General features: G+C 41.8%; 4 protein-coding genes across 4 annotated transcripts; all 4 read right to left on the bottom strand.

Annotated features, from left to right (window-relative positions):
- Positions 1-9,080: 9,080 nt before the first annotated feature.
- LOC102967819 (olfactory receptor 4D9-like) lies at positions 9,081-10,016 on the bottom strand. The gene has a single exon (XM_007092041.2). It carries the CDS (start codon positions 10,014-10,016, stop codon positions 9,081-9,083), a length of 936 nt encoding a protein of 311 aa, XP_007092103.1.
- An 11,050-nt stretch (positions 10,017-21,066) lies between these two features.
- On the bottom strand, positions 21,067-22,002 carry LOC102968117 (olfactory receptor 4D9). The gene has a single exon (XM_007092042.2). It carries the CDS (start codon positions 22,000-22,002, stop codon positions 21,067-21,069), a length of 936 nt encoding a protein of 311 aa, XP_007092104.1.
- A 6,442-nt stretch (positions 22,003-28,444) lies between these two features.
- Positions 28,445-32,236, bottom strand: LOC102951020 (olfactory receptor 4D11). Its single transcript, XM_007092138.2, has 2 exons — positions 31,337-32,236; positions 28,445-28,462 (listed from the first exon to the last, which is right to left on the bottom strand). The coding sequence occupies exons 1-2, from the start codon at positions 32,234-32,236 to the stop codon at positions 28,445-28,447; spliced, it is 918 nt and encodes a 305-aa protein (XP_007092200.2).
- An 8,090-nt stretch (positions 32,237-40,326) lies between these two features.
- Positions 40,327-41,262, bottom strand: LOC102968412 (olfactory receptor 4D10). The gene has a single exon (XM_007092043.2). The coding sequence runs from the start codon at positions 41,260-41,262 to the stop codon at positions 40,327-40,329; it is 936 nt and encodes a 311-aa protein (XP_007092105.1).
- Positions 41,263-52,368: the final 11,106 nt, after the last annotated feature.

Raw genomic sequence — 52,368 nt, 5'->3', positions numbered from 1 at the left:
CTAAGGTGACCCTAGGTCCACTTACAGTGCTGAGAAGACTGGCCAAACAATTTACTGTTGGTTCCAGCCAATGCCTGACACAGGGCCCCTGTGTTTCAGCCTCTGTGGGAAGGTAGGAGCCTGACTTCCTTAGAGTTAAGAACCAGTTAGCAAACCCACATGAGGTTTTCAGGGACCAACTCCACCTGCTTCCAGATTTTTGTAATTTTCGCTCCCCTGGGTCTACTGAGCTGCCATCACTCGCCTCCCTGTCCCCTCATGTACAAATCGAAGGTGAGTGCAGTTGACGCTGGACACTTTTCCCTCTTGCCATAGTATATTACTGATTAGAATCTGTGCTGTTCCCTTTAACTCGTGTCCAGCTTTCTCTTGGATACCTCCTGCCTTTCAACTGCTGGGAGTTTCTTTTGTGACCCTTCCGAGCTATTCTTTGCTCTCTCCAGTGTAGACGTGCATTTCCTTTATTAGCCACTTCGGATTTTTGTCCAAAAGATAGCATACGATTGGTACTGCTCCCCTCAACCCAACACTATTCTGGAAATCTTACTATGTCGTTCTTAAGTCTGCTCGATCTTTGACTTCCAGCGTTTGGATGTACCATAATTGTTTAGTCTGTGGTATTTGATGAACAATTAACCTGTGGTCCATCTTACGATGCTGTGGTGGATTTCCTTGTTGATTGGTTTTGGGGTAGATCAACATAAAGAGTAATAATAGCAAAATCTTGACTAGGCGTTTCCTACGTGGTTAGGCAGGAGACTCAGTTGACTCAGGGGATACTCAGGATGATTGTGTTATGATCTAACCCATTTGGGAGACGAAGAAGAAGCATAGAGAGGGTGATTGCCCAGGGTCACACTGGCCAGGGACAGAACAGTGTACCAACCGAGGCAGGCAGAGTAGTGCCTTTTTGTTTTAGAAAAGGAATTGCCAGGCATATGTATGTTATATTTCTATGAATGCTTTCACCTCCAAAGAGCTTGGACAATATTATATTCCCACCAACGTGAGCGTGCTTTGCTTCATCTCAGTCTCTCTTAAATAAAAAGTATTAACGGGCTTTTGGGTCTCTCTGCCTTTTGAAAGGGGAAAATGTCTCAATTTACATGTCTTTTATCAGAGTAAGGTTGAATATTTTTTCATATGCTTAAAAACCCATTCTCTTTCCTCCCTATCTTCCTTTTTCCCTTCCTCCCTTCCTTCCATCCTGCAATCTGTTCAATCCTTTTGTACAGTTTTCTATTGTATTGTTAAGGTTTTCTTATTGATCTTTTGGTGCTTTTTATAACTATAGATTTAGATATGTTTTGCAAATGTATTACCCAGACTTGCTGTTTGCCTCTTAATTTTATTTTTGCTATTTTGTGCTATGTAGCCATTTAAAACGGCTAATGTAGTCAAATTCATTATCCTCTTTTTTATTTATTTTGGGGGGGGGCTTTAAAATTTCTTGCCTGGAAAGTGCTTCCCCATTCTGAGAGTATATTCCAAAAGTGATGCTATATTTTCTCCAGATTATTATTTCCTTAAAATTTATCTGTTACATTGTTGGTCCTTTTGAAATCTCTATAACTAGTGCTGTGGTCTGAATGTTTGTGACGCCCCAAAGCTCATATGTTGAAAGCTAATCCTCAGGGTGAAGACTCGGGGGGGGGGGGCTTTGGAAGGTCCTGAGTATAAAACCTTATGTGGGATTAGTGCCCTTTTAAGAGAGATGCCAGAAAGTTCCCTCACCCCCTCTGCCACGTAGGATGGCAAGAAGGCAGTGATCTATGAACGAGGGTGTGGCATTCTCACCAGACACCAAATCTGCTAGTTCTTTGACCTTGGTCTTCCCAGCCTCCAGAACTGTGAGATGGGTTTCTGCTGCTTCTAAGCCACCCAGTCTGTGATATATTTGTTACAGTAGCCTGAACAGACTAAGACACTGGATAAACCATGAGACAGGGACATTAGACCCCTATAGAGGGATTTTATAAATCACTCTGGAGGATTGGGGTGTGTAAATCAGTCAACTTGGTCAAAATCACATAGTTTTCAAAAATCAGACTGGTTCTGCCTGTCTCTAGCTTCAAGTTCCTTAACATCCTGTCCTTAGAACTTTCCAGGAGTTCTGCTGATGTCGGCTTCCCTTCTGGTACTCATTGGGCTCATCAAGCCACCTTCCTTCCTCTTTTCTGTGTTGCATCGGCTGGGCTCCTTCCCTTCTCACAAAGGGCATAGCTTTGGGTGGTGTAGCGCAGACTGTAGAAGCTCAACCTGTAGACTCCAGAGCCAAACTGTGGCTTCAGTTCCTGGTTCTGTCGCTCCTGGTTGTGTGACCGTGGCACAGTACATAACCTGTCTGTGCTGTGTGACACTGGCTTAGTTGCTTAACTGCTCTGTCATAGTTTCCTCCTCTGTAAAATGCAGATAAAGCTCAGGTGAGATTCTCAAGAAGATTGAGTAAATTACTGTATGTGAAACATTTTATTTATTTATTTATTTATTTATTTATTATTTTTAGAGACAGAGAGAGAGGCAAAGGGAGACAGAGAGAGAGAGCGAGAGAGAGAGAGAGAATCCCAAGCAGGCTCCACACTCAGTGCAGAGCCCAGCTCAGGGTTAGTGGGATCATGACCTGAGCTGAAATCAAGAGTCAGTGGCTCAACCGACTGAGCCCCCCAGATGCCCCTGTACATAAGTATTTCAAATGAAATGCATGGGGTAAACACTTAGCAAATGTCATCTACCATCATCATCATCATCATCATTATGATTTGGCAGATAAGTCTGGTAAGTTTAGGTAGAACAGTATGGTTTTCCCATAGGGACATTTTAATTTTTTAATTTTTTTTAAATGTTTATTTATTTTTGAGAGAGACAGAGAGCAAGCAGGGAAGGGGCAGAGAGAGGGGGAGACAGAATCTGAAGCAGGCTCCAGGCTTTGAGCTGACAGTAGAGAGCCCGATGTGGGGCTCAAACTCACGAACTGAGAGATCCTGTCCTGAGCTGAAGTCCCATGCTGAAGTCCCCAACTGGGCCACCCAGGTGCCCCCCCCCCAGCCCCCCACCAGGGTATTTTCAGAAAATGCTAAGTGCTCAGAGCGTGAGCTCTGCATTTACTGACCTCTCTTCTTGCCTTGTAGGGGCTCAGTCTTCTTCCTTTGTTTTTTCATATGGTCTGTCCTCTGTCTGCTTCCCCTTTTCATAAGAGCATCAGTAATAGGGGACTAGGGCCCATCCTAATGGCCTCGCTGTAGTGCAATTACCTCTATAAAACTCCTGTCTCCAAATAAGGTCACGTTCTAACTTTCAGTGCCATGAGATTGTTCAGCAGGTGGTGCTGAAGACGAGAAGGCCCTCCCCTACCGAGCCCCCCAGCGCCCCCACACTTACCATTTTACCAGCAATCTTACTCGTAGGTATTTACCCAAGGGCCATGAAAGCACCCATTTATACAAAGTTGGATGTGTAAATGTTCATAGCAGCTTTAGTCATAATCCCCACACTGGAACCAAACCGAATAGACTTGACCGGCGAATAGGTAAGCAAATGGTGGCACAGCCATGCCACTGAAAAGCCCTTAGCGAGAAAATGGAATGAACTTCCGATGTACGCAACAACGTGGATACATTTCAAAAGCGTTTTGCTAAGTGAAAGAAGCCACATGGGAGGGGCGCCTGTGGGGGGTTCAGTCCTTTAAGCGTCCGACTCTCGATTTCGGCTCAGGTCATGGTCTCATGGTTCGTGAGACAGAGCCCCGAGGTGGGTTCTGTGCTGATAGCGTGGAACCTGCTCGAGATTCTCTGTCTCCTTCTCTCTCTGCCCCTCTCTTTCTTAAAATAAATAAATAAATAAATAAAATGGTTTGGTGCAAATGTTCATGTCTTTAGCAAAGGTGCACGTTGCCTTTGGCCTCAGTTCTTTCTCAAAGGCACGTGGTTTTATGATGTGATTTTTCAGTGCCATGACGTTGTGCAAGACGTAAATGCTAGATGAAAACTTGAAGGCCCTCAGTCCTTTGGGAGCCCCACTGTCCCCTATTTTCTTGGACTTTCAGCCTGCTGGCGTCTCCCGGGTTATTCAGACAGTCCCACTGACCTTCAGGATTTAGAACGTGGCTCCTTTTAGTGGCTGTCACCCGTCCCCTGCGTGCTGACACTGGACCGGGGTAGTGAAGGGAGCAGAGCGGAGCACAGGCACGCTGTTCCATATTAATGGGTCTGAGGGTTTGGTAACTGGACCTGATGGTCTGGGGGGCTTCATATGTACCCAGTGGTTTTCAAGCTCTTTTCACTGGAGCTCGTGCTAAGAAATACGTTTTATTTACATCAAGGCCACTATACTCAAGTAGAGTGAAATAAGGTTTCAGGAATGAAATAGCCTGAAATAAAGGTTTCAGGAAATGATGCTTTATTATTATTATTATTTGAAGAATTCTGTGCCTTTTATTCTACCCTAAACTATTCAATTTAATTAAAAAAAAAAAAAGTGCACACGCAGACCTATTAACGACTCACACCCCTTAGAGTTTCTGCAGTTTGAAAAACACTGACCTGGGGGGGCACCTGGGGGGCTCAGTCGGTTAAGCATTTGCCTCTTGGTTTCGGCTCAGGTCATGATCTCACGGTTCCTGGGATCAAGCCCCGCATCGGGCGCCGCACTGACAGTAGGGAGTCTGCTTGGAATTCTCTCTCTCCTTCTCTCTCTGCCCTTATCCTGCTCACACAGTGTCTCTCTTAAAAATAAATACATAAACTTAAAAAAAAATAAAGAAGACAATTAAAAAAAGAAAAGACAAGAAAAACACTGACCTGGAGCAGTGCCGTCAAAGTGTGGTGAAACACAGGCTCCTCACACCAGGGCCACCGGAAAAAGGATGTGGATTCCTGGTATCCAGGAAGACTATTGATCTCTTCACTGGTGCCTGGGACTTTACATTTTAAGTAAATGGCTAGATGATTCTGTGCCCGCTGAGGTTTGGGAACCACTGGCCCAGGAGCACATTGGCTGCCCTCGCAGAGGCTTCCAACTGTGATCTGTGGATCCCTGAGGACTACAGTGGATGTACCTCAGGGAAACACCTACAGAGTGGCTTCTCCTGATCTGTGTGTGAGTTCATGTGCAAAGTCGTTTGTCTCAAAGAAAGATCTGAAGTTTGGGGGAAAGAAATGCATGTGATAAGGGTTCTGAGGCTTCATCTCTGGAAGTAAAAAATTTCAGTTAAGTTCTGTCTGCCAAAGGCAGAATCATGGAAGGGGAATGGCTCCCTTTAGAGGTAAGGAAATTACAAAACATTTTGCTTCGAAGACCCTAGTCCTGATTGAAGAGGAGCTTTCTCAGAAATACAGCTTCCTAATGTGGGAGATATTGAACAATTTAGCAAAAACTTAAATATCTTGTATTAGAGGGGTGCCTGGTGGCTCAGTTGGTTGAGCACCCGACTTGAATTCAGCTCAAGTCATGATCCCAAAGTCAAGGGATTGAGCCCCACGTCCGGCTCCACGCTGAGTGTGGATGGAGCCTGCTTAAGATTTCCTGTCTCCGTCTCTCCCTCTCCCTCTCTCTCTACCTCCCTGCCCCTCTCCCCCGTTTGCACATGCTCTCTCTCTGTAAAAAAAAATATATATCTTGTATTAGAATCCATATGTTAAAAGATTGTTGTCCAACAAGACATTCTCATCACCTTAAAGGAGAAGAAACATATTTGCTTGAGAAATGGATTTTAATCGATACTACTTGTCTGTAAAGTACCATAGTCTTTTTGTAAAAAAAATTTTAAATGTTTATTTAGTTTAGAGAGAGAGAGAGAGAGAGAGAGACAGAGCATGAGCAGGGGAGGGACAGAAAAGGAGGTAGACACAAGCTCCAGGCTCTGAGCTCTCAACACAAAGCCCAACACAGGGCTCAAACCCATGAACTGTGAGATCATGACCTGAGCTGAATTCAGATACTTAACCAATTGAGCCACCCAGGCACTTCTAAAGTACCATAGTCTTTTGGGACTGCCATAATCAATTAATTTTCTCTTAAAAGTAAGTGTGTGTGTGTGTGTTTTAAAATTGACATGCTATATATATATATATATATATATATATATATATATATTTTCCTGTACTAAGCAGTCTATATGTAAGCATACATGTGTATATACAGGACACACACACATATTTTTTTTTGTCTCGTGAATCCTCAATTCATTATTTACCTCTTAAAGATGAAATGCTAAAAGAGTGTATAAAGAAAGGAAGTTTAAGTTTTAAGAAAAGCATGATTTTTTTGTAAACAAAGTGATTTATAAGGGGGGGGTAGGAGGATGAACAAAGTAGGTGAAGGGGATTAAGGGGTACAAACTTCCAGTTATAGAATAAGTAAGTCACGGAGATGAAAAGTACAGCATTGGGAATATAGTCAGTAATATTGTGATAACTTTGTATGGTGACAGGTGGTGACTACACTTACTGTGTTGAGCACTGCTGGTTAATGTACAGAGTTGTTGAATCACTACGTGTGCACCTGAAACTAATAGAACGTATGTCAACCATACTTGAATAATAAAACTTTCTATTTTATTATTATTTTTTAACGTTTATTTATTTATTTTGAGAGAGAAAGAGAGAGAGAGAGAGAGAAAACGGGGGAGGGGCAGAGAGAGAGAATCCCCAGCAGCTTTCGCACTGTCAGCGTGGAACCCGATGCTTGAACTCATGAACCGCAAAATCATGACTTGAAGTGAAATCAAGGGTCCGACGCTTAACCGCCTGAGCCACCTAGGTGCCCCAAGTAATACTAATGAAAAAAAAATTTAAAGTAATTTACAAGGAAGAAAATATCTGCTACTGTTGATAAAAGAACACACTGGTTAGGGCAGAATGTGATTCTGTATTCTGGTTCAAAAGGAAGTTTGAATTGTTCTTGCTGTTTTTGTAACATGGGTAATTTGATACAAAAGTCAAGGCTGAGGTCAAAAGTGAGGTGAATGGTTTTAATTCTAGGCAGGAAGTAACAACTACCCCAAAGAAGCAAATGTAGATCTTTTAAAAAAGATCTTCCAGCTTTGGTGAAACAGCCATGAGTCCAGGATCTGGCATAAGCACGTGTGAATTTTGTTACTAGTGTTTGCCTTGCTTTGCTGTGCTGAAGGGTTCCACCCTTCTGCACCTGGGTCTCTTGGGCTACCTTTGGACTTGGAGTCACCCCCTCACATCCACCCACTGCAGCTTTCCAGTTCTACATCTCCTCTACCCTCGGAGGACACCTGGTGCCTTTGACTAATCCAACAAACCATCTGAAATGAATCCCCAGAGGCATACCCCTGAAAATAGACTCAGAGATGCCCCCTTCCCACCGTCAAGACCAGCAGATTGCTATGGCCATCCGGAGACGTATCTAACTCCGGAAGTGGTGGCATTCTATCTAGCTTGTCCCCCATGAACTGTGTCTATCTTATGAAATATTCTAAGAGCAGGGATTTCAAGCCAGCACCAAGGGAGGAATACTAGGCAGTGTTAGAGATGTTTGGGATGGGCTATATTTTGGCAGGCTTCCCTTACTTGTGTTTTTCTTGGAATCGGGCAGCGCAAATGGCTCTTTACTTCTTTTACTTCATGCATCCATCAGAGATTGCATGGGAGATAAGCCTGGGATCCAAATGCAACCCAAATTCTAGTTGACCACCAACTTCATCTCTACTTGACAAACTTAATAGGTTTCCAGGAGACCAACTCAAACAAAATATTGTTTTCTATTCTCTTACAAAGGAGGTCTGGATAATGAAAAATGAGTTACTTCTTCTTCTTTTTTTAATGTTTATTTATTTTTGGGAAAGACAGAGAGAGAGAGAGGGAGAGAGAGAGCAGGGGAGGGGCAGAGAGAGGGAGAAATCAACTGAAACAGGCTCCAGGCTCTGTTAGTACAGAGCCTGACACAGGGCTTGAACCCACAAACCATGAGATAATGACCTCAGCCGAAATTGGGACACTTAACCGACCGAGCCATGCAAGTACCCCAAATTGAGTTTATTGTTTAAAAAAATTTTTTTAATGTTTATTTATTTTCTGAGAGACAGAGCACTAGCAGGGGAGGGGCAGAGAGAGAGGGAAACACAGAATTCAAAGCAGGTTCCCGGCTCCACGCTGTCAGCACAGAGCCTGACACGGGGCTCGAACTCACTCGAACCATGAGATCATGACCTGAGCTGAAGTCGGCTGCTTAACTGACTGAATTGTCCAGGTGCCCCTGAGTTTATTCTTAAGCCGTTGTTTCTTGTGGACTTGAGTCAGGCACATTCTAGCAATGCACACAGGATAGGATTCCTTTCTCTGGAGGGTTGGTTGGGAATGAATGGCTGGAAATGATGTTGAAATTCTTAAAGGGGCCCGAAGCCCTCAGGTATTTACTCCTTGGTCAGGTGAAGACAAGCAAACACCTTTCATAATACTAAGCTAGAGGAGAGATGTTTGTGGATGGGCTTGTTTCAGACCCTATCAAATCCCGTATGAGGAGGCAGGAGTAGGGAACCATGCACTTAGCTGAGGGTCAGATAACTCAGATCCAGCCTTGCCTCCACCATTAGTTAGCTAGGAAACCTTTGGCGACACACAAAACTTACCTCAGCTTCTGCAAGGGAAACCCAGAGGCTTCCATAGAAAGATGTACCCTGGGTCCTCCAAGGTTGGCAATGGAAGATGATTTCCACAAAGGGAGGGATGGCTGGGCTTTCTGGCCTTGACTCCTGGTCGCTGGAGATCATTTTGCTAATTACTGGTTGGGCAACAACAGCCAGAGCTCCACAACTGAGAAGTCACTCTCTTTCAGACCTCATTTCCTCACCTGTAAAATGAGGTGTTTGGGTGATGCAAGCTTTGGAGTTTCTTGAAGAGAGGCCAATTTGTGGATTGAAGACTCTAAGTCGTTGACAATTTCACCAAGAAAAAACGTTTCAGAGAAGGCCATTTCAGGACACCCTTATTAGAGGATGCTGTTATAAGACACAGGGGAAACTTTGGCCTCAAGATGGTCTTATTGATTGGGGTCTGCTACTGTGTTGTGAGAGAATACTTTTCAGTTCTGACTTTCAATCTGGACTTCGTAGCCATCTATTCTTTTTCTGAAGGTCTAAGTCTTTTCCTCAGTCTCTTCATGGCTGACTTCATCTCCTGGTTCCTGAGGGTGTAGATCATGGGGTTCAGGACCGGGATGATGACCGTGAAGGTGATGGAGACAGCTCTGTCCATGGGAAGGGCGGTGAAGGGCCGGGCGTAGACGTAGATGCAGGGCACAAAGTGCAGGGTCACCACAGTGATGTGGGCAGTGCAGGTGGAGATGGCTTTCTTTCTTCCCTCCCCGGCGTGAGACCTCAGCATTGTCAAGATGACTGTGTAGGACACAAGGAGGAAGACAAACCATAGTGTAGAGATTAAGCCATTGTTGGAAATCATTAAGACCTCAAGAGCAAAGGTGCTGGTGCAGGCGAGTTTGAGGACCTGGGGGACGTCACAGTAGAAGCCGTCAACAACACTGGGTCCACAGAAGGGGAGGGGCAGCAACAGGGAAATCTGCACGATGGAGTGGACAAAGCCCCCCACCCAGGAGGCCACGATGAGGGCAGTGCATCGCCCCCTGCTCATGATGGTCACATAGTGCAGGGGCTTGGAGATGGCCATGTAGCGATCGAAGGCCATGACAGAGAGAGAAAAAATGTCTGCCCCCCCGAGGAGGTGGAAGAAGAAGATCTGAGTGATGCAACCATTGAAGGAGATGGTCTTCGTCCTTGACAGGAGGTCTACGAGGACCTTGGGAGCGGTGATGGAGGAGAAGCAGATGTCCAAGACGGAGAGATTGCGGAGCAGGAAGTACATGGGCGTGTGAAGGCGGGACTCGCAGGTCACAGTGACCATGATGAGGAGGTTTCCCAGAAGAGTTGATGTGTACACCAGAAATAACATAAGAAATAAGGCCAAGCTTAACTCTCGGGACTGGGTCAGTCCTTGAAAAATAAATTCTTTCACCCTGGTGTAATTTCCCTGCTCCATTGTGTTATGTTTCTTCGTCTTCAACTACCTAGGGAGAAAATGGAAAATACGAGGTGTATCGTTAAAAACAAAAGGAATGTGAGTTGTAGGACTGGAGTGTCTCAAGGGTTATTTTTGCAGTTATTTTCCTTGTGGGCAGGGATGCCTACAATTCAGGAAGATATCCCCAGTAGATGGTGTGTTTAGAGTTCCTTCAGAGTAAATGAAAAAGTGAGTTTCCAATGGATGTGATTAATCAAAATACCAAAATCAGCATGCTATTAAATTCTTTTGACCTTTTTTTATGGTTGCATAATTTTACATAGCCTGTACCCCTCTTGAAAAGTCCCTAGATGGCCTGAGAAGCAAAGAGGACTCATTTTGTTTTTCAGTGAGAACTCATGTATCTCATTGTTAGGACGTGGGAAACATGCCGGGGAAAAGTATAAAACAGGGCCTGAGACGGTACTGGAAGCTTAGAGCGTCTTGTCTCACCATCTTCCACAGTAGATGATCTGCTTGGCATAGTCTGTGCAAATTGTCACGATGCTTGATGATCAGCACTAAGGCAAGAAAAACCATTTCCAGTTTGCCTTCTCCCCTGAGGATAAAGAGGTTTGCAGCAGCTCATGCAATCTGAGCACAAGCTGCTTTTGTTTTCAGTTTTTCTTCCTTTTGGTGGCTTGTTCTCTTTGGTCCACATGGGACTTGGCAAGTGCTAGCCACAGCCCCTGCTCCTTATAACGCTCTTGGCAAAGGCTTTCTCACCGAGGCCACTGCACAAATGGCTGTCTTTTCTCGGGCTCCCTCCCTTCTTAACACCTACATTTGGATGGCACTTCGTCTCACCTCACTATTTGTAGAGGCTTCGGTTTTGTGCAAAAAAGCACGGATTTTAGAACCAGTAGACCTGGATTTGAATACAGACTCTGTCTTAACTGAGTAGGTGGCTCAATTAGTAGGTGACTCTGAGCTTCTGTGTATCATCAGTACAAGTGGGCAGAATCACGCTTGTGTCATAGGGTCGTGAAGTTCAAATGGACTTGTTTAATTCTTTAACCTGAGTTCCCACAGACCACATGTCCCCTCATGCTGCACCAGTTAACATTTTATTGGGCCAGTCTTCTCGCAACATTATTTGGGAGATGCTGGTACACTTCTCCTATAAAAGATGGTGTTTTGAAATAATTGCAATGAAGATCAACTATAGTATTTTTATTAAATGTTATTTATTTATTTATTTATTTATTTTTTAATTTTTTTTTTTTTTTGAGAGAAAGAGAGAGAGTGAGCAGGAGAGGGGCAGAGAATGGGGGGACAGAGGATCCAAAGTGGGCTCTGTGCTGACAGCAGCAAGCCTGATGCAGGGTTCGAACTCATGAATCAGGAGATCATGACCTGAGCTGAAGTCAGATATTCAACCAACGGAGCCACCTGGGTGCCCCTCAAATATAGCATTTAAAAAGCAGACACATTCCACACAATGGAATATTATTTAGTTATAAAAAGAAATGAGCTACTGAGGCACGAGAAAACAAGGAGGAAGCTTAAATGCACAATTCCTAAGCAAAGGAAGATAATCTGAAAATATATATACTGTATGATTCCAACTATATGACATTCTGGAAAAGGCAAAACTGTAGTAGAAAAGTTAACGGTTGCCAAGGGCTGGGGTGTGCAGGTGGGGAGGGATGAATAGGTGAGGCACAGGGGACTTTTAGGGAGTTTTATTTTTAATCATGGATACATTGTTTTGCCCAGAATTTGTGATCCCCAAAGACCACCAGGGAGCCGAGTCCAATGCAAAAGCAAAGAGCCTTTATTCGAGCTAGCTCGAGCTCAATCCCCTACCTGCACCGTCGCAGCGGTGAGATACCGGAGAGAGAGGGAGTTTCAAAAGCACAAAGGTTTTATAGGGATCGCGGCCTTAGCCGATTGGCTGGGGAAGGGTCGTGGCCTCAGCCGATTGGCTGCCAAAGTGTGGTCCCAGATCAGCAATTATCAGCGTGACCTGGAACTTGTTAAAAATGCAAATGTTGGGCCTGGTGGTCACAGACCCACTGAATCAGAAACTCTGGGGGTGGGGCTCAGCAATCTGTGTTTGAACAAGTCTTCCAGGAGATTCTGATGCACCTGAAGTTTAAGAACCACTGTGTCTGAGGTTGTTTAACATGTTTGGCCTCAGTGTATACAGAACGTTTCTCACTGGTCACCTATTAACCATTGGCTGTCAGCCTTGCTGTGCTAGATAAATACCTACCACCAAACACCATCCCCAGAGACTAATTGGTTTGGGGAGGGGTCAGTTATTAAAATGCTCCCAGGTCATTCTAAGCCTGGACAGGGTTGAGGGCTCCTGCCTCTGGCCCCTACCTGAGAGAAGCCCTCCCTCTTCTACTCACACTTTCCACGCCTCTCACACTCCCCTTCCTCCCACCTCAGACTTCGGAAGAATGCATCAATCAGTAGCCTGCTTTCTTAGAAAACATAAGTTACTCAAGGGGGGGGATGCGTGGTCTGAGGTTTGGGCCGGAACTTCTTTCTGCGGCCATGTCGGGGACATAGTCACTAGTCGGCCAGCCTAGGTCTGCTCTTTCAACACGGCATCACACATTTGTCAGATCCAGAGAATGTACAACACTAAGAATGAGCCCTAACGCAAACTAAGGACTTTAGTTAATAAATGTATCAATCCTGGTTCCTCCCTTGTTAACGAACACAGCGCACACCCATGCAAGATATTGATAGTGGGGAAGCTGGGGCGGGGCAGGGGAGGAGAAGGAGTGTGGGGCTCTCTGTACCTTCTGTTTAATTTTCCTGTAAACCTAAGCTACTCTAAGAACTAAAATCCATTAATTTTTTTTTAAGAGCAGATATACCAAAGGATAAAACGATTTAGAACATTTACATTTGGTAAAGAAACACATTAAAAAAAAAACTTTTAAGGGTGCCCGGGTTGCTCAGTCGGTTAAGCGTCTGACTTCGGCTCAGATCGTGATCTCATGGGTCATGAGTTCAAGCCCCGCGTGGGGTGCTGTGCTGATGGCACGGAACCTTCTTGGGATTCTCTCCCTCTGCCCTTCCCCTGCTCTCACACACTCTTGCTCTCTCTTTCAAAATAAGTGAATAAACTTTAGTAAATAAATAAATAAAAACTTTTATTACCAAGCATCACTTTTTTTTTAACGTTTATTTCTTCTTGAGGGAGAGACAGAGTGTGAGTGGGAGAGAGGCAGAGAGAGAGAGAGAGAGAGAGAGGGGAGACACAGAATCAGAAGCAGGCTCCAGGCTCTGAGCTGTGAGCATAGAGTCCGATGCGGGGCTCAAACCCACGAGCTGTGAGATCATGACCTGAGCTGAAGTCTGATGCTTAACCGAAGCCTGACGCTTAACTGACTGAGCCACCCAGGCACCCCACCAAGTGTCACTTTCTATAAATCCTAATTCAGTGCTTTCCCCCTGCTCCCCATCCTGTTACAAAGAGAAGAATATTTGTAATAAGTCCTGCTTTGGGTGTCGACAGGCATCCGGCTTTGTGGTTTTGTCACCTGCTTACAATAAAATCTCCCTTTTCAGATCTCTCTTAAAAAAGCTCCATCCACCCCCAAAAGTTTCCCTGTGCTCCGGAGAACTGCCGAGTTCTTGACCCAAATGATTCTGTCCAAACCTCTGCACCCAGACAGGCCCCAAGTTTATCAGGGCCTCAGGCAGCAGAAGTCTGTGTCCTTAGGATGCCACCAGCTCCCCCCCCCCCACCGCCCCCCATTCCCCCATTCAAACGCCTTCCCGAAAAAGCTCATCAGTGCCAGGAAAATTTTCTGTGTGAGAGAGACCCCTGACCTCCCTTTCTCAGAGCATTTAGTAAAAAGGGCTTGCAATGGTGAACATGTATTTCTTGCAACGCAGTTTTTCTACAAGGACCAGAGAGCTGTTCCTTTGGTTGTAATCATCAGGAAGGATGGGCCTCTGTCTCCCTGTCTCTGTGCGAGGTCAGAATGCTGACTTCCATAACTGCCCGCCGGCAGACAGAGCAGAGGCCTAGTCTCAGGGACATGGACCCGCTTCTTGCCATCTGTCCCTTCTCTGACGCTTGCTTCTCCCTCATTCACCGTCCAGAATGCCCGCCCAGTCACCTCTGTGCAGCTCAGGATGGGACTCACTTCCCCCACGGCCAATACTTAATATGGTCCTTACCACTACTCTAATGTCTGGCAGGGCTCGGCTCTGATGCTGCTTTGTATTCCTTCCTTCCATATTCTGTCCACACCGAAGCCAGCAGGGGCCTGTCGTGAACTACAGGGTCCTCTGATCTCACCGAACTGTCTCTTGCAATTTCTCATCAGAACAGAACTTCTCCTTCGCTCACTTTCCTCCCGTTCTCTTTCCCTTGGAGCCCAAGCCACACACAGCTAACTTTCTAGGCTTTCTGCCAATGATCTACTGACCCATCAATAATTCTCAGGGAATGTCACTGTCTTCAAACATTTTTAGTTTTTAAAAGGGCCAGACATTTTCTCATTAAAAAAAATTTTTTTTAATGTTTATTTATTTTTGAGAGAGAGAGACAGAGCACGAGCAGAGGAGGGGCAGAGAAAGGAAGACACAGATTCTGAAACAGGCTCCAGGCTCCAGGCTCCCAGCTGTCAGCACAGAGCCTGACGTGGGGCTCCTACCGAGGATCATGACCTGAGCCGAAGTCTGGCATTTAACAGACCGAGCCACCCAGGCGCCCCCAGAGTAATATTTAAAAAAAATTTTTTTTAAATGTTTTTATTTATTTTTGAGACAGAGAGAGACAGAGCATGAGCAGGGGAGTGACAGAGAGAGGGAGACCCAGAATCCAAAGCAGGCTGCAGGCTCTAAGCGGTCAGCACAGAGCCTGACGCGGGGCTCAAACTCACGGACCCAGAGATCATGACCTGAGCTGAAGTTGGACGCTTAACTGACTGAGCCACCCAGGCACCCCCAGAGTAATAGTTTTTTTAAAAAAGATTAAAAAAAAAATAAACTCAGAACACACGTAGTGTTTTAGGGAACACACAGAGGATTTTGCTTTGTTTTTATTTTGATCTGTGGCGGAAGTAATATGGCACGGAGGGAAGACACCAGCGATGGGGGAATCTCTAAAGGCAGCGAACTCCGGGAGGGTCAGTCTTTTCATCAGTGAAAGGGGAACACTTGCTGCCGTCAGTCCTTCTGAAAGTAGGCCAGGGATGCCTGGCGGGGTGGGGGTGGGGGGCTCAGTCAGTAAAACACGAGACTCTTGATTCGGCTCAGGTCACCATCTCACGGTTTGTGAGTTTGAGTCCCACATCGGGCTCTGTGCTGACAGTGCCGAGCCTGCTTGGGATTCTTTCCCTCTTTCCCTCCCTCTCTGCCGTTCCCCTGCTTGTTCTCTCTCTCTCCCTCTCTCAAAATAAATGAATAAACTTAAAAAAAAAAAAGAAAGTAGGCGACATCTGCACAGCACAGTACAATATTAAATGGACCCATTGATTTCTAGGCCTTTGGAGCTTTAATGATGAATTGTTTTATTTATTTATATTTATTTATTAAAAATTTTTAAAAAATGTGTATTTATTTTTGAAGGAGAGGGAAACAGGGTGTGAACAGGAGAGGGCCAGAGAGAAAGGGAGACACAAAATCTGAAGCAGGCCCCAGTCTCCGAGCTGTCAGCACAGAGCCCAACGCCAGGCTCAAACTCACAAGCTGTGAGATCATGACCTGAGTCAAAGTCGGATGCTTAACTGACTGAGCCACCCAGGTGCCCCTGAATTGTTTTAAATCCTATTGCCTCAACTACCTCATGACTAGTCAAGGGCCGTTCTGCCCACTGCCTACGAATGGTTAAATCTCCATTAACCACAAACTTCAGTTATTTCTTGATATTTAACTGTAAGCCGACTGGTGACGTCAAGTCAAACTGTTGACATCAAGGATTTCTGGGGGCGGCTTATCGTAGTGGTTGAGAGAATGGGCTTTGAAACCCAGATGTGTGAGGTTCTGTGCAGAAATTAGTCCTGGATGTGACCAAGTGACCAAAATCACCAAGAAATGCCAAAAATGGTGCTCTGCTGTGCACAAAATGTATGTGCAACTAGGAAACGAAAAGGTGGAGAATGTATGGGTCTGTTTGGAACAAAAAAAGAGGAAAGAAAACAGACAAGCTTCGTTTATAAATTTGCTTTTGTTTTTGTTTTTGGCAAGAACAAACTCAAGATCCCAAGTGCTTCTTCAGAAGCATGTCCAGGTCGACCCGTCTTCATAAAACAGGTTTATTGGGGTACCTGGGTGACTCATTGAGTTGAGCGTCTGACTTCAGCTCAGGTCATGGTCTCACAGTTTGTGAGTTCAAGCCCCACATCCAGTTCACTGTTGTCAGAGCAGAGACTGCTTGAGATCCTCTGTTCCCCACCCCCCTGCCCCTTCTTTGCTCATGCTTTCTCTCAAAAATAAATAAACATAAAAAGAAATAAACTGGGCTTATTGATTTTCACAGAATCCCCCGCCTGAGAGAGGCCACTCATCCCTTTACCAGCTGATATCCTTGTAGGCTATTCAAGCCACCTTCCTCATCTTGAAGGACGAATTCCTCTTCTTGGCTTCACTACAGTTTCTAGCTTTAATCTACATAATATAACGTACAGGAGCATCGTTAATGTTCAAACCCCTTTTGTGATTCACCATAACATTTCAAAATTGGCTGTGGGCACACACACACAGACACACAGTCGGACGTGTGAGCACCCACTAAAGTGCCCTCATAACAAAGTGACCTCATTAAAGGTCCCAAACTTGAATCCCTTACCTGAGAAGCAGAGCCGGCTGTTCGGTTGCACGTACTGACCTTAGGAGACGCTAACCGTCAAGGAATATTCTCCCATAGGGCAGACGTGCATCTGAGTGTTGGTTGGGTCAACGTCTTCTTACCTACTGTCAGAGGCAGACGACAGCTCCAGGAATCACCTCTGCACGGTCCTCCCACAGTCCCACCACACTGCTCTGTGGTGCCTCTGACATGAGCACCAGTCTCCCAGGCCCGGACCCGATATTTCACCGCAGGGAATAGTTTTGGATGTGACTGCTAACTCGAACAGCTAGACTTTCCTTTTGGGATGAAGCTCCCTTGAGCGTTATTAAGAAGTCATGTACTGGAAGATGTGTGTAGATGCCTTGCTTTCAACCCAGTGAGACCTTTGTCAAACTTCTAACCTACAGAACTGTGAGATAATTAATGTATGTGGTTCGAAGCCATGTAGTTTGTGGCAATTAGTTTACAGTAGTGATAGTAAACTAATACACTCAGATTCCTCAGATCAATTTAGTGATTTGCTAAATTTAGTGATTTGCTTCTGGTGAACAGAGGTACAGCCAAAGTGATAGGATGTCACTTGTAAGATTAAGCTATAAAAGGCCAACTTCTATCTTGCTGCACACTCTTTTGCCTTGATTGTTCAGTCTGATGAAGTAAGCTGCCATGTTGGAGAGAGGCTGGAAGATCGTCTCCAGCCAACATTCAATAAAGAACTGAAGCCCTTAGTCCTGTAGCTCACTGTTCGGGCCAACAATCATGTCAGTGAGCTTGGAAGCAGATTTTTCCCCAGTCGAACCTTGAGATGAGACAACTCCCAGCTGACATTTGACTGTTGCTTTGTGAGAGATCCGGAAGCAGATTTAGCTAAACCATGCCTGGTTCCCAACACACATAAACTGTGCTTTTTGAGTTTTTAAAAATCTGCTTCCTTTAAAAAAATGTTTTTATTTATTTATTTTAAGAAAGAGAGAGAGAGAGAGAAAGAAAGAGAGAATCCCAAGCAGACTCCATGCTGCCAGTGCAGAACCCAACACAGGACTCAAACCCACAAATTGCAAGATCATGACCTGAGCCGAAACCAAGAGGCAGACACTTAACTGACTGAGCCACACAGGCACCCCAAAAACTGTGTTGTTTTAAGCCACTAAGTTTTGGGGTAATACAATGTAATAGTAATAGATTACTAACACAGCACTGAACTAACAGTCTTCTTTATTGAGTAAGAGCTATATTGACAACATTCTCTTTCAGACTTGAAAGAGTTTGAATTTCTCAAAGAAGTCCAGAATGGCAGGATCACTCTTAAACCAGCCGATTTGTGCATATAGATATGTTGATTTGCTTATGAAAAATACAGTGTAAATGTAAAATCAAGCTTCTTTATATAGAAAAAAAATCATAGGTGATAGGACCAAGCATATGTAACCTGTGTAAGATAAGCTAGAGTCAGTTTATATGTAATAGTTAACTAAGGAAATGTCTCTACCTGGAGAAAAATATAAATACAAATAATTATTTGGTGTCATGTTGAAAGAGAAGTAAATTTATAAATTTTTAATGTTTATTTTTTGAGACGGAGAGAGAGAGAGAGAGAGACAGAGCTTGAACAGGGAAGTGGCAGAGAGAGAGGGAGACACAGAATCTGAAGCAGGTTCCAGGCTCCAAGCCATCAGCACAGAGCCCAATGTGGGGATAGAACCCACAAACCACGAGATCATGACCCAAGACGAAGTTGGACATTCAACTGACTGAGCCAGCCAGGGACTCCAAAAGAGAAGTAAATTTAATGTTTTCATGAATTCAATTGCTATCCCTCACTGCGTTTGATCAGGTTATTTTGCATGTGTAAACAATCTAAGACAGCTTCCTGGGTGACTTTTGCTGGATTCCTGTCATTTGGAGGGTCCTACACTTGGGAACATAAACTCTGATTGTTCACATCTTTGGTTAGTTAAAATTCCACCCAGTCACAAAGGTTTTGTTCAAGGTAAAGTCAGCAGAGGGACAGAAAAGAAAAAGGCATCGTTGTGAAAAGTACATAGGATCTGGAGAACAATGATACCAGAGCAAAGATGGAGCCAGGTGGTAAATGATCATTTGTTCGGCAGATAAATCTAACTGAAGACAAAACTTTGTCTTTATTGGAATGTTAATGCTTGGGGAAGTACGTCTGATATTGGAAAATAATTCAGAACATTTTTGAGTGTTGGGAGTGGAATAGAACACAGGAAAGGACAATCAACAAACAGAAAGACACTCATCTCTGTAGAAGCTTCTGCATTAATAAATGTTTGTTTACAATTAGCCTATGGCAACTATGGGGAGAAATGAGGTTTGTCTTCTATAAGGGTGTCTTCCAGACCTATCTTCTTTGGGCACTTTACTCCAGTGTTTTTTCTTTGCGGACCCGGTCTTCCAGTTTGTTGTCATTCTAATTCCCAGGATTACCTTGATCCCCCTCCCCTTCTTTTAAATTAAATTTTCTTTCCCCCGATTTCCTTCATCTCAGTTTAGTTCTTTGTGCATTCCAAGGGTCTAGCAGTATTTCCAGCATATCTATATATTAAGAGAATCCTTTTAGAGACAAAGTCTTAGTCTCTGTAATCTTATCCAATTGTGATTTCTTAGCAATGAATCATAAATGTGGAAGAGATCATTAGAGTTCACCATTTTTCACGTTCTCCTTTTCTTTCTGGGAATAGGGCTAGATTACATTCTCCAGATTCCTTTGCAGGGACCTGGGACCATATGATCAAGGGCTGGCTGATGGAATGTGATCAGAAGTGGTACATACCACTCTCAGGACTGGCCAATAATGATCCCTCCCCTCTCCCCATAATTCTTAATCCTCTCTCCCTTTCTCCATTTGTTAGATGAATGGAGAGATTCTAAGGACGTAGAGAGAGGTAGAGCCCAAAGTGGAAGAAGCCTATCTTTGTAAATGACTGCATGGAACAGCTCTTTCTAAAGACCAACATTGGTTTGTGCCATGAGCAGGAAATAAATATCTACTCACTGCAAAACATCTTTTGAAGCTCTCAGGTAAAGTGCCCACAACATTTCTTTTAAGCTCTCTGGTTATTAAGTACTTTGATTTTGTCATAGCATTTGATCTACTCTGATTGACACATGAATGCCAGCTTCTGTGGCTTGAGCATAATCATGAAGAGAGACATTGTCTAGCAAAGTCAATAGGTCCCAGCAAAATATCAGCTGGACTGTTAGGTAAAACTTTTGCTAGTACTATCCTCATTCCTCTCATTACAGACACTAGAAAATTCCCAGATTCAACAATTAAACATTCATGCTTTTCATGACCCTTTCTTTACCTTCTAATGGATTGAGTGGAAAATGTTAAGGAGTTTTGGGGTCCCTATGTGCAGAAACAGTGAGGAATTTGGGCCTGGCTCACCTGTGATTGGGATAATCTTGCTATACAGTGAGGAGACAGTTTTTCTCCAGGGGGAGTGCTTAGCATCTCTATTTGCTTAAGCCTTGCACAAATCCAGGTGAGTTGTCCATAGCCTTTACCCATCATTGTTATTTCTTGATGAATACTCCCGCTCACAGTATTATCTTTTGTCTAGGAGGAAACCATAGCTTTGGAGTGATTTGAGGATCCTCTCTCCCAATAGAAATCACAGATTTACATTGCTTGAGGGACAAAAAATGGAGTTCTCTCCTAACTTTCCTTGTAAATGTCAACTAGTGGTACTCACTCCATGAGTGTACTACTTCATGGCTACGTTGAGCTCACTGTTGCACAAATGTGGCATACTCTTACACCGTTCTTTCCATCTGTAATACTGATTTCTTTTCTTGTTGTTTTTCTCTGTCTGTTCCCCTTGACAAGGTCTACTCACTGTAAAACATCTTTTGAAGCTCTCAGGTAAAGTGACTACAACATTTCTTCATTAGAGCATCTTGGGGTATGGCTCTCGGAAAGTGACTATATTTAATCTTTCTGCAGCAATCTGAATCCTAGTACTGTCAGGCACACGGTGCATGTTCTGTGAGATATTTGCAGAATGAATAATTGAAAGTGAGCAATGGAAGTCATGAGTGAGCCTCAGCTTAAAGCAGTGTCACCTATAAGTCCTCAGCACACACTATACTATAGGACCAACCTCTTTGAGGACTCCATGATATCCATAGATGCCCTTTTGTTTTTGGCATTAAAGTGATCTCTTCCCATTTTGAGAAGGTGAAATTTAATGTCTACCTTTACATTTCGGTGCTATCTCATTCTCATAGAATTTAAATCCTTTCTGAATGCCCTAGTCGTTTTTTTAGTCTCCCCATGGCTGACTTCATTTCCTGATTCCTCAGTGTGTAGATCATAGGATTGAGCAAAGGGGAGATGACGGTGAAGGTGACAGAAATGGCAGTATCTGTGGGGAGGGCAGTGAAGGGCCGGGCGTAGACATAGATGCAGGGCACAAAGTGCAGGGTTACCACGGTGATGTGGGAGGTGCAGGTGGAGATGGCTTTCCTCCTTCCCTCCCCTGCGTGAGACCTCAGCATCATCAGGATGACTGTGTAAGATATGAGGAGAAAGAAGAAAATCAACCAACTGACCAGTCCGTTATTGGAAATCATCAGGAGCTCCAGAGTGAAGGTGTCGGTGCAGGCGAGTTTGAGGACCTGGGGAACATCGCAGTAGAACGTGTCAAGAACATTGGGTCCACAGAAGGGGAGGGGTAGCAACAGAGAAATCTGCACGATGGAGTGGACAAAGCCCCCCACCCAGGAGGCCAGCACCAGGCTAGTACATCGTCCCTTACTCATGATAGTCATATAGTGTAGGGGTCTTGAGATGGCTACATAGCGATCAAAGGCCATCACAGAGAGAGAAAAAACATCTGCTCCTCCAAGAAGATGGAAGAAGAACATTTGGGTGACACAGCCACTGAAGGAAATGGTTTTTCTCTCTGACAGAAGATCAACTAGGACCTTGGGAGCAGTGATGGAGGAGAAGCAGATGTCAAGCACAGAGAGGTTGCGGAGCAGGAAGTACATGGGGGTGTGAAGGTGAGACTCACAGGTCACAGTGACCATGATGAGGAGGTTTCCCAGCAGAGTTGTCATGTACACCAAAAACAAGAAGCCAAACAAGACCCAGCTCAGCTCTTGAGACTGAGTAATTCCCAGGAAAATAAATTCTTTCACTCTGGTGTAGTTTCCCTGATCCATTGGGTCACAGATCCTTTTTTCAAGTATATCTTTGGAAGAAATAACAGAGCAGTTAAAGAGTGTGTTATATAATCTCCTGTTTTCTTTTCTGGCACTTGAGTTTTGGTGTTTGCCTTAGGAGGAAGCTCTTGCAATGCATGAGCTGTGCCTGCAATTCAGCATGCCACCAGTAGGTGGAGGATTACCTGTGTTTTTGACTCCATCATCCAAGCAGATAGGTTTTATCACTGTGGTCACTGAAATACAGGTGACAGGTCTGTGAACTTATTCAATTGTACTTTTACCATATAATCTGAAACTGAAAATAATAATAAGCGTAAATTCGACTGTGAAGAATTTTGCTCACAAAAGATATTACAAGAATTAAAAGATAACCCACAAATGGGACCAGATGTTTACAATATATATATCTGAAAAAATATTCATGTGCAGAATATATTAAAAAACTTCTACAAATCAGTCAAAGAAAAAGATGATGACTGAATCAGAAAATGGCAAAAGACACCAACCAAAACTGTACAAAATAGAACATCCAAATGCCAGTTCAATGTCATTAGTTATCAGGGAAATGTAAATTAAAATTACAGGAAGAAACTACTGCATACACACAAACATGGCTAAATTGAAGACAATGAGAAATACCACATGATGGTGAAGATGTATATCAACTGGAATGTACATACATACACTGCTGGAGGGTGTATGAAACTTGTGCAGTCAAATTGCTGTTGGGCTATAGTGGCTAATGCTGTGCATGTATCAGTTAGGATGGAAATATATACATAAGAACATCTATTCCACTCCTAGGAAATAGAACATATGTTCATAGCGCTGTGTGTAATTGCTTCAAACTGGAGAATGACAAAAAATACCCATCGCCAGTAGAAAAGATACACTGGGTCAAATCCACACAGTATTGTTCATCAGTGGGGATGAGCTACACTATGTGTAATGGTATAAATGAACCTCATTATGTTTATAACGTTGAGCCAAATAACCCAGGCACAAAGGAACGTACACTCTCTTAGTTCGTCCATATAAAGGACAAAAATATACAAAGTTAAAGGAAACATGAGGGAGATTTCCGAGGTGCTGAAGATCTGTTTCTCGATCAGGGTGTTATAAAGGCGTTTTCAGCACGTGTGAAAATTCATTGAGCCGTGCATTCACGGACATTTTTCTGTATGTATGTACGTTATACTTCCGTAAAATGTAAAAAAAATAATAAGCATATAGCGATTGTAACATTTTAATCTCATGTCTAAAGAATGAATTTCATTTCAAGTGAGAGTTGATGGATTACTCACTTTCATAATGTCTACTTTTATAGTTAAAAGGCAACCTGAGAGTTGCCTTCTTAATTTCCTCTCACTTAGGGACTTATTTTATTTTTGGTAGAGAGAGCACATGAGCATGGGAGGGGGCAGAGAAAGAAGGAGACAGGAGCTGTCAGCACAGAGCCTGATGCGGGGCTTGAACTCACAAACCATGAGATCATGACTTGGGTTGAAGTTGGATGCTTAACTGACTGAACCACCCAGGTACCCATCACTCAGGGATTTCAGATCATCCCAAATCCTTGTGTTATGCAGGATGCCCTCTTGTTCTTTCTCTGACTCTGGTTTTTAATTTTTGGATTTCTTTTTTTGTTTTGCTCTTCTAATCGTAGGAAAAAAAAATCCTTAAGTGACCACTGCTCCTCATGGTAATATACTTTTTGCTCACACACAAAAAATAAGATAAAGAGCTCCCTCCTCATTCCAATATCATTTGTTCAGATTCATCTCAGTCTCCCTGTGTTGGAGGTTTATGTAATGACATGGAGTGACAAGAATAGATGTTTAGAATAATGATTGTGGTAGATTTCAGGACTCCAGGATCCCAGAATTAAGAATCCCCTGCACTATTACGTACCATGGCTAGAAGGTGGAGAAATCATTCCAAAAGGAGTCTGATCAACCTGGAATATAGAAAGGATGACAGCCACCCACTCCAGAATCTTGCTTTTGAATCCTCGAATAGGTTAACAGGTTGCAGATCTTCTGCTCAGGAAACCACTATGACAATGTATGTATGATGCACATGTATGTGCTTACATATATTTATGTAAAAGGGGAATTATTATGAAAAATTGGCTTGCACTATTATGGAGGCTGAGAAGTCCCACAATCTGTTGTCTGTAAGCTATACATGCAGGAAAGCTGTGTAATTCAGTCCTAGTCTGATGGCCTGAGAACCAGGGAACCAGTGGTATAAACGATGAGATGAAATGACATGTTCCAACTCAAGCAGTGAGACAGGAGAGAGGGGGCAAGTTTCTCCTTTCTCTAACTTTTGTTAAACCGTTCAGGCCACCAAAGGATTGAATGACATCTGCCTTAGTTGGGAAGGGCAATTCATCTGCTCTACTGAGTCCATCAATTCAAAACTTAACCTCATCAGGGGCACCTGAGTGGCTCAGTTGGTTAAGCATCCGACGTTGGCTCAGGTCATGATCTCATGGTTCAATGGTTCGAGCCCCACATTGGGCTCTGTGCTGACAGCTCGGAGCCTGGAGCCTGCTTCGGATTCTGTGTCTCCCTCTCCCTCTCTGTCCCTACCCCGTTCATGCTCTGTGTGTCTCTCAAAAATAAATAAAACGTTAAAAAAATTAAAAAAAATTAACCTCATCTGGAAACACTCTCACAGACACACCCAGAAATAATGTTTAATCTGGGCACCCTGCGGCCCGTCAAGTTGATACATAAAATTAACCATTATGATGATGTTGAGATGATCTTTTAGAGGGAAAGGTGACTCAAAAATCTGTCCTTCCTTCCTTCCTTCCTTCCTTCCTTTTTTTTCTTTTAATGCTTATTTACTTATTTTGAGAGAGAGAGAGAGAGAAAGAGTGCAAGTGGGAGAGGGGCAGAGAGAGGGAGAGAGAGAATCCCAAGCAGGTTCTGTGCTGTCAGCACACAGCCCGACGCAGGGCTCCATCCCATGAGCCGAACTGTGAGATCATGACCTGAGCCGAAATCAAGAGTCAAAAGCTTATCCATGGAGCCACCCAGGTGCCCCTATTGGTCCTTTCTTTAAGAAGTTTATGGGGCACCTGGGTGTCTCATTTGGTTAAGTGTCCGACTCTTGATTTTGGCTCAGGTCACGATCTCACGGTTTATGAGATCGAGCCCCAAGTTGGGCTCTGTGCTGACAGCACGGAGCCTGCTTGGGATTCTCTCTCTCCCTCTCTTTTGTCCCCACCCCCCCCCCATGCCCTCGCTCTCAAAATAAATAAATAAACATTACAATAATAAGTTTACAGTTAGAACAGTAAGAGTGTTGTAGCTTGTGGAATCAGTGGAAAGAAAAGTCCGGGGGGGGGGGGTGTACAAAATCGTGGGGGACATACACAAAAACCATTTCCATTTAGGTACGTAATGTTTGTAAACCCTGTCTGGGACTTCTGCTGGACAGTATCATCCCACACTCGCATTTGGGATACACGTGCGAGGATCATCTGGAACACTTACGCAATTTGGGTTTTATCACTTCCTAGCTGGTGTGACCTTTGGCAAGTTACTAATAGTACCAAACTCATGAGATTCACAGGGCATGGCTTAGACGTAGTTTTCGGCCTACACCATTATAATTTATCTGTACCATGATGATAAACGAGACCTACCTCATACACAGGATCCTTCTAAGGAGGAGGTGAGGTTGTATGTCTGTCTTGGAAACTGAAAGGTACTGAGGAGGCTGATTCTGCCAGTGATGACTCAGTGTCACCAGCCTCAGGTGAGTGCTTCTGCCTTATACCTGCCGGGTCCATCTGTGGGGGCTTGTCTGAGAGTGGCTCATCTTGCTATTTTTTTTAAGTTAATTTATTTTTGACACAGAGAGAGAGCGAGTGTGAGCTAGGGAGGGGCAGAGAGAGAGGGAGACACAGAATCTGAAGCAGGCTCCAGGCTGTCATCACAGAGCTTGACGTGGGGCTTGAACTCACGAACCATGAGATCATGACCTGGGCCGAAGTCGGATGCTTAACCCACTGAGCCACCCAGGGGCGCGGCTCATCTTGCTATTGACCCCTATGGTTCAAAGCTCTCTTCCCAACACTTTGGGGTAAATGAAAAATGCAATCTCTCCTTTAGCAATAGTTTTCTTTTCTGCTTAGGGATTTGAGCGAAGCATATGTCCAAAAAAAAAATTCAGAGTATTGTATCACATATCTGCTTATAAACACCAATAAATTTATTTTTGTATGCAGTCATAAATATAGGTATGGTCATAAAAAGTCTTTCGATAGAAAATGAACTATAGGGGCGCCTGGGTGGCTTAGTCGGTTGAGCATCCGACTCTTGATTTTGGCTCAGGTCATGATCCCAGGGTCTTGAGATCCAGGTCTGTGTTGGGCTCTGTGCTGAGCATGGAGCCTTTTTGGGATTCTCTCTCTCCCTCTGCCCCTCTCCCCCACTCGCGTGCTCTCTCTCTCTCTCTCAAATTAAAAAAGAAAGAAAGAAAATGGACTATAATCCTCAATTCGAAAGGCAGTCATCAGGCTATCAGGCCCGGCAGGCAGGGGAGGGTGGTAGTGGTGGTGGAGAGGATCCATGCAACTTTCAAAGTCTCAGCTTTATGCAAATATGGGCAGGATAATGGAGCTCTGCTCTGCTTATTTTTTTCCTGCTTTTAGTGAACATTTATGGAGTGTTTCTTATGTGCTATACCAACTGTTTCACTTTATCTCTTCCAAAACCTGTAATATCCAGATGAAATAGTTATTATTTTGACTTTGTTGATGAGGACACTGAGGCACAGAAAGATTAAGTAACTTGCTCAAGGTCTCACAGCTGGCAGAGCCTTGTCGCAAACTAAGATTTGTCTTATTGCAAAGACAGATGCTCTTAACTACTGCACCTGTACTTCTTCCCAGTGTTGATCAGCCCGTCCCAGAAAGCGATGCAGAGAAAAAAATAATCTTTTCCTATCAAGGGAAAGTAGTATGCGAGTGTTAGGAGATGGCACATCCTCTCCTGTGAGAGGATGTCAGAGTGACTGAACAAAAAAAGAAAAGCAGAGTTCGAAAGAGCAGGCTTTGCAGTCTTCAGAGGTACCTTCATCAAGGTACCACATGCAGTGCTCCAGTGCAGGGCGCAGAAATGAGATCTGAGTAGCATTACTTTAAATATAAACTCCTCTTGGATATAATGGATCTGCTGGGTTCCTATGGATGCTATCTTTTTACCAAGAGTGGGAAAGCTACTTTGAAAGTATATTGTGCATATTGCATCAAAACACATGCATAATAGTGTGAGGGGGAAATGGACAAAGAAATACAATCTTATGTGTCTTTGCAAGGTCAAAATACAGATCATAAGAATTTCTTAAAAATCACTCCCAAGGTGGGGCACCTGGGTGGCTCTGCTGGTGAAGCATCTGACTTCGGCTCAGGTCATGATCTCATAATTCGTGAGTTCGAGCCCTGCATTGGGCTCTGTGCTGACAGCTTGGATCCTGCAGCCTGCTTCAGATTCTGTGTCTCCATCTCTCTCTCTGCCCCTCTCTCACTCATGCTCTTCCTCTCTCTCAAAAATAAATAAACATTAAAAAGAAATCACCCCCAAGGAGACCTCATCCTTTGGAAACAAGCTTGTCAAGCTTGGACAGAGCCTACAGCCTGAGGGCTACCCTCACATCCCAGCTTCCCACTGAGCAAATGCTAAGCATTCTCTACATGGAATGGAATTTCTCATGTCACAGTTTTCTCTTTCCCAATATTGAAAGGCGTCTATCCTTAATTGAATCCCTAAAAATTTTAGGAGCATGATTCATGCTCATCAGCACATAAGGGCACAGATAAACAAGCTAACCATTAAAACACCTTACTCAAAGCCCCCATACTTCCATTCCCAGCCAAGAAACATATACTAAATTCAGGAATTGTTGTCTTGGTGTATTTTTCCAAGGCAGTCACCCTCCTGAGAGCTGGGATATTAGCACCATCTCACTTTCAAAACACTTTGAATCTCGACATCTCACCAAGTAGAATACATCACATCCCTGAAGCCAACTGACCTTCTTGTATTCTGTAATCCTTACTTCCTCTTTTGTGAAAAACCACCACTTTCATTTGCTTGATTAGAGTTATGGTTTCAATAGGAACATTCTAGACACTTGTGGCATTTCTGAAAAACCAACACTAACAGCTTTCCAGTTTCAGAAGATTCACACATACCAAAACTATCCGACTTCAGTCTCCAAATGGGAAATTGATCTTCTTATGAAGCTCCGGCTACATCTGACAGGAAGTACGTTCTGGGGAAATACTGTGTTTAATGGAAAGCCAACCTCAAGGTTAGTGATTTTGTTACTTTCTTTCTGCAGGTGGGAGAAGGAAGCTTCAGGGAATCACATCCAACTGACTCCTCCACTTTGCCCTATAGTGCCTCGGCCATCTCAATTAGTCCCTCAGCCACAAGCCAAATATAGGAATGAGCAAAGGGAATACTGTTGGGTATGTGCAGGGAAGCTGAGTGGCCAATTCAGCGGAGTTCCTATGAGACTCCCTCATCTCCTCTCTGCCCCATCTCACACATAATGCAGAGGTCCCAATGCACATTCAGGACACAAGCTTTTCTCTGGAGGAAGTATATGAGACAGTGCATTATCCCCCTTGGCTCAAGAAGAAAGAGTTGTGTTCAACGATACCAAGAACTGTGCAGTCTTCCTCCTGACCAAAGTCAATTTGCTTGCAATCAGCTGGGAAATGAAACTTAAGTAAAAGAGTACCAATGGAAAAAAATCAAAGCTCTGTGACTACTGATAGGGCAGCTCTCAGAGACTGGACAGTGTAGATTTATCTGTGCAATTTCTGTTTAATGCAATAGGTACATTGTCCCTCTGCAATTACTTTAATCTACTACATCTCTGAGATCCACAGTTCACTTAGGACCTAGGAGCATAGCACAGTGACAGTTCTTGATATTCATCAATTTAATTATTTTGGAGTTATTTTATGTTATTGGGTTCACAGGTACCCAGAGATGTTTATCATTAAAACGTTTGATTCAGGGAGTGATGCAGGAAAGGGTAATTTGAAAGCTCTATGTATGCCCAGAATCTGTTAAATTTCCTATGGCTGTTAACAGCAGAACTGCAAAAATAATAAAAGCTTATTTAAATGGAAAAAATGCAGCCCACCCACGTTGTGATTTTATGTCATCCATATAAATGATGTATGTTTGTGTAATCAGATGATTGAATTATTGATCAGGTTATGTTGTATGTTTATTTAGAGATGGTTGAGGAAGCGTCAGGAGCCATGTTGCGGAAGAGGTTTCTGGGTTCTCGACCTTTGGGGTTATGCTCCAGTGATACAATGATTCACACCCCATATATCTTCGGTGCCATCCAGTTCTGACATAGTAGTAAAAATATGAGATACGAAGGAAAGGATAGAACACATTTGCATGAAATGGACCATAAAGTGGCTTGTGGTGTGCATTTTTTATAGGCAATTTCATAAAGAAAGGCCTAAGGACTCAAGACCAAAACTATACAAGTAATGTAGCGGGACTCTATGAATGGTGACTTAAGTGTGAATTATTCTTATAATTTTCATGCGAGAGGAAGTAGGTTAATACTGTAAAAAGTTAGAATTGATTGATCAAGTGACAGGGAATCAAGTGACAGGAAATTGATCAAGTGATCAAATGATTGAGCCAATCAGTTGATGAGTGATTATGAGGCCAGCCCAGATCCAATGACAGATATAACTGAAGTTCATCCTCAATACTCACTACCCTTTGGCTAACTTTACTTGGGCTCTCTTCTAGCCTACTGAGTCTGTCTGACTTTTTTGTCTGACCCCTTATATCACCTTCACAGCTAGGGTTTATCTTTGACTCATTACCTTCTTTTGGTATGAAACTCTCCTGTGCTGTATCTCATCAGCTATAGGATGTCTCTTTGACCTGAATGAATGGCAAGCAAATCCATTGTCATGTTTTAATGACAGAACACTAGAAATTTTAAGATGATAGATGCTTTGAATTCAGTGTACATTACTTTGCTTTTTATCCCATCAGGTTTTTTTCCTTGATAATTAGGAATACGGGCCATATTGGAGAAGAGTGCAATAGGCTCATGGGGGACCGAATGTGTGTTAGGCAGAGCAGTAAGGGTGATATTGAAAATGACATTTGTCTTGCACTGAACATTTACTATCTGCTGGGGATTGTGTGTTTCACATATACCATTTCCCTTTAACTATATCAATGACTCCATGAAATGGACATTATAAATATCTTTGCATGAATGAACTATATATAACCTGAAGAGAAATAAAATAACTTGCTCAAGGTCACACAGCTGGTAGATGGCAGAGGTCACAAGGCTTTACTTTTTTACTTTATTTCTTTCCCATGCTCTCCCAGATAAAACACTAGCCTATACCACATCTTCCCAAACATCAACAGATTGAAAAACAGACTGATTAGAATTTTACTTTCTTGAACACCTCCTCTCTTCCTCTTTGGTGGGAAGAATGTAAATCCTTAATGGTGAAGCCAATGAGACTGGAATCGGTTCTTAAATAATGAGAATGGGTTGCTCTTCATATAGGATTAATGAGGTTCTGCTTTTGTCTAAACTTATCATGAGAATGTGCATCTGGCTTGTCTGGCTCTGCATGTGATAAATCCTTTTAGGCCCAAGTTTCTTCATTCCTGATAGGAATCCAGTAGGACAACCATTACGTACTACTATTGAGGTTCTCAGTGGTCACATCCCCATATGGAGTTTAAGGTGAGAAAATTCCCTAATCTGTGTAGGACATATGCACCCATATATGTGTACTACAGGGGCACGGATCATAAGATCTTTCTTAGAACAGGATTGCAGTTTGGTGTAGACAGTTCTGGTAATGTAACACATTGCCTTCTTATGGCAGAAGGACAATAGATTAGGTATCTGAAGACTTTTCTCTGCAATTCACTTGATATAAGATTTTGAGCAAATCACTCATATCTAGACTTCTATTAACTTGCCTGTTGAAAAAGGTGTTAGATTCAATCTATGTCTTTACCTGCCATATAGTTGTCCTTGAATAGAAACACATCAATCAGCTCAGTCCTATAATACTAGTTATCTGCATGCTCACCAGAAACTTAAGTTATCAGTAACCTATTAAATAGGAAAATAAATTGCTATCTAGTAAGTATAGTTGGTTTATTGACAATGTACTTGGGTATATAAATATGACTTTATGGAAAAAATAAAGGAGTCCTTGGTGATGAAGAGGTTGGAGATACTTACACTATTCCATTACAAAAGGCATGAGTCTTCTCCTCAGTCTCCTCATGGTTGACTTCATCTCCTGGTTCCTCAGGGTGTAGATCAATGGATTCAGCAGTGGGGAGATGACAGTGAAAGTGACAGAGATGGCTTTATCAGTGGGGAGGGCAGTGAAGGGCCGGGCGTAGACATAGATGCAGGGCACAAAATGCAGGGTCACCACAGTGATGTGGGAGGTGCAGGTGGAGATGGCTTTCCTCCTTCCCTCCCCTCCCTGAGACCTTAGCATTGTCAAGATGACTGTGTAAGATGCAAGCAGGAAAATAAACCACAGGGTAGTGACTAAGCCATTGTTGGAAATCATCAGGAGTTCAAGTACAAAGGTGTCTGTACAGGCGAGTTTGAGGACCTGGGGGACGTCGCAGTAGAAGCCATCAACAACATTGGGTCCACAGAAGGGGAGGGGCAGCAACAGGGAAATCTGCACGATGGAGTGGACAAAGCCCCCCACCCAGGAGGCCACGATGAGGGCAGTGCATCGCCCCCTGCTCATGATGGTCACATAGTGCAGGGGCTTGGAGATGGCCATGTAGCGGTCAAAGGCCATGACAGAGAGAGAAAAAATATCTGCCCCCCCGAGGAGGTGGAAGAAGAAGATCTGAGTGATGCAACCATTGAAGGAGATGGTCTTCGTCCTTGACAGGAGGTCTACGAGGACCTTGGGAGCGGTGATGGAGGAGAAGCAGATGTCCAAGACGGAGAGATTGCGGAGCAGGAAGTACATGGGCGTGTGAAGGCGGGACTCGCAGGTCACAGTGACCATGATGAGGAGGTTTCCCAGAAGAGTTGTCATGTATACCAAGCACAAAGAAAGAAATAGGACCAAACTCAGGTTTTGGGACTGAGTAAGTCCCATAAATATAAATTCTTTTACCCTTGTGTTATTTCCCAACTCCATTGAATCATGTTTCCTCTTCTTTGTGCAGCTTGGGAAAAATGAAAAGTATTATCACAGAAAGTGTTCACTCTCCCTTAACATATCAGGTTTAAAGAGTTAGGTATTAGGACTGAAAACTAGGGAGCTGCTGTTAACACATGAAGGGCTGTTCTGACATTATTGCTAGTGTGTGGGAAATGACATCTGATTAATACAAGCATGCATATAATTATTCTTCTGTAAATTATAAATATTTTAGATGTGACATAAAAATAAGTATAGAAGTTCTGCATGTTCAAGATAAACAGGTAGATGTGAAATGTTCAGGAAGGGACTCTTGGAGCATGAGGGATAAAAAAATGGAGTCAATTTGGTGTGTGGGAAAGGCAATGTGTTTAGTTTCTTTTCCAGATTGCATGCTCCACGTAAATGTTTAAAAAAATTTTTTTTTTTTAATTTTAGAGAGAGAGAGAGAGAGCACATGAGCAGGGGAGAGGGGCAGAGGGAGAGAGAGAGAGGGAGAGAATTCCCAAGCAGGCTCCATGCTCAGCACAGAACCCAACATGGGGCTCCATCCCATGACTCTGGAATCATGACCTGAGCCAAAATCAAGAGTTGGAGGCTCAACCGACTGAAACACCCAGGTGCCCCTGCATGTTCCATTTAAATGATTTAAGAACCACTATCTGCAAAATGGTTCTCTTTGGACTGAACTCCACAGAAACACTCCTCCCTTTTTTATTTATTTTTTTATCTTATTTTTTATTTTTTTTTTAATGCTTTTATTTATTTTTGAGACAGAGAGAGACAGAGCATGAGCAGGGAAGGGGCAGAGAGAGAGGGAGACACAGAATCTGAAGGAGGCTCCAGGCTCTGAGCTGTCAGCACAGAGCCTGATGCAGGGCTTGAACTCACAGACTTGCTCGAACTCACAGACTGTGAGATCATGACCTGAGCTGAAGTCAGAGGCTTAACCAACTGAGCCACCCAGGCGCCACTCTCCCTTTTTTAAATCAAATTTAGGTGCGCCTGGGTGGCTCAGTCGGTTGATCACTGACTCTTGATTTTGGCTCAGTCATGATCTCATGGTTCATGGGTTCAAGCTCCAAGTTGGGCTCTGCACTGACAGCATGGAGCCTGATTGGGATTCTCTCTCTCCCTATCTCTTTGCCCCTCCCATGCTCTCTTTTTCTCTCTCACCCTCTGTCTCAAAATAAATAAACAAATAAATTGCAAATTTAATTATATGAAAAATAAAAAAAATGAAGGTCATGAAGTTCTTCTCAGTGGTCTATTCTCACTTAACAAGACTTCTTTACTTCTACCTTTATTTTACACTACTTTAGGTACCAAAATCCGTGTGTGATGAATAGCTCCTCAGCTATGGAAATGAAGGTGTAACTCAGAGTTTCTCTTCTGACCATTGTTCTACTTTGTTTCTTAAAAATTATTATTATTTTTTTATAGAGCTATCATTGATATACAATAGGCTCATGTATTTGAAGTGTATACTTTGATGTTTGGACATAACCATATACCCAAGGAAATCACTATATTTAAGATAGTTACCATATCTGTCACTCCAAAAGTGTTCTTGTTATATGACCCCTTGTTGTATGTCCTCTTTGCCCCTCTTTCTTCAGGCAGCCACTGATCTGCTCTCTGTCAGTATATATTAGTTTATATTTTCTAGAATTTTCTATACATTGAATCCTATAACATAGACTGGTTTTTTTTTCCACTCATAAAATTTATCCATAAGTTTGTGTGTGCCAATATTTTTTTCCATTTAGTTGTATGGATATACCACAGTGTGTTTATCCATTCACTTGATGAACAATTTGGGTTGTTTCTGGTTTTTTGGCTATTACATATTAAAGCTGCTATAAATAATCATGTACAGGTCTTTGTGTGGACATATGTTTTCACTTCTCTTGGGTAAGTACCTAGGAGTATAATGTTTGTAACTTTTAAAATTCAATAATAAGAAAACCAATATCCTAAATAAAACACAAAGGGACAAACGGTTTGAAAAGACACTTCAACAGGAGGACATAGGAATAACAAATAAACACATGAAAAGATGCTAGCATCATTTACCACTGGGGAAATGTCAATTAAAATCAGAGTACACACCTTTTAGAATGACCAATATAAAAAAGACAAATATATCAAGAATAGGCAGGGGCACCTGGATGGCTCAGTAGATTAAGCATCCAGGTCTTGATTTTGGCTCAAATCATGATCTCACGGTTCATGGAATCGAGCCCTGCATCAGGGCTCTATGCTAACAGCGTGGAGCCTGTTTGGGATTCTCTCTCTCCCTCCCTCTCTCTGCCGCAACCCCCACTCATGCTCTCTTTCTGTCTCTTAAAATAAAATAAATAAACATAGAAAAAAGAATAGACAAAAAATGGAGAGGTATTGGAACTCTGGTGGGAACGTAAAATGGTGTGACCCTTTGTGAAAACAGCTTGGCAGTTTCTTATAATGTGAAATGTATTCTTACCATATAATCTTACTGCTTTTGAATTCCTTTCGTTTTCTTTCACGAATCCTTGAAACGAGGCTTAATTTCTTTCTTTGAAGTTTATCTCCTGTTTCTGACCATAATCAGAAACAAAAGAAAGGTGAACATCACTTCCCTCTCAATTTTGTGTGTGTGTGCTTTTCAGGTCGAACGAAGATATTTCTTTTCACTTAGCTCATATTCCCACCAAGTTTTATGGCATCTGTGTGAAATTTTGTCCAAAGTCTATTTAATATGGAAAGCTGAAAAGAACTACTAAGAGGTATCACAGCATACAGCGGGTACCTGGGGGGCTTGGGCACCACCCTGCCTGCTCACATCCCAGCTGGGCACTCACTGCTTATGAAAACATGGGCAAGTTGATTCACCCCTTTGGCCTCAATCTCTGCATCAGTATTTGGAAACAATAGCATCTCCCTCATATGATTTGTGTGAGGATTAAGTGAATTAATCTTGGAAAAGCATCAATACTTAGAGCATTGCCCAATCCATAGTCCATAATAAGTGTGATTCTATGTGTGTTATCGCAAAGAAAACCGCTAAGTCAGTTACTCTCACAGACACACAGCGTCTTTAAATAGACTGCCAATCTTTTAGAGGGACTGTATATTTCCCAGGACATGTATTCCAAAACAGATTCATCAGAACATACTGTTCTGATGTTGTTTTGTTTTGTTTGTTTTGTTTTGTTTTTAGAGAGAAAGCGAGGAGGGGCAAAGAGGGAGAGAAAGAATTGTAAGCAGGCTCCTTGCTCAGCATGGAACCCAACATGGGGCTCGATCTCACGACCCTGAGATCATGACCTGAGCTGAAATCAAGAGTCAGATGCTCAACTGACTGAGCCACCCAGGGGCCCCAGAACACACTGTTTTCATGAAACTAGGAGATGTTTTTCTTTAATGGCAGTAAGAATGGCCCAGCGGGTGGTGACAGTGTATGATAGTAAGAAGAGTGCTTGCTTGATCTGGCTTCTTGTCTGATATCATCTTAACAAACCAGAGAAGTCCAGTACATGGTCTCTGCAGTGAGAACCTCCTGGGATCAAGTCCTGGCTTGGTGATTTGGGCAAGTGAGAGACTTGACTTCTGCATCCATAGAATGGGGCTTATAATACCCATCTTACAGGGTGGCTATGACGATTAGATGAACTAACACATGTGAAGGTGTCAGCATACAGGCTGGTTATCTGTTATGATTAGTACTATGTTCATACTGGAGGATCATTAGTAAATGGAGTGTGTTGAACTGAATGATGGCTCAACTATCAATCCTGACTAGTTAAAGAGAGAGAGAAAATGCTCATCAGAAAATATCAACTCAATAGTTATTGAGGAAATCCAACCTAGCTATGAAAGTCTTCCACAGGGCCCCCCATGTAAATAATTATCTATATAAATTATCTATATAAATATCTATATATCTATATAAATATATAGATTATCTATATAAAAGGGTAGAAAGTACCTCAAACCCTGAGTTTGAGAAAGTTTGTCAGAAAGGAATACATCCCATGTTCACAAACTACCTTCAGTAATTCAGACAACATCCTCCAGATTCTCCATCTTTTCATATCTATCTATATCTATATCTATATCTATATCTATATCTATATCTATCTATATCATCTAATCATCTATATCTATTGATATAGATATAGATATAGATAAGGATGTAGATGTAGATATAGTGTATATATAGTGTATATCTATATATGGTGTATATCTATATATAATATATATTTATATCTATCTATCTATTATCTATCTATCTATCTACACTTTTTGTTTGAGAGAGAGACAGAGAGAGAGAGAGAGAGAGAAAGAGAGAGAGAATCCCAAGCAGGCTCCATGCTTAGCACAGAGTCTAACACGAGACTTGATCTCATGACCGTGAGATTGTGACCTGAACTGAAATCAAGAGTCAGACACTTAACTGACTGAGCCACCCAGGAGCCCCTTATTTTTCACTCTTATACATAGACATTCAGACACTACAGACACACACACTCATGTAGAGTTATACTTCTTACCTAAAATCTCCAACCTTCTCTCAAGGGTTCCATCTTAAATTATGTTCACATGAACCTCAGGAAGCATTCAGCTTCAGAAAATTGTGCTAATAGCCCTCTGAAGGCCAGTGATTTCAGTGGCTACTTTTCTATCTTTATGTGCAAAGGACAGACTCAGGAAATAGTATTTTCTTGTCTTTCCCATGTTAATTCATAGTGCCCCATTATACTTACCAATTCCTTAATCCCAAAACTGGTGTAAGAATTATCAGAGGGAATATAGTTGGATGTGGCTGTGGAAAAATTCTGCTGATCGTGAGATTGTTTCTGTGGGAGTAATTAAGACATAATTAGGTACATACACTTAGGAACACACATTTTTGTTAGGGCCTAAAATTCTGTAACAGTGAGAAAGATTCTATCCTTGGCCAAACTCTACTCAGGCTCCCCTGAACTTTTTTTTTTTTTTAAGTTTATTTGTTTATTTGAGAAAGAGAGAGTGAGCAGAGAAGGGGCACAGAGACAGGGAGAGAGAATCCCAAGCATCCCCTGTGCTGTGTGACCCCACAAACCATGAGGCACAGGGCTCGCACCCATAATCCATGAGATCATGACCTGAGCCGAAATCAAAAGTCGGATGCTTAACTGCGTGAGCCACCCAGGCACTGCTTCCCTGAACTTTTTAACCAGGGCTCAACTTTTGGATCTCTGTCTCTGTCTCTGCATTGTCCAAGTTTAGCTATAATCCTGCTGATCCAGGTTAGCCAGAATCCCGCACCCTCCATAGCCGATCACCCTCATTATTTGACCAGGCTCCTCATCCTCCACCACCCCCAGCTGATATCTGATCAACTTGGTTTTCACTGAATTATCATTGGGCTGTTGCTGGGCAAGGAGAAATTCTTCCCTTCTCTTGTTGGGATACATAAAGCATTCTTTGTGGAAATATTAGCAAGGTGGGTTCCTTTAGTCTCCAGGGAATCAAATTTGGACACCCAGGGATCTTGATAATGGCCAAAGTGGCTGATAAGAGTATGGCATCTAATAAATCTTGGACATGAAGGCTATTTAAAATTTTGTCCCTGTTGGAAGTGAGGAGGCCTCACTGTTTCCATAGCATTCCAAAGTCATGAGGTACTCCAAAGGCATACCTACCATCAGTTTAGATATTTGCAGCTTTGTCCTTGGCTAAAAATGCAATCCTGAGCAAGAGTGTACTATTCAGCCCATTGGGCCAAGGTAGCCAAGAGCAAAGGTACCCTCTCAGTGACTTCAAAAGGAGTTGCCAGAGCATTCCCAGTATGGCATTTATCATGTTCATCTTTTATTTTTTATCTTTTTTAAGTTTATTTCCTTATTTTGAGAGGGACAGAATGAGAGAGAGTGTGCACACACACAAGTGCAGGTGAGTTGCAGAGAGAGAGGGAGAGAGAGAATCCCAAGCAGCCTCTATGAAGTCAGTGCAGAGCCCAACATGGGTCTCGATCCCATGAATTATGAGATAACGACGACATGGGCGGAAATCAAGAGTGGGATGCTCAACTGACTGAGCCACCTTCAGTAACTGTGGGACAATCTTTAACTATGGCTCATGGTTCAGCCTTAGTTCAGAAGACACAGGAAATTATGGGCTTAGCATTAGGATCCTCAGAGGGTCTAATTTTAAAGGAACAGGTTCTAATGGGTTTGGAGGAGGAGAGAGTGGGGAGGGGTTTGCAGAACATGGGAAGTTCAGTGAGAGAAGTGGAGGGTATAAAAATGGGGATGGAGATAATGAAGATGGTGGAGGGGAGAACGAAGCCTCAAAAGCATTTTTTTGTCTTTTTTTCCATTACCTGTTTGCCTCAGTTAATTTAGAAATGGTATTTTACAAAGAGGTGATTTTGGACTCCGGAATACACTTGGAAGCCTCAATACCAGCTGAAACAGGCATCCCATCTGTTTGTGTTATTTTATTTTACTATTTTATTATTTATTTATTTTTTTGTTTTTTAAAAGTTTATTTATTTATTTTGAGACACACAGAGAGAGAGAACCAGTGGGGAAGGGGGGCTAGAGAGAGGGGAATAGAGGATCTGAAGTGGGCTCTGTGGTGACAGCAGAGAGCCTGATGACTGGCTTGAACTCAACGAACCACAAGACCATGACCCAAGACAAAGTTGGAAGATCAATCAACTGAGCCACCCAGGTGCCCCTGTTTGTGTTATTTTAGAGCTGTGGTATTCTAATCTAAGAAAAGCAAACTTGAGGAGATCAAAAGTGCCCCCTTAATGGCCATAGGAATTCCAAATTAATTTTGATTAAGTTGGTCCAATTAGTTTAAAGTGCTCCTTAGGACAGACCATAGTGGTTTTTTTTAATAGTTTAAAATTCTTTTTTAAATGTTTATCCACTTTTTTTGAGAGAGAGAGCATGAGTGAGGGAAGGGTAGAGAAAGGGAGACACAGAATCGGAAGCAGGCTCCAGGCTCTGAGCTGTCAGCAGAGAGCTTGATGCGGGGCTCAAACCCATGAACCATGAAATCATTACCTGAGCCGAAGTCAGACTCTTAACCCACTGAGACACTCAGGCGCCTGAGACTATAGTTTTTAAACATAAAACCAGACTGCGGCCCAGAAGGAGGACCTTCCTGAGAGAATTTGGCAGATTCAAATGCCATTAGTCAAAACCAGAGACTCGGTTAATAGAAGAGTAGTCACAAGGGGCAGTGCCTTCCTAAAAACAAACAAACAAATGAACAAACAGATCCCAGATACAGTTGTGGAGGTCAACCAGAAGGAGGGAGCCTGGATCTGGTGGAACTGAAATAGAAACGATGACTCAGGGGAGCAGAGAGTGCAAGGGGCTCCAGTGTGTACCTCACATGCTTCCGGGGGCCATTATTTCCTTACCAGTTCATCCCCTTCAGGTTCCTTTGTGGTCACCAAGTAATGTTGACCTTAAAAAACAAAAGAGCCAGTTATTTTACCAGAAAAATGAGTTTATTTGGGAATGGTCCAGGAACTGCTATTCAGAACAAGCAAACTACAGCAGACCATAGGCAAATGGCAAGCACAGGGGAGAGAAGCTTGCTTTTATAGGTGAAAAGAGGAAGCTGAGAGGGGCTGTTTTTGCTGAGTTCTCACTGGCTGGGCTGTTGCCGGGCAAGGAGAAATTCTTCCCTTCTCCTGCTGGGGAAGGCCAGCATGCCTCCTACAGCCAGTGATAGTGTGAGAGCTCCCCCTTCAGAACTCCCCAGCTCCATTTTCAATGAGGTTTATTTACTTTATTTTTGTATCTCAATAGAATAGAAAATTCCAAATTGATAAAACTGAGTATATTTTGATTCTGTTTTTCTTATTTCTTTCAAGGTTGTATTGCAAAAACAACATGTACCTCTCTGGCTAACAATTTGATTTCTTTTGTAACATGAAACCCAGATTTTGTCATTATTATTGCATGCTGAGCAGACTCTTTGAAAGTCCTCTGGGTCTTAGAAGAAATCTAAAAGTTAATCAGAAATCCTTGAATAAATAGCAGTTTATTTCATGGACAAATGTTTTCAAGGGTGCTGAGAAGGAGTGAGCTACCTGTCTATTCCCTGTCAGAAGGCATGAGTCTTCTCTTCAGTCTCCTCATGGCTGACTTCATCTCCTGGTTCCTCAGGGTGTAGATCAAGGGGTTCAGCAGCGGGGAGATGACAGTGAAGGTGACAGAGATGGCTTTATCTGTGGGGAGGGCAGTGAAGGGCCGGGCATAGACATAGATGCAGGGCACAAAGTGCAGGGTCACCACAGTGATGTGGGAGGTGCAGGTGGAGATGGCTTTCCTCCTCCCCTCCCCTGCCTGAGACCTTACTACTAATAATATGACCATATATGACACCAAGAGGAAGAAGAACCACAGTGTGGTGAGCAGTCCATTATTGGAAATCATCAGCAACTCAAGCATAAAAATGTCTGTACAGGAGAGCTTGAGAACCTGGGGGACATCACAGTAGAAAGTGTCAAGAACATTGGGTCCACAGAATGGGAGTGGAACCAACAGGGAAATCTGCACAATGGAGTGGACAAAGCCCCCCACCCAGGAGGCCACTATGAATCCAATGCAACGACTTCTACTCATGATGGTCACGTAGTGCAGAGGCTTGGAGATGGCCACATATCGATCCAATGCCATCACTGATAATGAAAATACATCCACCCCTCCGACAAGGTGGAAGAAAAACATCTGGGTGAAGCAGCCATTGAAGGAGATGGTCTTTCTCTGTGACAGCAGGTCCACCAGAACCTTGGGAGCAGTGATGGAGGAAAAGCAGATGTCGGCAATAGATAAATTACGGAGCAGGAAGTACATGGGGGTGTGAAGGCGAGATTCACAGGACACAGTGACCATGATGAGGAGGTTTCCCAGCAGAGTTGTCACGTACACAAGAAGCAGGAAAAGAAATAAGACCAAGCTCAGCTCTTGATTCTGGGTTAGACCAAGGAAAGTAAATTCTTTCACCCTGGTGCAGTTTCTCAGCTCCATGAAGTCATTTTCTTTTTCCCTTTTGTTCCAAGCTACTTCCTATGAAAGTACTTGGCTGTTTATTTTATTTTCTTCGTAAGCACTAAGACCGCAATTCAGAATCTTGCCCATGTGGATGTAGTGCTTGTGATTTGTTGAGCCGTCCAAATTTTTAAGATTGCAATCACTTTGGTGATCAAATCAAATGATCACATGCAAAGTCATTCAATAATACTTTTCCTGTAAAACTAATTTTGGAAAGAATAAGCATTTATGTTAGTAGGGACATTTAGATAGCATATTTTATTTATTTTGGTTTTTAAAATTTTATTTTTTTATTCCACGCAAATTGATAGAATGTCAGGAACTGTCTGAAGCATATGAGGTCAGACATATTTCCAGCCATTGCAGGCTTACAGTCTACAAGTTTAATGTTCATATTGGCAAATATTCTGTTGACTTCAAAAGGGTCTTGTCTTTCTAGACAGGGATGTGTTTCTGTTCCTTATTTCAATGTTGCTGAGTCACTTTCCTTGCTCTTGGCTTCTTTATGTTGAATTTCTTAAATCTGCAACCTATTATTCCATGTAGATAACTTGCTATTGTGATTATTACTTTATACTAATCAGATTATTTGCTTAATAATTATTTAAAAATATTAAAAAATTGTTACTGGAAAACAGATTAAGACAAGGTATAAATCCAAATCTCAAAGAATAACATTTTTTTATTGTGATAAAAACACTGAAACATAAATCTACCCTGTTAACAAATTCTTAGGTGCACAGGATTATACAGCAATTTTCTAGAACTTTTTCATCTTCTATAACTTAACTGGTCCTTGCCAGAGTTTGAGGGAGAGAATAAGGATAATAACCTGATTTTGAGGGGTGCCTGGGTGGCTCAGTCGGTTGAGCGGCCGACTTCAGCTCAGGTCATGATCTTGCGGTCCGTGAGTTCGAGCCCCACGTCGGGCTCTGTGCTGACAGCTCAGAGCCTGGAGCCTGTTTCAGATTCTGTGTCTCCCTCTCTCTGACCCTCCCCTGTTCATGCTCTGTCTCTCCCTGTCTCAAAAATAAATAAAAATGTTAAAAAAAATTAAAAAAAAAATAACCTGATTTTGAGGAGTGGTCTATTCTGTATCCATCACACTTTTTTCTGCCTCTTTTTTTTGAATCACAGCTAAAAGAGGGAGAGGTCACACAGCGAGAAGAGACAATAGTATTATTAGAATTATGCCTGTTTTTTAATACACTGTTATTGATAATTCTTAGGAGTTTTTGTAATTATTATTTGTTCTACCTTATACTTAGTAAGGGAATATTTATTGCAATCTTCGTATAAGATTAAGTTGGACCACTTTGTCCAAGTGTTGACAGCCTAACAAAAGTGGGTGATTAGCATACACTGATGAACATGATGCATGATAAAATGTGAAATGGGTCGTGAGAAAAGTGAAAGTAGATTTGGTGGGAGAGGAGGGATGGTAGAGATATCCTGATTTCTAGGAGCATCAACAGCTCCTACTTCATGAATGCTTACTATGTGTGAAGAGTTATAAAAAGTTAATCCATTCAGTGTTTCCCACCATCCTTTAGTAAGTATTAATGTGCTATTCTTGTTTTTCATATGGAATGTATTATGAATCTACATTTGGCTGGAAGGAAGGAAGAGATGGAAATAGGATGGAAGAAATAGTATTTTTCCCCCTTCAATCTTTTTTTTTTTTAAAGTTTGTTTTGGGAGAGAGAGAGAGAGAGAATGAGCAGGGGAGAGGCAGAGAGAAGGAAAAAGAGAGAATCCCAAGCAGGCTCCACAATATCAGCGTGGAGTCCAACTCAGGGCTTGAACTCACGAGCTGTGAGATCATGACCTGAGCTGAAATCAATAATGTTTAACCGACTGAGCCACCCAGGTGCCCCTCCCCCCTTCAACCTTATTGAGAGGGTCTAATTTTAGATAATAAAAGTGTCTGTCCAAAGATAGGAATTTGGCAAAACGGGGCTCTGGAAACTCTATTTACATCAATCTTAATCTGAGGTGGCTTTACTGATAAGCAACTCAAAGGGTAGCAACAAATGCATGATGTCTTCCCTTACACTGAATGGGCCATGGTTCTGGAATCCCTTTTAACACAGCATCCCTCTTCCCCATAGTGAATACCTACCTTTATTGTTTCTATCTTGCGAAGATCATCTCGGCTCTGAAGTGTTTAATATACCTGGAAAAATATCAAAGTCAGACTATTTATACATAATCAGAACAACAACATGTCAATTTCACTATGCATAATCTTAACCTTAGCTGAAAGTTTAACATCTTTCCTGGATTCCGTTGATCCTGAAATTCCAACTAAAAATTGTATGCTTTGGGGAACAATGCAGACTAGTACACTTGGAGACAATAATTCTTAAAAATTTTGTTTCTGAAGGTAAAGCCTTTTGGAAAACTAAATTGTAGTATCTTTGCTTTCCTTTCAAGAGAAAACGAGCAGATTCAAAGCATCACAGATTCAAGAACTTCTACTGTATCTCTATCTTATGTACAAATCCCTCAGCCTCAGGTCTAATATAAGAATTGCAAAAGGAATATTATTGGGCAGGGAAGAAGTCAAGTGCCTGATTGTGCTGGTGGAGATGAAGTTTCAATGGGATTTATTAAAAAGTCACCATGATAGGCACATGCGTAGACACACGCAGATGGACACATTTTGATTAGTGTCCAAATTATTTAGAGGCAGTAGTGGAAATCTATTCTCTTATCCACAGCTCAATCAGAACATTGTTAAAACATGCCAAATATGGTGTCCAAGAGACCACAAGGGTCCAATTTTCATGGCTTGCAAGACTCAGAGGACACTATATACAACTGAGTTTCAATTAGGTTGCCAGAAAACGACAAGAGAACTGGACTTAAACTCCTTTGCTGCTAGTTCAATTTCTAATTATACACAGGATGATTATAGTCTCATGATGTTGTTGTAAGTCTCCACATGTAGAGAAACATGATTTAGGTGGTGTTTGGGGAATGCACATTTCCCCTGTTTTCCTATATTCTGCACATCTCTCAATTTGGATATAGCTAGATAAGTATGTTAGTAAAGCTCTCTAAATAATAGCTATTTAAGATTAACTCAATTTATTGAATGGCTTGACTTTATATAGAATGCACTTCCACTGTTTCTAGAATGGTAATGGGTTTGGATTTACCTGCTTTTCCATTTTGTTTGTGTTTAAGTATATTAAACTAATCTACAAAGATAAAAACTGCATGAGACAGGTTGTATATTTGAGATAGGTAATCCCTCCACTGGCTTTATTGAGATACAATGACATATATCAGTGCCTGTTTAAGGTATATGATGTGTTGACTCGATACATTTATGTATTGCAAAGTGATTATTACTGTGGGGTTAGCTAACACCTCCATCACCTTACATAATTACTAATTCCTTTTAGTGGTGAGCTCACTTAAAATCTACTCTCTTAGCAACTTTCAAGTATATAATACAGTATTGTTAACCATAATCACCATGCTTTACATTAGGTTCCCCTCAAATTTTTCATCTTATAAATGAAAGTTTGTACCCTTTAACTAACATCTCCCCAGTTCTCCCACCCCTCAGTACCCGGAGAGCACCATTTTATGTTCTGTTTCTGTGAGTTCAGATTCCACATATAAATGAAATCATACAGTGTTTCTTTCTCTGGCTTATTTCACTTAGCATAATGACCTCAAGATCCATCCATATTGTTACAAATGACAAGATTTCCTTCTTTTCTATGGCTGAAAATATTCCACTGTGTGTGTGTGTACATATATACATATGTATATACATATGTATAATATACATACATAAATATACATATATTTATCCATTTATGGACACTTAAGAGTGTTTCCCTGTATTGGATATTGTAAATAATGCTGCAATAAACATGGGTGTGCTTGTACGTATTTGAGATTTTAATTTTATTTCCTTTGGATATGTGCCCAGAGATGTGATTGCTGGATCATATGGTAGTTCTATTTTTAATTTTTTGAGGAATGTCTATACTGTTTTCCACAGAGGCTGATCCAATTTATATTTCCGCTAACAGTGGAAACAAAGGTTTCATTTTCTCCACGTCCTTGCCAACACTTACCTCTTGTCTTTTTGATGATAGCGATCCAAACAGGTGTTAACTGATATCTCATTGTGGTTTTGATTTGCACTTTTCTGGTGCTTAGTAACGTTGAACATGTTTCATGGACTTGTTGGCCATCTGTGTGTCCTGTTTGAAGAAATATCTTCCATTCCTTTGCCATCTTTTTTTTTTTTTCTTGAGACAGAGAGAGGGCTCGAGTGAGCAAGGGGCAGAGAGAGAGAGAGGGAGGAGAGAGAGAGAGAGGAGAGAGAGAGAGAGAGAGAGAGAGAGAGAAGTGGGGCTCACCCAATGTGGGGCTCAAACTCATACACCATGAGATCATGACCTGAGCAGAAGTCAGATGCTTAACTGACTGAGCCACCCAGGCACCCTGCCATTTTTTTAAAAAGTTTATTTATTTATTTTGAGAGAGAGAGAGAGCAAGAGAGCAAGCAGGGGAGGGGCAGAAAGAGAGGGAGAGAGAATCCCAAGCAGACTCCATGCCTCCATGCTGTCAGCATGGAGACGATATGGAGCTCAAATTCATGGACTGTGAGATCATGACCTGAGAAGATCCAAGAGCCCGGCGCTTAGCTGACTGAGCCACTCCGGTGCCCCTCCTCTGCCACTTTTAAATCAGATTGTGTGTGTGTGTGTGTGTGGGGGGGGTTAGCTTTTGAGTTGTATGAATTATTTATATATTGTAGATATTAACCCTATATGATTTGCAAATACTTTTTTTTTTGACCGATATTCTTTATTGAATTAGGGAAATTTTCTTTCCTTTTTAGCGCCAAATTTTATTTTATTTTATTTTATTTTTGATAATGAATGTCTTTTTTTAAGAGTTATTTTATTTTTAAATTATTTTTAAACATTTTTACATATTTTTATTTATTTATTTATTTATTTATTTATTTATTTATTTATGTTTTCACTCTCATGTGGATTCAGAGAAACTTAACAGAAGACCATGGGGGAGGGGAAGGAAAAAAAAAAGTTAGAGAGGGAGAGAGCCAAACCATAAGAGACTCTTAAAAACTGAGGATAAACTGAGGGTTGATGGGGGGTGGGAGGGAATGAAGGGTAGGTGATGGATATTGAGGAGGGCACCTGTTGGGAAGAGCACTGAGTGTTGTATGGAAACCAATTTGACAACAATTTAATATTAACATTTTTTTTATTTTTATTTATTTTTAAATTATTATTATTTTTTAAAATTTTTATTTAGTTTATTTTTTAATTTACATACAAGTTTCTGCTGCTTCATTATTGGTATACAGAAATGCAACTAATTTCTGTACATTGATTTTTATATCCTGCAACTTAGCTGAATTCCCATATCAGTTCTAGCAGTTTTCTGGTGGAGTCTTTTGGGTTGTCCATGTAGAGTATCATCACATCTGTGACGGGTGAAAGTTTGATTTCTTTGCCAATTTGTATGCCTTTTATTTCTTTTTGTTTTCTGATTGCTGAAGCTAAGACTTTCAATACTATGTCGAATAACGGTGGCAAAAGTGGACTTCCCAGTCTTGTTCCTGACCTTAGGGGGAAAGCTCTCAGTTTTTCCTCATTGAGGATGATATTAGTGTTGGGTCGTTCATATATGGCTTTTATGATCTTGAGGTATCCTCCTTCTATCCCTACTTTCTTGAGGGTTTTTATCAAGAAAGGATGCTGTATTTTGTCAAATGCTTTCTCTGCATCTATTGAGAGGATCATGTGGTTCTTGTCCTTTCTTTTATTGATGTAATGAATCACATTGATTGCTTTGTGGATATTGAACCAGTCCTGCATCCCAGGTACATATCCCACTTGGTTGTGGTGAGTAATTTTTTTTAAATGTATTGTTGGATCCGATTGCTAATATCTTGTTGAGGATTTTTGCATCTATGTTCATCAGGGAAATTGGTCTATAGTTCTCCTTTTTAGTGGGGTCTCTGGTTTTGCAATCAAGGTAATGCTGGCTTAATAGAAAGAGTGTGGAAATTTTCCTTCCATTTCTATTTTTTGGAACAGCTTCAAGAGAATAGGTGTTAACTCTTCCTTAAATGTTTGGTAGAAGTCCCCCTGGAAAGCCATCTGGCCCTGGTCTCTTGTTTTTTGGCAGATTTTTGATTACCAATTTGATTTCCTTACTGGTCATGGGTCTGTTCAAATTTTCTATTTCTTCCTGTTTCAGTTTTGGTAGTGTATATGTTTCTAGGAATTTGTCCATTTCTTCCAGATTGCCCATTTTATTGGCATATAATTGTTCATAATATTCTCTTATTATTGTTTTCTTATTTCTGTTGTGTTGGTTGTGATCTCTCCTCTTTCATTCTTGATTTTACTTATTTGGGTCTTTTCCTTTCTATTCTTGATCAAACTGGCTAGTGGTTTATCAATTTTGTTAATTATTTCAAAGAACCAGCTGTGGTTTCATTGATCTGTTCTACTGTTTTTTGTTTTCTATAGCATTGATTTCTGCTCTAATCTTTATTATTTCCTGTGTTCTGCTGGTTTTGGGCTTTATTTGCTGTTCTTTTTCCAGCTCCTTAAAGTGTAAGGTTAGGTTGTGTATCTGAGATCTTTCTTCCTTCTTTAGGAAGGCCTGGATTGCTATATCTTTCCTCTTATGACTGCCTTTGCTGCATCTCAGAGGTTTGGGGCTGTGATGTTATCATTTGCATTCGCTTCCGTGTACTTTTTAATTACCTTTCTAATTTCTTGGTTACCCATTCATTTTTTAGTAGGATATTCTTTAGTTTCCAAGTATTTGTTATGTTTCTAAATTTTTTCTTGTGGTTGATTTTGAGTTTCATAGCATTGTGGTCTGAAAATATGCACGGTATGATCTCAATTTTTTTGTACCTGTTGAGGGCTGATTTGTGTCCCAGAACGTGGTCTATTCTGGAGAATGTTCCATGTGCACTGGAAAAGAATGTATATTCCACTGCTTTAGGATAAAATGTTCTGAATATATCTGTTAAGTCCATCTGGTCCAGTGGACCAGTCCATTCAAAGCCATTGTTTCCTTGTTGATTTTCTGTTTAGATGATCTGTCCATTGTTGTAAGTTGGGTGTTGAAGTCCCTACTGTTATGGTATTGTTGTCAATGAGTTTCTTTATGTTTGTGATTAACTGATTTATGTATTTGGATGCTCTCACTTTTGAAACATAAATGTTTACAATTGTTAAGTCTTCTTGGTGGATAGACCCCTTAATTATGATATAATGCCCTTCTTCATCTCTTGTTACAGTCTTTATTTTAAAGTCTAGATTGTCTGATATAAGTATGGCTACTCCAGCTTTCTTTTGTTGACCATTAGCATGATAGATTGTTCTCCCTCCCCTTACTTTCAGTCTGAAGGTGTCTTTAGGTCTAAAGTGGGTCTCTTGTAAACAGCATATAGATGGATCTTGTTTTCTTATCCATTCTGTTACCCTATGTGTTTTTATTAGAGTGTTTAGTCCATTGACGTTTAGAGTGAATACTGAAAGATATGAATTTATTGCCATTATGTTTCTTGTAGAGTTGGAGTTTCTGGTGGTGTTCTCTTGTCCTTTCTAATATTTGTTGCTTTTGGTCTTTTTTTTCCTTCATCTTTCCTCCCCTCAGAGAGTCCCCCTTAAAATTTCTTGCAGGGCTGGTTTAGTGGTCATGAACTCCTTTAACTTTTGTTTGTATGGGAAACTTTTAATCTCTCCTTCCATTTTGAATAATAGCCTTGCTGGATAAAGAATTCTTGGCTTCATATTTTTCCAATTCAGCACATTGAATATATCCTGCCACTCCTTTCTGGCCTGTCAAGTTTCTGTGGATAGGTCTGCTGCAAACCTGATCTGTGTTCCCTTGTAGGTTAAGGACTTTTTTTCCCTTGGTGCTCTCATGATTGTTTCCTTGCCTGAGTATTTTGTGAATTTGACTATGATATGCCTTGTTGATGGTTGGTTTTTGTTGCATATTATGGGAGTCCTCTGTGCTTCCAGGATTTTGATTTATGTGTCTTTCCCCAGGTTAGGAAAGTTATCCACTATGGTTTTCTCACATAACCCTTCTACCCCCTTTTCTCTCTCTTCATCTGTGACCCCTATGATTCTGATATTGTTCCTTTTTAATGAGTCACTGATTTCTCTAATTCTTAAATCATGCTCTTTTGCCTTAGTCTCTCCCTCTTTTTTTCTGCTTCATTATTCTCCATAAGTTTGTCCTCTATGTCATTGACTTACTGCTCTGCCTCATCGTCCTTGCTGCCGAGGCATCCATTCGAGATTGCAGTTCAGTTATAACATTTTTTATTTCATCCTATCTTTTACTTCTTTTATCTCTGCAGAGAGGGATTCTAATTTATTTTTGACTCCAGCTAGTATTCTTATTATCGTGATTCTAAATTCTGGTTCAGACATCTTGCTTGTATCTGTGTTGATTAAGTCCCTGGCTGTCATTTCTTCCAGCTCTTTCTTTTGGGGTGAATTCCTTTGTTTTTTTCATTTTGAAGGAAGAAAAGGAATTGATAATGTAAAAAAAAATAAAATTAAAAAATTAAAAACAACACACACACAAATCAAATAAATGATTTTAGATTCTAGGTGTGTTTTGGTCTGGTTATTGAAAGGAGCTTGATAGATTAGAGAAAAAAGGGAAAAAGAAAAAAAGGAAAACATTTGAAATTTTGAGAAAATGAATATAATGAAATAGGATAAAATGAAATGATGAAAGTAAAATAGAATTTGAAAAATTTACAGAAGTAAAAAAATAGTAGAAAAAATATTTTTAACAAAAATTGAAAATAAAAATAAATTTTTTCTCTTTCTGTATTTAAGAAAAAGAAAAGAAACTAAAAAGAAAAAAAAGAAAATTGAATAGATGGGCCAGTGAACAGACTGAAATATGATTGAGATTACTTCGTTTTCCCCTAGAAGGCAAACTTTATAGTCCATAAAGCACTTTATAGTCCGTAAACTAAACAGAGAGATTTGCGGTGTTCCTGAAGAGCGAGGCTGTTCCAGTTGGGCGGGGCTTAGTGTAACGGCTCCGTTATTCACAGGTGGTGCTGCTTAACTTACTGGGGTGGATTGTTGTGGCACTTGTAGGTGTGTATGCTCATGCGTGGGAGGGGTGCAAATGGTGTCACCCAGCTACCCAGTCTCTAGTATTGGAACTCTGTTCTTCCCAATCAGCAATCGTGCACCTGTCCTTTGTCTTCCATCCACTTCCCCATCCACTCCCCACTTTTACACTGTTTGTGACCAAGCTATCAGGTTGCCAGGTGGCACCTCTCTCCTGAGTTTTATCTCAGATGTAGCTGTGTTTCCCTACCCCTTACTTCAGAGGGACTGTGGCTTTGACCCGTTCAGATCCTCTGCAGGAGAGTCTCACTGAGCAATGGCCAGGTGCCGGCCATGCTCAGGAATATTCGCAGGACTGTGCTGCTGCCGATGCCCAGAGACTGTGGCTGGGTGCCAGCCCCCCCAGAAAAAGTTCACACGATTGTGTAGCAGCAGCATTTCAGGGATTATGGAAAATCACAACACATATTTGGTGCCAGGCTTCACCCTCAACAACCCTGCTCCAGCACCAGAGAACGTGGTTGTTCTTCAGGGTCTGCTGGGACCGGGTGGCCTTACAGCCTCTACTGAATGTCCTTCCAGCGGGGAACTACCTCTGGCATGTGGCCTGAAGATACTCGGACCCAACTCTGCTCCTGGGGGTTCACCCTTCTCACCAGAGCACCGCCAGGTATTGAGCTGTGACATTTCAGACTCTGTGCTCCCCCTGTTTATAGAGTCTTAATGGAATTAAAACCGTCTTCTTTCTCCTTTCTCCCTTTTTAGTTCAGTGCCTGCAGGTGTTTCCACTTTTCCACTTTCTTTCCAGCTGTCTTTGGGAGGGTGCTTTTCCTGAACTCCCCCACCCCCCGGCCCTGGTCTCTGTCCTCTCTTTGCAAGTAAAAACAGCTTCCTGCCCTCTGCAGCTTCTCTCTCCCCCAGTTCATCTCTCCACACCACGTACCTGCTGAGTTCTGTGTTCAGGTTGTGCAGATTGTTGTATTAATCCTCAAATCAGTTTTCTAGGTGTGCAGGATGATTTAGTGTTGATCTGGCTGTATTTCATGGATGTGAGACAAAAAAAACTTCCATGTTGTTCTGCCATCTTGGCTCCTCCTCCTGATTTGCAAATACTTCTTCCCCCATTCTATATGTGCTTTTTTTTTCATTTGTTAATTGTTTCTTTTGCTAAACAAAAGTGTTTTAGTTTGATGTAGTTCCATTTATTAATATTTGCTTTTGTTGCTTGTGCTTATGGTGTCCTATCCAAAAAACCATTGCTAAGCCCCATGTCAGCGAAATTTACTACTATATTTCTTCTAGGAGTTTTATGGTTTCAGGTCTTAAATCTTAAACCTTTCATTGATTTCGAGTTAATTTTTGTAAATGTTATAAGATATGGATCTAATTTTATTGTTATGCATGTGTTTATCCAGTTTCCCTAACACCATGTATTAAAGAGACTATACTTTCCTCATTGTACATTCTTGGCCCTTGGTTGTAAATTAATTGATTGTATATCTATGGGTTTATTTCTGAGCTCTCTACTCTGTTCTATTGGTCTATATGTTTGTGTTTATTCCAGCACTGTACTGTTTTGATTACTATAGCTTTGTAGTATAGTTTGAAATCATAAGTGTGATGCTTGCAGCTTTGTTCTACTTTCTCATGATTGCCTTGGCTCTTAGGGGTCTTCTGTGGTACTGCATAAATTTTAGAATTGTTTTTCTTATTTTAGTTAAAAAATGTCATTTGAAGTGGATAGGGATTACATTGAATCTGTAGATCTCCTTGGGTAGTGTGGGCATTTTACAATATTATTCTAATCCATGAGCATGGAATATCTTTCCATTTATTTATATCTTCTTCAATTTCTTTCATTAATGTCTCATGGTTTTTAGTGAATGGATCTTTTCTTTCCTGGTTAAATTTATTCATAGGTCTTTTATTCTTTTGATGCAGTTGTAAA

The sequence above is a fragment of the Panthera tigris genome, chromosome D1 (genome assembly GCF_018350195.1).
Source record: "Panthera tigris isolate Pti1 chromosome D1, P.tigris_Pti1_mat1.1, whole genome shotgun sequence".
In the NCBI taxonomy this organism is placed as follows: domain Eukaryota; kingdom Metazoa; phylum Chordata; class Mammalia; order Carnivora; family Felidae; genus Panthera; species Panthera tigris.
The sequence above is the reverse complement of the archived record's forward strand: the minus strand, read 5'-3'. Positions and strand labels throughout refer to the sequence as shown.

Excerpts from the sequence above, each read along its gene's own strand:
- LOC102967819 (XM_007092041.2), bottom strand. The coding sequence starts at position 10,016 with ATGGAGCAGGGAAATTACACCAGGGTGAAAGAATTTATTTTTCAAGGA.
- LOC102968117 (XM_007092042.2), bottom strand. The coding sequence starts at position 22,002 with ATGGATCAGGGAAACTACACCAGAGTGAAAGAATTTATTTTCCTGGGA.
- LOC102951020 (XM_007092138.2), bottom strand. The coding sequence starts at position 32,236 with ATGGAGTTGGGAAATAACACAAGGGTAAAAGAATTTATATTTATGGGA.
- LOC102968412 (XM_007092043.2), bottom strand. The coding sequence starts at position 41,262 with ATGGAGCTGAGAAACTGCACCAGGGTGAAAGAATTTACTTTCCTTGGT.